This window comes from Mixophyes fleayi, chromosome 9, assembly GCF_038048845.1.
Source record: "Mixophyes fleayi isolate aMixFle1 chromosome 9, aMixFle1.hap1, whole genome shotgun sequence".
NCBI lineage: Eukaryota > Metazoa > Chordata > Amphibia > Anura > Limnodynastidae > Mixophyes > Mixophyes fleayi.
Genome location: NC_134410.1, coordinates 102,625,976 through 102,698,064, shown reverse-complemented (window position 1 = coordinate 102,698,064; position 72,089 = coordinate 102,625,976). Strand labels below are relative to the sequence as shown.

The window sequence follows — 72,089 nt, the reverse complement described above, 5'->3', positions numbered from 1 at the left end:
TACACCATGAAGAAATTTCGTTTTTAATTCTTCCAGTTACGACAAGTCCGATTGTCTTAGGCCTTCCATGGCTTCAGTGTCACTCTCCCCAGATTGACTGGCGCACCCCTCAAGTTATGTCTTGGGGGTCTGAATGTCACCATCGTTGTCTTTCTCAAGTTATTCCTCTTAAAGTACAGCAATCTTCCATTTCATCTTCCTCCCCGGGACTCCCTCCTCAGTATGCTTCATTTGCCGATGTGTTTGATAAAGCTCAGTCTGAACGTCTTCCTCCTCATCGTTCTTGGGATTGTCCGATCGACCTTCTACCTGGCAAGACTCCTCCCAGGGGTCGGGTCTATCCTCTCTCGTTACCTGAAACTCAAGCCACATCTGAGTACATACAGGAGAATCTCCAGCGTGGGTTCATTCGACCTTCCACCTCTCCCGCTGGAGCTGGGTTCTTCTTCGTCAAAAAGAAGGATGAATCATTACGCCCTTGTATAGATTTTCGTGGACTCAACGCCATTACTATCAAGAATCGGTATCCCATTCCGCTGATCACTGAGCTATTTGATCGCATCAAGGGTGCTCGGATATTTACTAAGTTGGATCTTCGTGGTGCCTACAATTTAATTAGAATCCGTTCCGGTGACGAATGGAAGACCGCGTTCAACACCAGAGATGGGCATTACGAATATTTAGTAATGCCCTTCGGGCTGTGTAATGCCCCCGCTGTTTTCCAGGGTTTCATCAATGAGATCTTTCGGGACTTATTATATGTATGTGTCGTTGTCTACCTGGACGACATATTGATCTTCTCACAGGACCTGCCTTCTCATCACCAACATGTGGCAGAGGTCCTCTCCAGACTACGGAAAAACTCGTTGTTCTGTAAATTGGAAAAATGTTCATTCGAGTTACCCCAGATTCCATTCTTGGGGTATATAGTTTCCGGAGTTGGCCTGAAGATGGATCCAGACAAAGTAAATGCTGTACTACATTGGCCTCAGCCAACTACTCTTCGTGCCATCCAGCGTTTTTTAGGTTTTGCCAATTACTATAGACGCTTCATTCAAGACTTTTCATCCATTGCATCTCCCATTGTGGCCCTAACTCGGAAAGGGGCTAATACTAAGCAATGGTCATCTGAGGCTCTCCAAGCCTTTCAAATCCTCAAAGAGTCCTTCTCGTCTGCTCCCATTCTGCGACAGCCTGATGTGACACTCCCCTTCTTCCTAGAAGTAGATGCCTCTAATGTGGGCTTAGGAGCTATTCTCTCCCAACGCTCGGAGCAACAAAAATTACATCCTTGTGCCTTCTACTCTCGGGGTCTTCTGCCCGCAGAGAAAAATTATACTATCGGGGACAAGGAGTTGCTGGCCATCAAAGCTGCATTAGAGGAATGGAGATACTTGTTGGAAGGAGCTCGCCATCCGGTGACGATCTTCACGGATCATAAGAACTTGTCATATTTGCAATCTGCTCAATGCTTGAACCCTCGTCAAGCAAGATGGTCTCTTTTCTTTTCCCGTTTTGAATTAATTATAACCTTCAAACCAGCCGCTAAGAACAAGAAAGCTGACGCTCTATCTCGAGCTTTTGTGACGTCCTCTGATGTAGAAGAGGTTCCCAACCATGCTATTCTAGACCCCAAATGTATTTCTCTGGCTGCTTCATCCACCAAAATGCTACCATTTGGGAAGACCCTTGTGCCTCCTACTCTGAGGAGGAAAATCCTTTCGTGGTTCCATGCCTCTCGTTTTTCTGGACACGCCGGTGAACACAAGACCTTTGAGATTCTCTCTCGTAGTTACTGGTGGCCTTCAATGAGGAGAGACGTCAAAGAGTTTATTGCTTCCTGTGATTTATGTTCTCAGTTCAAATCCTCCCGCAGAACTCCAGCAGGGTTGCTGCGACCACTACCCATTCCGTCCAAGCCTTGGACCCATATTAGTATGGATTTCATTACTGATTTGCCACCAAGTAAGAATCACAATACTATTTGGGTAGTGGTAGACAGATTTTCGAAGATGGCCCATTTCGTCCCTCTGTCCGGTTTACCTTCCTCGTCTACTCTGGCTGAACATTTCATTAAAGAAATCTTCCGCATCCATGGATGTCCGTCTGAGATTGTGTCGGATAGAGGAGTACAATTCATTTCCAGATTCTGGCGGGCCCTTTGTAAAACCTTGGGCATACGATTAGCACTCTCATCGTCTTACCATCCGCAATCTAACGGACAAACGGAACGAGTCAATCAAGATCTTGAGACTTTTATTAGGATGTTCTCTTCAGCCAACCAAGACAACTGGGTAGAATTGCTCCCTTGGGCTGAATTCGCCCATAACAACATGTACCATGAGTCATCATCCAAAACTCCATTCTTTGTGGTCTACGGTCACCATCCGTCTTTTCCGGAATTTCCTGCCCTCCCGCCCACCCAAGTTCCTGCTGTGGAGACTGCTTGTCAGACCTTCAAAAATATCTGGTCTCAGGTCAAAACCTGTTTAAAGAAGACATCTAACAAATATAAGTCTTTCGCAGATAAGAAGATGCGGGCTATTCCACCACTAAAAATTGGAGATCGTGTCTGGTTATCTACCAAAAATATTCGTTTGAAGGTTCCATCTATGAAATTCGCCCCTCGTTTTATTGGTCCATATAGGATCATTCAAGTTATCAATCCAGTATGTGTTAAACTTCTTCTTCCTAAGAATCTTCGGATTTCCAATACCTTCCATGTGTCCTTGCTCAAACCTCTCATCATCAACCGTTTCTCGACTCCTCCCTCAGCACCGCAGCCAGTTCAAGTTCATCAGGAGGAGGATTTCGAGATTACTGAGGTATTGGATGCAAAAATTTCACGAGGAGTCCTCCGTTTCCTCGTTCATTGGAAAGGCTTTGGTCCTGAAGAGCGTTCATGGATCAAAGCTGAAGATCTTAATGCTCCTGCCCTTCTGAAGAAGTTTTATTCCAAAAATCCGGACAAGCCCGGTTCCAGGCGTTCTGTGCCCACCTTTAAAAGGGGGGGTACTGTCACTCACCGGACTGTGAGTGCTTCTTCCCGGACATTTAGGAACCGTGGTCGTCCTCCATCCTGAGGGACTGCGCATGCGCAGCCCTTTCCATACCTCCAGTGTATGTTCCTTTAACTTAATTGGCAGATCAGGCAACCTCCCTATATTAAGCACCTGTGGTCAACACCACGTTGCCTGATCTTGGAGTCTCATTCCCCATGAGTCTCTGAAGGTGTTCCTGTGTTTCCTCGTTTATTCAGCCCAGCTGATTCCTGTGGTTTCCAAACCACTTCTACCTCTGTGGTTTCCAAACCACTTCTACTACTGTGGTTCCCATACCACTTCTACCATCTACTGTATCATCGTGACTGTGAGCTGATTCCTGTCCGCTGCCTCCGTGCACTACAGTCTTCTAACCACTTCAACTCTACCATGTATCATTGGGACTGTTAGCTGATGCCTATCCGCTGCCTCCGTGCACTACAGTCTTTCATTCACATCCACTCACCTGTTCATGATTGTGACTGCCAGCTGATTCCTATCCGCTGCCTCCGTGCACTACAGGCTTCAACCTGCAACTCGTCTGTGTTTCATCATCGTGACTGTTTGGCTGATTCCTATCCGCTGCCTCCGTGCACTACAGTCTTCAACCTGCAACTCGTCTGTGTTTCATCATCGTGACTGTTTGGCTGATTCCTATCCGCTGCCTCCGTGCACTACAGTCTTCAACCTGCAACCCGTCTGTGTTTCATCGTGACTGTTTAGCTGATTCCTATCCGCTGCCTCTGTGCGCTTTAGTCTTCAGTCCTTGTCAACTCTCCCGTGTTTCCTTGAGTCTGCTGCCACTATTGCTACTCGCTACTCTCCGTGATCAACTGTTCCAGTTCAACTCTGCTCCGGTGTCCCATCGTTACTGCACCTGCTGGTTGCTATTGGCTACCTCCGTGTTCCCGCAGAGACCCGCTGCTGTTACTTCTCAGCGCTACTCATCCATCTACTGCTGATCCGCTCTCCACGCCTTCCTGTGTTCCCTGCTGGTCTACCTACCTGTGCGCTGCACCTGCTAGACCACCGCTTCACCCATCCAGGGACTTTGCATCCTGCCGGCCTCCTGCCGTTCAGGTATCTCTGCACTCCTGTCTGACTGCTTCTCCTGAACCACGGTATGCATACTTCCCATTGACTGTGCTGTGTATTGCATACCTTGCTGGACTGTGTTGGTTCTCCTCTGGAGTGTACTATCCGCTGACTCTATTGCCATCATTGACTGTGTTATCTCATGCCGGATTACTTCAAGAGACTTTCTATATTGGCAGTGTTGTTCAGTCATTTATACATTTATATTGTGCATATTACTGTGGATCAAAGTCAAGGTGCCCGTGTATATATTGTGTTGCAGTCTCTCCCCGTGCACCTCCTCACATATATATTCAGTGGTACAACTTGCTAGTGGCAGACCACTGACCCCTGTTTACAGTTTCACCTGTTCCAGTATCCTCTCACATAGCAGTGGTACAACTTGCTAACGCAGACCACTGACTCCCCGGATACCTCCACTTGGATTCCATTCCTTCACTCAGACAGCGGTACAACTTGCTATCCGCAGACCGCTGACTCTCATCACCTCCTCGTTTCTGTTGGACATTCCTCCTCACTATAGCAGTGGTACAACTTGCTACCGCAGACCACTGACTACCTTCACGTGTCCTTTGTCCATACAGTTCCTCGTGTATTACTACCTCCATATTGCCAGTGCTGCTAGTCATAGACTTTTCTGAGCATCTCATCATCTGCTATTTCCTGTTCCGTGATCACCCTGCTACCAGAGTACCATATTACCATCTATACTGCTCTGGTAAGCCTATCACCTGGTGATCCCTGGGTAAAGACTCCTAGTGCCCGTGACAGGATCTTTATAGGTGACAAAGTCTGGTTCTGTTAACACAATACATTCTATATGTGCTTGTAGTGAAATAATGATTTATTCATCAGACTGAGGTGGGGTTAAAGGCTGGTTAGTATCACATGAATCCCATGCAGGATTTCAGCTGGCATTACTTGCTTCAACTTTTTCTCATATCAGTTATACTCCATAACGAGACATGGACCCCCTCCTGTTGCCACTGCTGCTTTCCTCTTCTCTCCCATTTTCTCTTTCAGTCTGCACTTTATATCGGAAAAACGCTTCCTGCAATTTTTCACACAGCGCTTCACTGTGCATTTACAGCTGGACTGGGGCATGAAGGGCCCATCAGGTGACTGCAACGCTAGGGGCCCACCAGAGGGGATCTGGCCAGCCAATCGTGATTGTCCCACTAGAATCAGAACATTTAATAGACTGTTCTACCTGTTCTTGTCACTTTCACCACCTGTGGCTGTTGGTTCCTTTAGTTGCGGCTTTTCTGGATCTTGGAATGTTGGGGGACCTATTTGGAAAAAAAATGGGTACATTTAGAAAATTCCAACCAGCCCCAGCGTTAAATCAATAGGACCCACGATTAATTCTTAGGCCTTTCTCCAGCCCCAACATTAAAGTAATAGTATTCCCATTTAATAAATAAACCTATTTCCCTCCCTCCAAACAGCCCCAGCAATAAATTAATAGCATTTACGTATAATAAATATACCTATTTTCCGCAACGATCATTGCCATTAAATAATTCATATTCACTTTTAATAAATAGACCTCAAACTCAGCCCCACATTTAATTAATAGCCCCCAAACCACCCCATCTTAAATGAATAGTCCCCACTATAAAATTAAATTGCCCCATCTTCACCCCACAAACAAAATAGCACCCATTAGCTACCACCTACCACACACACACATTACATTTGCACAAGCCCGCTGTGCCATCACACAATCATTACTGTGCCCCTTCATCACCATGCTGTGGCCCCTTATGGTCACACTACTCGCTCCATCCTGCTTTGGCTCCCCTTCACACTCTGTCATGCTGCTTTCCCCCCCCTTCACACTTTGCCATGCTGCTTGGCCCCCCTTCACACTCTGCCATGCTGCTTAGGCCCCCCTTCACACTCTGCCATGCTGCTTTGGCCCCCCTTCACACTCTGCCATGTTGCTTTGGCTCCTTTTCACACTCTGCCATGCTGCTTTGGCTCCCCTTCACACTCTGCCATGCTGCCTTTGCTCCTCTTCACAATGTGCCATGCTACCTTTGCCCCTCTTTACACTGTGCCATGCTGTCTTTGCCCCTCTTTACACTGTGCCATGCTGCCTTAGCCCCTCTTGCTCCTCAGCCCCTGTACTCCCACTAGCCATCCTCCATCCTCCAAATTATCACACTAAACACTGAGAAATCAGAGCCAATACAAACACTTACAAGCACACTCACACACAAATAACCCCTAGCAGTAAAAAATCACAAGGACATGTAACTTAACAAACAGCAAAAATTAACTAGACTATGCAAAGGCATAAGACCAATCTGTAATCAAAATCCATTTACCAATTCACAGTTGAAACACAGTGTACCAGTCTCCTCACTCTCTTATCTCCTAGCACTAATTTCTGAAGCCTCTATCAACAATCTTAAGAAAATAGGCAGGCTTACATAGTGGTGCTAAGGTAAAAATCACGCAGTCTGTGTTTTGAAATCATTGCTTATGTATGTTTGTAATTGCCGCAATTCGCTGTCCATTGACAGCAATTTCAGTTTTAAGCCTTCAATGTGCAGGATAATAAATCTGGTGATTTGGAGGCCAAAATCGACAGCAATTTGCGCAAAATGCAGCGATGACAAACACGCTGGGAAAACCGACCTTTGTTAAATTGCTCCCTTAGACCTACAGAAACATATATTGGTTGCTGCTGGAAAGGAGACCACTGCCGCATTTTGTTTGGTTTGGCTAAAACAACACTTTTCATGAGGTAAGCAGATGATATCTTTTACATAATTTGTCACATACACAGTCTATTGCCAATAGGTTTTTGCTGTATATTATATATTGAAAACTAAAGATTTCTTCTGCAGAGACAACAGTTTCCAAGATAATACCAATAAAAAAAATAACTTGACATCACATTAGTAGATATACACATACATGAAAGGGAACTCTGAGATATATTGAAAATCCCAAGTTTTGACCCATATAGATAAGCATTAGGTTTGTTTCTATTTCTGTTTGCCTAATTCAATTTCTTTGGTTATATCCTTCAGCCACATTCCTGGTAGTGTGTACAGAAGCACTGTGTATTATATGTCATATCTTGTATGGTTTTACTGTTAACCAAACTTTGAGGTGTTCAGTGTGTGTGATGTTCATTGCAAAGTTAGCAAGAAACCTCACACAGTTCCATTTACTGTGCAAGAAGGATTGTATAATTTATGATTTATCTCTTCAGTCTGCTGGATTATCGATGACTTTTGATGCCTTGCTTATTATGTTGAGACTTTGATTTACAAATTTATGATTTATAACAGCAGCAAAGGAGGCGATTCTATTCACACAGCTCATCTAATTTGCTGAAGTTCTTACAGCACCCTGCACTTATATTGTTGGCTTTAGAACTTCATTAAAATGGTCTTGTTAATTTGCTCTTAATGAATAACTGTTTTAGCAACAAATCACTTTCAAAACCGCAGTGGTGTTATTACCTTACACTATTGGGGTGGGGCTGGAGGTAATGTTGTGTCCGTGTGTATACATTCACTCATAAATTGCATAATGTTGCTATCTCCCCTTCATTACACCCAAACCTCCTTCGCGCTGTCGAAGTCAGCAAATTGGATAAAGTCATTTCAATTAAAGTCTAGCAAACTTGGTTGTCTTTGTCCGAAAAGATGCGTACGGTACGCTATGACGTACAAGGGCACGCTACGGCGTGAAAGGGCGTACTCATCCACTACACGTGGCAGCAACAGTAATTGGTCTTTTACCATACATTCGCACAAACACGCATACTTATAAAATAGTACACATTATTGGTAGTTGCAACACATAGTCAGTTATGTCGAAATATAGTAGTATTTATATGTTATATCAGAGTTACATGCATATTAGTGAAATACACAGAACGGGTTAAAGGAATAACATCATGAGTGGTATCATAATGAACCTTGTTACATATCCTACTGTTTGGTGCGCTCTGCGAGGGAATCGCAGAGTGCATACGCAAGTTATGAATGATAGGGAATTATGAACTACTTAAGACCAAGGAATTCTGGCGGGAAGAGCAGAGCATACCCCCTGCAGAGATGACCCCCTCCTTTGGATTCCTTAGGATGAACCAGCCAATGATTGACGACCCCTTGGACATTCCTGAGACCCGGACCAATAGATGCAAGCCATACCATCTTCATTGTATTACTGTACTTGATTGTGTATATAAGCAGCAGCTTGTGATCCAGAGTGCAGACTTCTTGTCCCCAGACTTCAGGATTGAATGACTGCACTGGATCCAGAGCGCCTGCGTTAAGTAACGGCTGTATTTACTACTACATCGCTTGAGCATATTTTTTCCACTTATTACGAATAAATCTTTGTGTGTTGGAAACACAAATCGAGGTTCGACAATCGTTATTGGTTAGCGACAATACGCACATTACAATTTGGGGGCTCGTGAGCTTTGGAGGTTTCGTTGCCGATGATACGCAAGACCAACGGATTTCGGTTCCTCAACAAAGGGTGGAGACGCGTCATAAACGGGTAAGAACGCATGGTGTTCAAAACCTGAATTTTACTCTGTGTTGTGAAACCGAATGTCCGTTTTGCATTATCTAGGGCACGCTAACTAGAACCTAGGGACAAAAGAGAAAACTGTTTCTTTTTTCTGTCATTGTGCGTTTTAACTGTATTGCATTGTTTAGCGTATGTGTACTTCCTGCTGTGCGTACGCGAACTTCCGGTAAACTTGCCACGTGGTTAAACAATCGTTTTGATAGTTATTATACATGCATAGTATAATTACTTGTGAAAGCCTCTGAGACATTATTACTATTGTTGGGAACTTTTGATTTTCTGCGCAGAAAAGGTGTATAGTGTGTGATGTTGTAACGTAGATACACTGTTTTATTGTTGAGGTGCTCAGTTGCTGTCTGACGAGGCGGATTGCCCAACTGAAGGACGGTATACAGGGCAGGTATACCGAATGCGAAAACGAAGTTTTCGCAAAAGCGCTACCAATAGATCGCAAGGTTTGCTAATAATTAGTATTGGTAGGCAGTGCGATCCGGTCGCACCGTTAGTGCGAATTGGTGAAGCAGCTAGGAGGAATTATACTGGAAAGGCAGGTTGATTGTATCGACTTTGTGCTCCCAGCGATAATAAACTCAGCAGATTTTGTGGTTTAGCCAGGGTATCGAGGAGCTGATAGCCCTTGGGGCCCACAGTGATATTTCTGTATTAGGGATCCTCGCCAGGGGCGAGAAAAGCGAGTGAACGCGGCTAAAGGAAATACGTTCACCGAGGATTATAGATCTCTAGCGGTGAGTATAGCAACAGAGTTGAAATTATTAGGTGGAAAGAACAGAGCATTGCGGTGTGTCTGTATTTCACATTTGGCCGGAAGGAACAGAGCATTGCGGTGTGTCTGTGTTCCGGGTAGAAGGTATATTGTTCAACATGGGTGCTAAGCATACGCTAGAGATGGTCAGTGTACTGCCTAAGGAAGGCCCTATTGGTTCAGCGAGGTTTCTCATGTGTAAGAAGTATGGTGCATATGCAACTGTGTATTGTGACACGTGGGTCGGGATGACCAAAGCTTGTGATAGGCCTTTCCCAACAATAGGGAGTTTTAATGCAGAGGTACTGAATACTGTAAAAGATAAAATATGGTTGATCAAGTCAACGAAAAAGAGAAATAGACATAATGATTGTTTAAAATTGTGGCAAATGGAAGGTAACACGTGGCAGAGCAGCGAATGCAAACCGGAAATAGGCGTGGCGAAAAGCGCGCGCAAGGCGGATGTAACCATTGAGAAGCGTGGCGAACTCAGCACAAGCGCGCCCCCGCCACCTTATGTGGCGGGAGGGGTAAGTACAGCCGTTGTTAAAACTGAAAATAGAAAAATTACTAAGTTGTACCCTGTTTTAAATCAGTTTCAATCAAGTGTATCTGAAAACGAAGATGAACCCACTGTGATTTCGGCCATTGCCCATGCTGTTAATGTACTAGAGGCTCAGCGCAAGTATGAGAAAATGGCTGAGATAGGTGAGAGTAGCGTGATCACTAGGAGTGAAAGTGTTCTAAATCTAGGGCCTGTAAATCCTGTAGCGTCCCCTGAAGTTAGTGTACCAGAGGGTGTGTTCCCGGTCCGCACAATATCAGTTCCCAATGGGAAACCAGATAAGGATGGTATAGTTCCTTTAAGAAATGTTACAATGCATTGTCCCTGGACTAGATCAGAATTACGTTCCATTATGACTGAATTCCCAGATCCTAGAAAAGAGTTAGCTAAATGTCAGAAATTTGTTAAAGACTTAGGGAATGCTCATGAACCAACCAGTAAGGATTGGCGGGTAGTGTTGAGGGCGTGTCTTCCTCCCAATACTAACATACAAAAATTTATTAGAGATTGTTTGTTGGAGGAAGATGACACCCTGACTGATGAGATTAACCAACGGAATATAGAACAAATTGTCAAACACTTAGCCATCTGTTTTCCAGTAGTAGTAAATTGGAGTAAGATTTTCACCATTAAACAAAAAGATAGTGAAACTGCCTCAGATTACTTTGCTAGAGCTATAACAGCGATTGCACGATTTACTGGGATATCCAACATAAGTGAGGACCCACATCACAGAGAGGTAGCTGTAGGGGTACTGATGGATGGCCTTAGGGAAAATTTAAAGACGAGAGTACAAACCACATTACCTAATTGGAGAGGCGTCACGGTAGACTTCCTTAGGGAGTCTGCTGTGGAGCATGACAAGAACCTTTTTAGAAAAAGGGAAGAGAAAAGTGATAGGTTAATGACGGTAAGTATACAGGCTCTAGAAGGGGTGCATACACGACCACCAGCATACAACCCATATAACAGGAAACCTAAAGTGATCAGGTGTTTCAACTGTAACGAGGAAGGACATTACAGGAGAGATTGTAATAAAGAAAGACCCAATACACATAAGGGTGGGTCACATAGATATCCTCCAAGAAAGGATTCACATAGACTAGAAGACTCACATCTACCCGCACATATTATGGCAGCAAATGCTGCGCGGGAAATCAATAGTCAGCGCTAGGGGTCAGGTCATACCTGTAGTCTACAGCCAGTGAGGTTAACTGAGAGTCAGAGTGAAGAACCAACAATGATAGTTGACATAGCTGGCAGGAAACAAACTTTTCTTGTAGATACAGGGGCGGCCCGATCTGTGATAACCTCTCCTTTCAATCTACAGGTGACCAGCAAAACTATTCCAGCTATGGGGGTGACGGGAAAAGTGTTACATTATCCTCTAACTAAACCCGCCGAAGTTACTATCGGGCCTCTGCATACTAAGCATTCGTTTCTCTTGGCTGCAGCGGCTCCTACTAACTTGCTAGGGAGAGACTTGTTATGTAAGATGGGATGTGTCATATACTGTACTTCAGATGGTGTGTTCCTAGATATACCCGAGAAGGTTGCACATGAGGTACAGGACATATTGGACACCCCTCCAAGGTTAATGTTACACTCTCCTGTTATAGAACAAAGTCCATCTCAAGTAAAGGGGATGTTGCTGGAAATACCAGGTTCCCTATGGACCAGAGATGGACAGGACACTGGACTGATGGCAAACGTAGCCCCTGTCATGGTCAATCTAAAAAGTGGTAGGATAGCTCCAAAAATCCCACAGTATCCATTAAAACCAGAGGTGGAACTAGGGGTATATCCTGTTATTGAGAGGCTGTTACAACAAGGGATTTTAATTCGTACAGCCAGTACAGCAAATAGTCCCATTTTCCCTGTGAAGAAGAGTGGGGGGAGGGGCTATAGATTAGTCCAGGACTTAAGGGGAATTAACAAAGTTGTTGAGAGCCAATTCCCCGTAGTGCCGAATCCAGCTGTCATCCTCATGCAGATTCCACCATCTGCCAGTCATTTTACTGTCATTGATCTATGTTCTGCTTTCTTTTCAGTCCCTCTTCACCCTGACTGCCAATACCTTTTTGCATTCTCCTACAGGGGAGTGCAATACACATGGACCAGACTACCCCAGGGGTTCATTGACAGCCCCAGTATTTTCTCCCAAGCATTACATGACTGTTTGCAATCCTTTCAACCCCACAATGGGTCTGTTCTAATTCAATATGTGGACGATTTGTTGTTGTGCTCTGATTCTTTTATGTCATGTTTACATGATACTAAATTGTTGTTGCTTCATCTTTCACAAACAGGGCACAAGGTGGCAAAGGATAAATTACAGCCATGTCAGACTAAGGTCAAATACTTAGGACACTGCCTCACTAAGGGACTAAGACACCTGACAACCGACAGAATTGAGGCCATACAACACATGACCATGCCGCAGAGCCAGAAGCAGATTCGTACTTTCTTGGGGATGTGTGGATACTGTAGGTCCTGGATCCCAGGTTTTTCTATTCTGGCATTACCATTGCAGGAGCTAGTCTCTTCCTCAAAACCAGAACGTGTCGTACACACAGAAGAGTCAGAGCAAGCGTTCTTTAATCTTAAAGATAGTCTGACAAGAGCACCTGCATTGGGAATACCTGATTATGAAAAGCCTTTTGAGCTATTTTGTACAGAAGCTGATGGCTGTGCAGCAGGTGTCCTCGCACAGAAACATGGTGACGCTAGCAGACCGGTAGCATACTACAGTGCACAATTAGACAATGTGGCAAGGTCACTCCCAACATGTCTTAGAAGTGTAGCAGCAACGGCCCTTCTAGTAAGTAAGAGTGAGGATGTAGTATTAGGACATAATTCAACCATCTATACACCCCATGCTGTATCAGCTCTGTTAAATTCAGCCCAAACCAGACATGTTTCTTCAGCTAGATTCACAAAGTGGGAACTAGCCCTGATGGCCCCCTCAAACATCACCATCAAACGATGTAGCACCCTAAATCCAGCTACATACCTTCCGTATGTATCTCAAGAGACACAAAGGGTGGGAGGTGAGGAGACCCTGGTTGATGATGAGTTAGGCAAGAATACTGACACGCATGACTGTATGGAACACCTGAATCAGACCTTTACTGCAAGGCCCGACATACGTGACACCCCCTTAGAAAATGTAGATTTTACGTTTTATACAGACGGAAGTTGCCATAGACAGACAGAGACAGGAGAGCTATGTACTGGTTACGCTGTGGTAGACGATCAGGATGTGGTAGAAGCTGAACCCCTTGGTCCACCTCACTCAGCCCAGGTGGCGGAACTAGTAGCACTAAGGAGAGCGTGTGAATTGGCAGAGGGTAAATCAGCCAACATATATACTGACTCTAGGTACGCCTTCGGGGTAGTGCATGATTTTGGGGCCCTTTGGCGTCTTAGAAACTTTACGACAGCAGCAGGTACACCAGTAGCACACTCACAACACATAAAAGGACTTCTGACAGCGATACAGTTACCCAGAACAGTAGCCGTCATAAAGTGCAAAGCCCATACCTTTGAAGAAGACCCAGTGTCATTGGGCAACAACAGGGCAGACGAAGCTGCTAAATGGGCAGCTGGGCAACCTATGACTGTATCGACCGAGACTATGATGGTTTTTCAGACATTAGACACGCAGAAATTAATTGAAATGCAAGATTTGTGTTCCCTGCAGGAGAAGGCGGTCTGGAAGGCGAAGGGATGTGGCCAAGAGTCCTCAGGACTCTGGAGGGATGGACAAGGTAAGCCTGTAGCTCCCCGAACATACTATCCAAGCCTGGCTGAAGCAGCACACGGCCTGACTCACCTGGGTAAAGAAGGTATGTGCAAACTGGTGAGAGCATACTGGTGTGCTCCCGGATTTTCCTCTCAAGCTGGTAAGAAAGCAATGTCATGTCTTACTTGTTTGAGGAAAAATGTTGGGAAAACTATTCCAACTGAGCCATCCCACATCCCTCCTACAGACGGACCTTTTCAGGTAATACAAATTGACTATATCCAACTACCACCGTGCAGGAATCTGAAGTATGTGTTAGTGTGTATTGATGTGTTTTCCGGTTGGGTAGAAGCATATCCGGCAGCCACTAATACTGCTGTGTTCACTGCAAAGAAAATTGTACAAGACTTTGTGTGTAGGTTCGGTATCCCTAGAATCATTGAAAGTGATAGGGGTACCCATTTTACTGGTGATGTCTTCCAAAATATGTGTAAACTCATGGGAATCAGTAGCAGACTTCACACCCCTTACCGACCACAAGCCAGTGGTAAGGTGGAGAGAGTAAACGGTACTATCAAGAACAAACTAGGTAAGATAATGGCTGAAACTGGGTTGGCATGGCCTGAGGCTTTGCCGTTGGTCCTCCACAGCATTCGAACCACTCCTAGACCTCCTCTTAATCTGTCCCCCTTTGAGATACTGTTCGGACGACAACCTCATTTGATCGTGAGTCCACAAGACGACTTAAAGTGTAATAATGAAGTGACTGTACAATATCTTATAAGAATGAGTAGACAGCTGAAACAACAACAACAAAAACTAAAAATGCTGTCACCTGGTATGCCAGAAACGAACTGTCATGATGTTGAACCTGGAGACTATGTTATGATCCGCAATTTCTTACGTTCAGGTTGTTTAACAGACCGTTGGGAAGGCCCGTACCAAGTGCTGCTGACCAGTACTACATCACTGAAGGTTGCAGAGAGAGACACTTGGGTCCATTCCACCCACTGCAGGAGAGTCCATAATCCGGAGAAAGTGCAAGACAAGACTCAGACCGACGACATAGAGCTGTCACTTGTGAGCCTGTTCCGGGAAACCTAAAGCCTGCAGTTAAGACACCTGAACCAGAGACGTTGCCTCAGAACTATCTTTCCAGCGATGGAGTGGCGGTTTTTGTTTTTCTTTTGTTCCAGGATTTTCCTTGTTTTTACTTTTTCTAGGACATTCTATTTTTGTGAAGGAGGATGGAGGACGGAGGAGAGTTCTGGGAGTGATACGGATGAAATAGAGGCCGAAGAAAAGTTAATAGGATATCCTGAGCAGCCCATTATCAAACTTGGTCCAGGGGTTATGAAAAGGTCTGCTAGCTCAGGAACTCGGAGGCAGTGTGAGGGGCTATTGTCTGATGAGTATTGTATCTGCAAGTTCTGCAACTCCCTAGTTGACGAGAGATGCATCCAACGATGCCAGTCCCCCAGTACTCTGAATATAGGCGGACATCCTTTGGAGGATTATCACTCCCTGGTGGGTAAGGTGCTAAACCAAACTGAGTGTTGGGTGTGCTCTCACGTGCCTCAAGGGCAGCATAACATAGGACTAGTGCCATTCCCGCTAAACATATCCGAAGTACTCGAATTAAGGGGTGGGAGGCCCATAGAAGGGAGGTACAATAACACTAGGTCCCCTAGTCTGACGCTTCGACAATACTCCATAGGCAGATCGTTGCTGTGCCTAAACATATCTCATGCAAAGCGCCTGGATAATTGGGAGGCTGACCTATCAGATCAGACAATGGCTCGCCACACTCATTTTAGAGAGAGACTCACAAGGTCACTACTAGGCAGGAATGCTGATGGAAGTCACAAGTTAGGGCGTATAACCAAACATAAGAAGGTATCTATTGGAAAAGTATCTACAGATAAATGTGAAAATATCATTAATGCCGACACGTGTCTAGAGCAGATGGAGACACTAGGCATGGGTAGTTTTATCAAAACTCTGTGTGATATAATTCATGGGCATACTGTTCCTTATGTTCTCCCTGATGATGTGTATTTTGTTTGTGGGAGGAAAGCTTATTCCTGGGTGACTCCGAGTTCCAAGGGCTTGTGTTTCTTAGCTAAACTGGTTCCTGAAATCATGACTATTACTCATGAAGAAATGGTAGATATTCACAAGACTACATCACCACCATACATACACACACAGTATGAACACCGTGGCAAGAGAAATATGATTCCTGGTGAGGAACCCATAGCTACAAAATTGATTAGTGAAACTGCTGGTTTCCAAGTTATGGTTGCTCTAGATCTCACCAGGACTGCTCGGGGAACATTAAACTTTAAATATATCCAAGACCTAGCTAAATTAATAGATAATATCACCGAGATGTATGATGACACTTTCAGGTATACTGGAAGGGAGCTACAAGCGTACAAGAAGGAGTTGGTGCAACATAGACTGGTACTAAATTATCTCACCTCTATTACTGGTGGGTACTGTGTGACACTGGCCACCCAGTTCGGTGTCAAATGTTGCACGTACATTACTAATAATACGGAAGACCCTAAAGAGGTTATAGACCGGAAGATGGATGAAATTTTGCAGCTGAAATGGGAATTTCGAAAGAGCCATAATTCTTCGTTATATGAGGTCGGGGAAAAGGTGGCGGGTTGGTTCTCATGGTTGAACCCAGCAAAATGGTTCTCCGGTCTGGGGAAGTGGGTACAGGAAATGATTGCTAGTGTAGGTAAGCTCCTTCTCCTTATACTGGGTGTCATCTTAGCAATTGGTTTAGTTGTCAAATGTGTTCCTACTGTGTGGAAGTGTGGAAAACGGTCTCATGGGAGTAACACTGAGAAAGAGACTGAAAGGGTGGTACCAGATACCGAGATCATGGTCTGTGAAGAAGTATTGTATAATCCTGAACTTGAAACGGTGATTGGGTGATAGTTTATTACACTATCAAAGGGTGGAACTGTCGAAGTCAGCAAATTGGATAAAGTCATTTCAATTAAAGTCTAGCAAACTTGGTTGTCTTTGTCCGAAAAGATGCGTACGGTACGCTATGACGTACAAGGGCACGCTACGGCGTGAAAGGGCGTACTCATCCACTACACGTGGCAGCAACAGTAATTGGTCTTTTACCATACATTCGCACAAACACGCATACTTATAAAATAGTACACATTATTGGTAGTTGCAACACATAGTCAGTTATGTCGAAATATAGTAGTATTTATATGTTATATCAGAGTTACATGCATATTAGTGAAATACACAGAACGGGTTAAAGGAATAACATCATGAGTGGTATCATAATGAACCTTGTTACATATCCTACTGTTTGGTCCGCTCTGCGAGGGAATCGCAGAGTGCATACGCAAGTTATGAATGATAGGGAATTATGAACTACTTAAGACCAAGGAATTCTGGCGGGAAGAGCAGAGCATACCCCCTGCAGAGATGACCCCCTCCTTTGGATTCCTTAGGATGAACCAGCCAATGATTGACGACCCCTTGGACATTCCTGAGACCCGGACCAATAGATGCAAGCCATACCATCTTCATTGTATTACTGTACTTGATTGTGTATATAAGCAGCAGCTTGTGATCCAGAGTGCAGACTTCTTGTCCCCAGACTTCAGGATTGAATGACTGCACTGGATCCAGAGCGCCTGCGTTAAGTAACGGCTGTATTTACTACTACATCGCTTGAGCATATTTTTTCCACTTATTACGAATAAATCTTTGTGTGTTGGAAACACAAATCGAGGTTCGACAATCGTTATTGGTTAGCGACAATACGCACATTACAGCGCGTTCACTTACTATTACTGTAAATGAATATCCACACAAACACCAATGTAAATTTGGCTAAAGGTCACAATTTTATTAAACAAAAATGGTGGTGGAGAGAGCAATGTGATTCAGCTAACAACTAATAGCAAAACCAAACCGTGAAAGGTCAAATTGCCATTACACCACTCGTCCCAGGGTACTATCCTTTATGATTGGCCTTGCTAAATCTGACGTCAAAGTGACTACATTGTTTATGGACTCACAATGACTTGTCCACACAAAGCAAGCCAAGGGGTCCTCCACACAAAAGGACCAAGAGATAGAATACTTTGAAGGGGGCAGTGACCTGTGACCAATCAATGGTAGCAGAGTATGAATTAGTCGCTCACTGCATGCTCTCTTGCCTACTGTGCTTATCTTTAAGAGGGACAAAAATTGGATAACACCAACAGGAATGCTATGAAACAGTTACACTTGAGTGGCGGAAATTAGTTATTCGGTACAGCAAACAAAGAGACCCAGCATTCACTGGGGTCGGGGGTGGAGGGCATATATAGAGAAGCTTAAGTCCTTCCCTGTGGATATTATTGGCTGGTGAATGCAGGAGATTTAACCCCCAATGGGTAAATGAATAAGGCTTGCACAAACACATGAGTTTAAGTGCGTTTGGCTTATGGCCTCTCTTGTTATATGTTTAGTGGTAAGGTGCTCATGCACAAATCCATAGAGGTAGTAGTGAGCGATGGCATGCACAATAGGGGTATAAAAAGATTTTAGCTGCTATGAGGGTGTGGCCTACCAAATATCTCTTATGTTGCTGAAGATATGGGGGGATATAGGTGAAGCAGGGTTATTTCTGGGGAAAGGAGTAATGAGGCAGACTCCACCACATTTATCAAGTCAAGACCGTCAATCCATAAAATCTGCAGTTTCAGGCAAGACCAGAAGGAGACCAAAAGACATGGAGTAAGCTCCCAACCCCACCACAGTTTCTCCAGCAGAACTTAGACACACTAGGCATAAACCTATGAAGCCTCTCAAGGGTTAGATAAATGTGGTGTATCGGTTTAAGGAACATTTCCAGATGGTTAATACATTTCAACATTTAAATCAAGTTCAGAAAAATGTGTTCCCAATCCTCATCTGAAATGTTGATGCTGGGATACAGGCTTAAATGTTTTGATCAAAACGTGAACTAATACCTCATGTTTTCATTTTGCTAGATACACACAGGTATGCAGTGTTAAGGATAAGGGCTGACAACAACTGTATTTCTGTTTTGTATACATATATGGGCATTTATATTTCCATGCAGCTGGTACTATATATAATATGGGATATACCGAGCGCTGACTTATTCTTTCTCTATTTTTGAATGTAAAAAGAGAGACCATCAGACATAATCTGAAGACCCTCAGGATCTATCAATACAAAAGCTGCTATTCCCCAAGGGCAGAGAGGAGAGGTTTAAAAGAGAATCTCCCAGTTCCACTTGATAGGGGCATGGTCTGACCAGGTGATGGGAAGTATTACAATGGAAGCTATATTTTGTAGGGGCCACTTGTCCATCAAAAGCAGGTCAATAGGGGAATACGGGCCATGAAATACAAGGCGCCTATTCTAACCTTCTGAATCTCAGTACAAAGTTTCTTTAAGAAGGGTAGTTGATTATAGTTAGGGGCATACAGGGATACCAGTGTGACATTTTTGTTACCCAAGGAGCTCACCAAAAGCAGATATTTACCAATCCTATTGGAGATCTTCTTGTCCAACTTAAAAAGACAAGATTGTCAAAAAGAACATCAAAACAACTCAATTTAAATGGGTCATAGGAAACATGGTATATCAGGCATGTGAGATTAGAGAACTGTGGAGTAGAGGCAAAAGAAAAGTGTGTCTACTGGGCAGCAATAATGACAGCCCTATGAAAGGCAAAGTAATGCAATGCTAGTCTACACTTATTAGGGGAGTTCAGACCATTAGCATTAAGGGAGAGAAAACACACTATTACAGGGGTAAGGACATGGGTGAGAAAAAGTCAGCGTGTTCCAGGAGAAGCAAAATAGAGTTGGGATTCTGAGTACAATATCTGAAGGAAGGGGGGGGGGGAAGAAAACCATGGAAGAAGGAGGAGGAGGAGGGGGAGGAAAGAAATAACCAGGGAGAAAAACAGAAAAAGCTTCCATATGGAAACTAGAGATTCTGCTACAAGGACAGTGTAGCAAAAAAAAGTGGTTAGGTATCGTGAGCAATGGCCAGGCTTGATCCGGTCTGACAACCACCAAAGAAAACACATGTATAGCCTAAGTGGAATGAATGCAAAAACAATGAACAGAAATAAACAGCACAAAAAACAAGTGCAGACCATTGCTGATGTCAATGAAATCAAAGCCAGTCAGCCTTAGCACACAGTTACAGACTTGGAAATAAAATAAACTTATGCAAATTTGGTATTGTGCCATTCAAATAGCCAAATATTGCAAAACTAAATCAGCCAGTACTGAAAGTACCATAACAATGTATAGGAACCAATCTAGTATCTGTTGTGTAACACTCTATATAAAGATAAAAAGATTAAGTGGTTGACTGCTAGAACAGTCAACACATATATCTTGACCAGGAACAGACCTGGAAATAAAATAAACTTATACACATGGTGTTATGACATTAAAACAGCCAAATATTGTAAAACTAAATTAGCAGTACTGAAAGTGTGTAGGCACCCATCAGGTAAATCTTGTGTAACATACTATATAAAGAGTAGTAAAGTAGTAGACCACTAGGGCAGTCAACTCTGGATAACATGTTCCAACCCTGAAAAACAAAATATTAACAGCAACAAGGAGAGCATACAGAGGAATTTCAAAGCTAACAGTCAAGTATCCACCGAGGTCCATTATTTCTGGACTTTTTTGGGGTCTGAAGGATGTAAAGTCTCAACTAGGATGTTCCATTCAGTAAGCAATGAAAGAACAGATTCTGGCAATGAGACAGCTGTATGGATCCCATCCCGTGCCTGTGAATGATGAGGCGAGTAGGAAAACCTTATTTTTAGGGAATACCAGCATTTAGTAAGGCCATAGCAATGGACCGAAATTGTCTATGCTTTACCATAGTGCAGAGCCGTAGCGAGGGTGGTGCGGCCGGTGCAGCTGCCCAGGGCGCAAGGTCTAGGGGGCGCCATGGCCCCCTGTTATTAAACACAAGTCACAGCCCCAGGTACACATCTGGGGCTGATGCAGAGTCAGCGCTGCGGATCGCGGCATGAGCAGCGCGAGGGAGCACCACCTTGCAGAGGCACTTCAGCCTCTATTGCCACCACACAGGAAAACAACACTAAGGAGCTCCTGTGCGCTGCAGCACAGGACCCTTCGACGACAGGCAGGTCTGCCCGCCCAGTTGCTGAGTGACACGCTGAACAGGAATCTGAAAGAGGCACCCCTCCCCTGTAGTCAGCTCTCCAGCTGTCCAGCAAGCTGCCTGCTACATGAGTATCGTGACTGCTCAGCAGAGGACCCTCCGCCCCCTGGACAGCCCACCAGCTTCTCCTGCATTTTACACCTGCCTGTACTCCAGCTATGTAAGTTAAAATCAGCATGTGTTCCTTCCCCTGTCTCTCTCTTTGTCTTTGAATCTCTCTCTCTCCCCTTCCCCTCTGTCTCCACCCCTCAGCCTGTCTCAACTTTCCCTCTGTCTCCCCCAAAGCCTGTGTGTCTCCCCCAAAGCCTGTGTGTCTCCCATTCCCCCCTGTCTCCCCCTCGGCATGTCAGTCTCTTTGTCCATCCTCACAGGCTATTAATTTAACGGGGTTAGGGGCTATTAATGTATTGGTAAGGGCTATTAATTTAATAGAGGTAGAGGCTATTAATTTAACTGGAGTAGGGGTTATTAATTTATTGCTGGGGCTATTCATTTAATGAGAGTATGGTCTATTTAACAGGAGTAGGGCTATTAATTTATTGGTGGTGACTGTTAATTTAATGGGAATAATGGTTATTAATTTATTGGTGGGGCTATTCTTATACTTGTGGGATGATTGTGGTGGTGGGGGCTATCAGTTTTATTTAATACTGGGGATTTTTGTGTGCTTTTAATTAAATGTGGGAGAGAGTTGGTCTTGAATAGGACCTATTTGTGAAATGAGAGTGCTATTAATTTAATGTCAGGGCTGGTAAGTCTGAAAATATGCCTTTTACAAAAAAAAATGTGGATAATAATGTAAATATATTAAACATGGGTACTTTTATTTGATGTCAGGACTGGTTAGAGGAAGGAGGCCTGGGCTATTCACTTGTTGCTTTGCTTTCCTTTCCTTGTGGTAAATAATAAATATTTTTTTCCAAACAGGGCCCCAGCAGGATCCGGCCAAGCAGCAAGTGAGCGAAAGATGCCAGCAGCAGCTCCATGTGGTCAAACTACAAGTACAGGTACGAGAACGTTGTACAGGATTGGAGACCAGTCTAGCACTTGTAAAAGGCTAGGCGTATTTTCCCCCACGCCTCCAAAATGGGGAGGGGGGGGGGCGCCAGTGGTCTAGCTCACACAGAGCACTGAAATCTCTAGTTACGGCTCTGCCAGAGTGGTAGGATAAATGTCCGAGAACAGCTGGAGACAATCCAGAAGAGGCAGAGGGCAGAGCCACCTGGAGGACCTGTTCCTTTATATGAAAGAGATGACGACAGAGAGGGGTGTCCTTCAAGAAAGGAGACGGAGCCATGGAGGATTTAGGCAATTTATGGATCCTATCGATGAGAAGATCTGAAGCCGATGCAGATGAAAGAAGTTTACTGAATAGGGAAGTAGCAAATCCATTCATCAGTTTTGAACTGTGACTTGAATAACTTGTAGTCAGTCAGACCATTGAAGGACTGACAGCAAAACATATTATTGCAGGACGGTAGTGACAGGGAAGCCATCAGGAAGTAATGTGGAAAGCTACACTAGCCATCAGTCTGAAGATCTGCTGTACACTAACCAGAAGAGATTTGAAGTTTGCTATACACTAGCCACCATAGACTGAAGGTCTGCTAACTGCGAGCCGTCATTAGGGGTCTGCTATATGCAAGCCACCAGAGATTGGAGGGCTGCTACATGCTAACCACCAGAGACTGGAAACTTGCTATATACTAAGTAGTCACTTGAGATTGGAGGTCTGCTATACAATAGTGAGCAGAGATTGAAGGTTTGCTATATACTAGACACCAAATTGGAGGTTTGTTATATATTAGCAACAAGATTGGAGCTCTGCTTTATATTTTAGTCATGAGCAAGGGGTTTTACTTTATACACAAGGTTTTAGAATGGGCTCTGTATTTTCCAGTTGCCACCAGAATTGACTCGTACACTATTTACCAGAATGGTCTCAACAGAATTGGCTAATGTTTTTATACTTACTACAAGAATGGGTTCTGCTTTGTATACTAGCCAGCAGAGAGCCCTCTGTATTGCAGACTGGAATGTAGCATGGGGTGGACCAGGGCTGTAACTAGGGATGTGCGAAACGGGCACAATTTATAAATGTTTTAGGTTAATTTGGTTAAAATTGAGGCAAGGGGTGGCACCAGTTTTCCTTCTCTCCCCAGGCGCAAAACTTTTAAGTTACAGCTCTGGGGTAGACAGAGGCCTTGCTTATCAGATTGTATGCAGCTCTTAGATTTCTGATTGTGGCCCCGGGTCATGGTATGTAACTTGTTCTGTTCCTCTTTATTGAACATACTACGTCTCTGCATGTAGCGGGTAAGTTTCCATTACACTGTAGAGTGTATCAGCACTTAAATGACAGATGTTTGGCATTTAATGTGAAGGCAAATAGAGCATGTAGATGCTGAATAAACAGGTCCACAAAGTGCTTGTGTATGACTTTGTTAAGTGAGGAAAGGGCAGCATATGCCAGGGGTAGTGTCACAATTAAAGGTGCTCGGGCTCTGTTTTCTGAAAACCGAATACACCCGAACTTAGGGATCCGACTCGGTACTTTCACACGTCCTCGGATCTGAATCGAGGCAAATTGTCATCACTGCATTGTCGGATCTCGTGGGTTTTGGATTCCATAAGTACCACCCTCCTCAGGAGATCCAGCGCCATTGCTCACACAGAAACAGGAGTAGCAGTGCTCTTGTCATTCTCCATTCTCCAGTGACATTGCTCAGTGCCATTGCTCACACAGAAACAGGGGTAGCAGCTTTCTTGTCACTCTCCAGTCTCCAGTGCCATTGCTAATACAGAAACAGGAGGGGTAGCAGTGTTCTTGTCACTTGACAGAAATTGACTGGAAATTAATGTTATTGAGGTTAATAAAAGGAAATAGAGATCTAAAACCAAAGCCAAAACACCCGAGGGCGGTTTTGCCAAAACCAAAACCTAAACACGAAGTTAATCCAGATCCAAAATTAAAATCAAAACACAGGGGTCAGTGAACATCTCTAGTCACAATATGATAGGGGCTGAGGAATACATTTGCCTCAATGCAAGTGGGAAACCACAGATTTGGAAAGGAAAGTTTCCTAATAGCACATAATTATAATGTGACTTGTGAGGCTCATGTCCCACTAATGCAGGAATACTGTATTGTAACAGAGAACTCTTTAGTTCATAATATATTTCATAGCAAACTGTGTAGCTATATTTTTAAACAGTATAGTATAGGGTCGAAAAGCAGGGTAATTATATTAAGGGTGTGCACCGGGCACTTTTAGTGTTTTGGGTTTTGGGTTCTGATTAGCTTGAGGTTTTGGGTTCTGATTTATTTTGCCAAAACACCTGACGAAAGGTTTTGGTTCTGATTTAGGGTTTTGGGTTCTGATTTATTTTTAAAAAAGCATAAAAAGTGCTAAAATCTAGTTTTTTGTTTGTTTTTCACTCCTACGCTATTATTAACCTCAATAACATTCAATAACATCATTTCCACTAATTTCCAGTGTATTTGGAACACCTCACACCTCACAATAGTGTTTTTAGTCCAAAACGTTGGACCGAGGTAGCTTTCTGGACTGCGTAGTGGAGTGAGCCCAGTACCCAATTTGGTACCGGGGCCACAATATATCACCCTCAACTGGTCTGAATTCCACTGCACAGTTGCCTGCTCCTACATCCTCTGCAGCATATACAGGGTGTAGTTCTAACGCGTCAATAACTCTTGTTTTTGACGATGACAGGTCATTTTAATTAATTTTGGATTTGGCCCCAACATTGAATGTAGTTTAATATCTGATACGCATCTATCTGGACTGCGTAGTGGAGTGTCCCCGGTACCCAATTTGGTACCGGGCCACAATAAAAAAACCTTAACTGGTCTCAATTCCACTGCACAGCTATCTTGACTGCGTAGTGTAGTGGCCCCGGTACCCAATTTGGTACCGGGCCACAATAAAAAAACCTTAACTGGTCTCAATTCCACTGCACAGCTATCTGGACTGCATAGTGTAGTGGCCCCGGTACCCAATTTGGTACCGGGGCCACAATAAAAAAACCTTAACTGGTCTTAATTACACTGCACAGCTATCTGGACTGCGTAGTGGAGTGGCCCCGGTACCCAATTTGGTACCGGGGCCACAATATAAAACCCTCAACTGGTCTGAATACCACTGCACAGATGGCGGACACCGGATGCATGTCTAACACCAACATAGCAGTTAAGGCCGCAGTTATTTTTTTTTTGGAACTACAAAAAAAACAAAACGTAGCAATCGAAATGGCAGTTCGTCTTTTTTGGAAATACAGAAAGAAAGAAAGAAAGTAGTAATAGAAATGGCAGTTCCTCTTTTTTTGAAATACAGAAAGAAAGAAAGAAAGTAGTAATAGAAATGGCAGTTCCTCTTTTTGGGAACTACATATAGAATGAAAATATCAATAGAAATGGTAGTTCCTCTTTTTGGGAACTACATATAGAATGAAAATATAAATAGAAATGGCAGTTCCTCTTTTTGGGAACTACATATAGAATGAAAATATAAATAGAAATGGCAGTTCCTCGTTTTTTGAACTACACAAACAATGAACGTAGTAATAGAAATGGCAGTTCCTCTTTTTGGGAACTTAACAAGAATTAGAGCATTTTTTTTATTCAGAAATGATGAGTCTCTCTATTAGAGTGTAATGCCCCTTAAAAATCCTTTAAATAAAATAGTACGTATTCTAGGAGACCCTGTTTATAGATTTAAATTGGTTCTGCAAAAATATGCATGATGATCACTGTACAGAGATCTGTAATAGAGCAGCGATTAAAGTGGCCTGATTAAAGGTCATGTAAGATCTTAAAGCACTCACAATTATATAGATACTGTATTCTCGTTAAAGACGCTGCCTAAAGTGTGTATAAAAGTTGGCACTTATATAGCGCTTGCTTCACTGGGTGATGTGAGCAAGCGGAGTGTGTTAATATGTAGAGACCCTATCTAAACATTAATATAATAGAACAAATAGCAGCGCTGTATACGCTGTGTGTAGGTAAGGTAAGGATCTCAAATACCATGACACTCTGTTTAGCCTAATCCCTGACAATGTAATATCACGGAAAGCCTATTTGATTATCAAGGCCAATGGCTAGCTTCTGCTAAATCAGACAGAGTATGCAGCGCACATCTAACACCAACATAGCTGTGCCGGTGACATGGCCTGCAGGAATATCTCTGATGGAGATAGAACTAGGCCCCAAAGAGCACATAATGCCAAAAAAAGAGTTGCAAGATGGTATTGTCCTTGGGCCCTTCCACCCACCCTGATGTTGTTGAAATAGGACATGCACACTTTAACAAACCAATCATTTCAGCGACAGGGCCTACCAAACTACTGTGGCTGAAATGATAGGATGTCCCTAGGTGGCCAAGATCCTTACCTCTGCTTATTTGAGCTTTACATAAGCTACATATGGCCATACATTTGTTGTCTGGATTCAGATAAAAATAACTCCAGAGAGAAGAGGTGGATTTTTGGGTCTTCTGACCAGGCATGACGATGGGCTTTTTCATCCCAGGGACAACAAATGTTTCCCCCCCTGGTGGCTCATTTATGAAAACCACATCAGCATCCTCCTCGTCAAGTTCCTCCACAACGCCAGCTACATCAATAGCCTCCTTGACACCTTGATTATCCAAATCTGAATCTACACTGTGAGTCATCCTTCCAGCATATGCAGAGGGTGTGCTGCAAATGGTGGATGGAGTCACCTCTTCCCGTACAGTGATGGGAAGGTCAGGCTTTGCAACCACCAACACCCTTGGACTCTCCTTGGGGATTTATGATGTCATCTGTTTAGAAGGCAGAGTTGTTTGCTGTTTTGTTGTTGTTGCTGACAGCATAACTCTCTTCAATTTTTTTGAGAGGGGGGGAGGAGGAGGGCTTAGATCCTTGGGTGAAGCTGAACCACTAGTCCTGAACACGGGCCAGGACCTAAGCCGTTCCTTGCCACTCCGTGTCGTAAATGGCATATTGGTAAGTTTTCGTTTCTCCTCAGATGTTTTTAATTTTCTTTTTTTTGGAAATTTTAGTCAACTTTGGGTTTTTGGATTTTACATGCCCTGTACTAGGAGATTGGCATCGGCCTTGGCAGACGACGTTGATGGCATTTCATCGTCTATGTCATGACTAGTGGCAGCAGCTTCAGCATTAGGAGGAAGTGGTTCTTGATCTTTCCCTACTTTATCCTCCAAATTTTGGTACTCCATTATATGCAGCACAAGAGAGCGTACCCCTAAACCACACACACTGGGCAAAGCCTTTACAAATTATCTGCGGCACAGGAGAGTACCACTGGACTGTAGTTATACAGCAGTACCTATTTTTAGTGACAGCTGCAAGAGTGAACGTAGTGTGAATTTGAATTGAAATAGTACTACCTAATTTTTGTGACAGCTGGAAGAGTGAACGTAATGTGACTTTGAATTGAAATAGTACTACCTATTTTTTGTGACAGCTGCAAGAGTGAACGTAATGTGACTTTGAATTGAAATAGTACTACCTATTTTTTTCAACCTAATTTTTTTTTTTTTCGTATAATTTTTTTATAATTTTTTTTTTTTTTTATATTTATTTTTTTATAACTTTTTAATAAATTTTTTATAACTTTGGAATAATTTAGAAATAACAATGCCCTTAGCAGAACAGAGCACAGGACACAGCACCACTGGAATCAGCAGGACACAGCACTGCACAAAGCACCACTGGACTCAGCAGGACAGCGCACAGGACACAGCACCACTGGACTCAGCAGGACAGAGCACAGGACACAGCACCACTGGACTGGACTGAGCAGAACACAGCACAGCACAGCACGAGAAATTACAGGACAGAGGACCACCTAACATACCCTCCCTCTTCCCTGATCGATGCCCGAGTGAAGATGGCGGCGGCAAGCGGGGAATTTATAGGATCCGGGTATCGCAAGATCCGACAGCGGGATTATGAGTCAGAGCCTCGTTTTAAATTTCGGAATCGGCGGGAATACCCGGACATTGCTCGGATCTGACTCGGAATCACACTGTGCGGGTGGGCTCGGATTCCAGACATCCGAGCCCGCTCATCCTTAAATTATATCATATAGCATCCAATCCTATGAGAAAGTGAGACAATTATTGGTAGTGCCAGGACAAAACAGAGATGATAAAATACACTATCTGCCTTGTTTAATTATTGTCTGTGCCCTGAAAACCACGCACGAATCAATGTTTCTGTTGGTGCCCTGACAAACAAATAAGTACAGAATTGCTACCTTGATCTTTTTATGTATTTGTGTAATTTATAAAACAATTTTCCCATCACAGCATACAAATGGAGTGGGTTTCATCTGCCTAAGGTACACCTATTCTGTTTGCCTTCAGTCCTCAGTATAATGATGATAAGGTCATGTATTTATTAAGGGTAGTGCTTTTCCATTAGAAAAATGAAATGCAAGGTCTGTAGAGCTTTATTCTTTTTGCATATCCAATGATTTTCACCATTATTATGGATTCATATAATCATCTGAAAATTTGTAGGCAGACAATTTGGACCATGTAGAGGCAATGAAAACAAAAAACTTGCATTGTAAGCCAGAGATAAAGAAAGAAGCTATGAAACATTCAATGCCCGTTACATCGTTTGTGCTAAATATCTCTTCTCATGCAACGAGCGTCCGCTGAGCACAATGATTACAAACTGCCTGGCATGGATCCTTTGTGATTCCTCACTGACTTCAAATCTATTACAGACTGACTGACTCTTCATGATGGAAGCAGCAGGGCAGCATTTACCTGTTATATGAAGATACACCTAACAGGATTGGAACAGTACGTGGTGCTCAGCAGATTTACACAGAAATAAAAGTATTTGTTAATTGTTAAACTTAACACTATATTTTCCATGTCTCATTCTATGTCGTTGTATTGGATATAGTTTTAATAGAGAAAACTACATTAAATAATTTCCATCACTATAAACAGTTATTAGTAAGCAATAGGGTTTATTTTGCTTCAGCCTGTACATTATCAGGGTTACATGACAAGGGTTGGCGATAACATTGTATTGAATGCGATAACACTTTCAGTAGTACTTTTTTGCAGAGTGGTTTACTTGAAAATAGTTATTATTTTTCAGGGAGTAAGGAAAAAGTAGATATAATATAAATTATGTTTGACTGTTTCTTTAACTTTTTATTTTATTGTATTCTTATTTTTTTAATTTAAGCAATGGAGTTTGAAGCTTTACTTGAGCTTTCAATTTCATGCATTCGCTGGCCTCCCATTGTTCAGTATTGATTGGCTGTCATGGTGATAAAACACACTTGTCTACTCAACTGGAGTCCTCAGGAGATTTGAGGAAAGTAGGCAACCTCACCGGATACTTGTGGAGGTGGGGCTTAATGACGACACCCCCCCACTATTCAATTCCGTGAATTTCTGCTTTTTATAGGTTACCTCCAAGCACAGAGTCCTAGCAGGCCCAAACTCCTGGTAATAAAATCCACAGCTGACAATCCAAGTGGGCCACGGTTTCTGATCCTTAAGGTGGGTCTGTGTATCTTGCTGATCCCAGCCGCTCGGCCAACTCTCCACCAGCTTGGTGGGACCCTGGGTATAGTCTCCCTACCGATGTAGGCTCACCAATTCCCCAGAATCTGCGAGTGTCTCCCGATGGAGTGGTAACAGAATCAGTCCTAGAGGTACACTGTCCGATCTCTGTCAAGAAGCTCCTGCCTCCTGCCGCACGGAGGAGGAGACCATGGAGGGAGCTGGATCGCCAGCTGACTGCAAGGTAAGTATTGTTTTGTTTTTTTTCCAGGTTTTTTTTTTTTGCTGCCTCCGACGGGCCCCCCTGGGCTGCAGGGTCCCCGGGCACCTGCCCAATGGGAAAGACGGCCCTGGTCGGACTAGGTACAGGATCTATCTAACGCATGCACTACATGATAACACAAAGTCTGGGTTGTCCCTTCGGACCATCTGTGCTATGATGACACTCTGGGAAAATGCTCCTTAATGTGTGGAAATTTTACGTGACTATTCTGCTTATCTGCGCTGTTGGACGTTGCTTTGGGATTTGGTATACCTGCGCCTTGTTGTGCAGGGGATGGATGTGGATGTTGTTGACGGAATGATTCTTGAAACTGAGGGTACATCATTGTGCTGGCTGGTGTGCTTGAAACACATTGGTTGCTGCTTGTCACATTCGCAGACTTCATATATTATTACTTGTGTCCTCTGGACTTTGGGAGAACAGCGGGTACTGCTGTGTATTTTACCGTTTACCGGGTACTGAGAGCTGCCCTGTTTCAACCTGTCAACCTGGGAAACAAGTACTTTATCATAAACCTGTGGGATGGTCGAACTGTGGTGGTAATTGAGTGTCTTAGATATCTACGGTATCTGATTGTTGAAGATACTTATTTTGTCTTGTTATATTCCTGACGTTCTTTGAATCATCCATTTACTGTTCTATAGATCAAGTTGAATGTAATGTATATGTTTAATTACTTTTCAACTGTGTAGCAGATGGGTTCATGGTTTCTCACTGATAGTTGTTACTCTTAATGTTTGATTCTATTCTTAGCTAAATACTAAGGGGGTTAATGACACTTTTTATTATATTATCTGCACCTGAGTGGATTTCACATTAGCACATTCTCAGTGCATTATTTCAGTTATATTTTATATGTCTGCATTGAGGAATACCTAAAATATAATAATAAACAGGAAATTATAAACCGAATGCATTACGCGTGCGCTTCCTCTGGGCCCAGGTTCAGTAACAGTCATGTTGTCTGTTGTCAGGAAGAGAGGAAGAAAAAACTGCCCATTGAGTTTATATGCAGCTTGAATTAGCATAAACAGTGATGATGTCATGAATATACACAGATAACAACAAGAGAGGTCTACATTGGTCCAGGCTCAGCGATGTTCCAGTTGTCTGCTGGTCATATGTCAGTTCATTTGATCTTTTCCAAGGGTGGGGGCAACTTACTCCAACTGTTGCCTACGTGTCTTCCCGTCGAATAACCAGTTTAAAGTGACCCATAAGCAAACTACTTTTGAGTATTAATATCATATTGCTCATAACTTGCGACCGCTAGATGTGATCGCTACTCTGTCTGTGAGGACACCGGGGTTAGAACCAAAGCTCACTAGATACCCTGTCCTCTAGGTTCACAGGTCACACAGGTAAGGAGACAGGAAAGAAATAATAATCCCTTTTATTAAACAAAGTGTACACACTTAGTAAAATACAACAGTGCTCCCCAAGGAGAAACTTGTTCCCCCACCAAATATATCAAGTGTCAGAAAATCACCAGTGCAAGTAAAAACTCCCCAACAAAGTCCCCAGCAGGTTACCTCCAAGCACAGAGTCCTAGCAGGCCCAAACTCCTGGTAATAAAATCCACAGCTGACAATCCAAGTGGGCCATGGTTTCTGATCCTTAAGGTGGGTCTGTGTATCTTGCTGATCCCAGCCGCTCGGCCAACTCTCCACCAGCTTGGTGGGACCCTGGGTATAGTCTCCTTACCGATGTAGGCTCACCAATTCCCCAGAATCTGCGAGTGTCTCCCGATGGAGTGGTAACAGAATCAGTCCTAGAGGTACACTGTCCGATCTCTGTCAAGAAGCTCCTGCCTCAAGCATTCCTTTAAGGCCCTGTGAGAATACGGTTACTCTCCAACAGTCCAAGTCCTCACTGTCTCAAGATTCTCCAACAACCCCCCCCCTCCCCCAGACAGCTCCCTTTTGTCCCTTCCACAACCCCCCACTCATTGTCCTCTTGTGATTGGTAGTGTGAAGAGTTTGGGTGGTAACAGGGGTGGAAATAGTGCATGACATCAGAGGTCTCCCCCCCCTGCGGTGATGGTGCCATTTGGACTGTGTTGCAGACTTGCTAGAACAATAGTTAGCAAACAGGGAGAGACCCCCTCCTGATTTTAGATAAGGTCCTGACCCTCCTCTTTTTAACCCGTTCCACTACTTTTTGATGTCACAGGGTCCACAGCTGATTCACACTTCCTGTGAGCTGCCTCTCCCCTCCCTCTCTGGACACCACAGCTATAACAGATCTGGCCACCGGGCGGCATTTAATAACAGAGTGGGCCATGGTTGTTCAGCTGGCCCACTGAGGACAGACCGGGTTGGCAGGATATTCTCAATATAAGGCCCGGGTTTGTCACACTGTCGAATCCGGGTTAATACTGGTGAAACAAGCTTTAATAAGAAACCAAACTCTTTACCTTTTAGATGACCTGAACCATAAATCCCTTAACTTTAATATTATCTATGTATAATTAATCTCTAATACATTTTACTAATAAATAAATATGGATTGGAACCTTAAAAAATGTGTTTTATTTACAAGTGTGAATGCGAATGTAAATATGTGTGTTGTTAATCCGTGCGATTGCGTCATTACACGTGGCGTACTAATCGCTATCACATGGTAAAACAATATTAATCAACTTCGTTTACTTCATCCAATTATTTGACTTCCACATCTTTCTTGGAGATGTGCTCTAAATTTGATTTCATTAGTGTTCCTTCATTAGCAGTTACTTCACATTATGTGGCTTCTGTGGCATCTAAGCTCCTTCCGGAGGATTGGAATAATCTTCTTGATTCTGCAGTGGTGTATACTATAGTCACTAATGAAGCTCTATCCAATCTTTATTAACTTTTGAGTATTTCCCATTATTCTGTTAACAGACAAATGGGAATGTCTCAATAGTTGGTACACTTTCCACATATACACCTTTCTTCTATTGAAGAAACACTTTTGTATACAGTATGTATCGCAAAATGTTTTTTAAACTTTTTTATAGGAGCTATCTGTCACCCTCTAGGTCTTATAAAGTGGGTCTTAATATTGTTTTTAACTGTCCAACCTGATGCCTCATTGTATCATTTTCTATGGCCTGCTCATATAGAAAGTGATTTTCAATTCAAATTAAGATATATGCCATGGCAGAATTAGTTAATTTGGTTCTGTTATCTCTTGAATGAGCGGTGCTAGGGATCTTGGATAAATCGTTTAAATTTACCAAAGCTATTAAGAAATTGTTCCTTATCATTTCAGCAGTGCCAAAAATTATTTTATCCCCAATCTCCTTCTTTAACATTATTTAAAGATAAGACGGCTTATTTGTTTAAAATGGACTGGATAGATTCCTCTATTATATGGAGACACAGGTGAACAAATTATTCAATATATGGGAAAGCTACATAAATTCACTCTAGCCTAGTATTAAACATCAAATCCACCGCTGTTTTCAATTTGTAAAATGGTACGAGACATATCTTCAGCTTGATAATAGCTTTTGTTTTCCATTATTATTACTAATAATTTTGCTCAAACTCTAAATATCCAAATTACTCCAAGAACTGTATCCTGTGGAAAGATTCAGTCTTTATATTTAATATGTAAGGTATATAAGGTGGCAGCCTACAGAATAGTAAATTAGAAACCCCCAAATTTGTAAAAGAGTGACAACTAAAATGAGCCCATTCCTCTTGCATTTCTGAACGATGGTGCATCATGCAGCTATAGGGGTCATTATTCAATCCATTTTCTGCCATACCAGATTAAAGCCAGTTATATCACAAATTTTGATTGGATATAATCAGTCCACACACTATACACTGGTTGGTCAAATAACTATGTATGTCTGGGCAGCAATACTGTTGTCTTGTGGCTTCGTTATCTTTCACCAAAATTTCCATGATCTTCTTTTCTTCCATACATCCCCTTTGACTTCATTCAGAAACTGAATATAGTTATGTACTGTAGAAGGTGCTACCATTTCCACTTTTTGATACTATGTCAGAAACAATCTGCCATGCCTGAGGATCTGGCTGTATCCAGACTGGGTTGCGTCTGTAGATCTGGACTTGTGACTATGTGGACAAAGCTGGGTGGCCTGATAATGTTCCTCTGCATGTAGTGAATTGACTGGTGCAGATGGTGATTACACTAGAAGGAGAGAGCAAACAGGAACTGGATTGTTGGACTTGACTGGAACTGAAATCCTGTACCGGACTGTAAACGGAATGCAATAACCGGTATGCTGTAACCAGAATGCTGAAAGAGGATTGCTGTAACTGGAATGTTGGAAGAAGATTGTTGTAAACGGAATGGAACCTGAATGCTGTGACCGGACTGGAACCAAAATGCTGGAAGAGCATTGCTGTAACCAAAATGGAACTGGAATGCTGTAACCGGAATGGAACCAGAGTGGATGGAATCAGATTACTGGAATCGGAATGGAGCCAGAATGCAGACTGCACTGTCAGAGCTGGATAAATAGCAAGACTGTAGCGAGATAGATAGCAAGACTGCAAACTGCTGGGAACCAGGTTGGCATCTGAAATACAACGTTGTATGGCAAAAGGTAAGGGCTCCAGAAAGTTCTTTTATAGTTGTTGTTGATTCCTAAATGGAGACTGCAATCAGTTGGGCAGAAGCAGCACTCTGAGTTGCTGAGATGGATCAGGTGACTATATCCAAGATGGCAGCTCCCATGGACTGGTGTTCGAGGGAATCTGAAATGGAGGCTGTCATCACCTGATTGGCTGAGAAGAATCATGTAACTGAGTCCAAGATGGGCGCGCCCATACTCTGATTCTGGAGGGATCCCTGGTGTGTGACATAATCGTCAAATTGTAAAAAGTTATTCTTTTCAAGGATTTCAACAAACAAAAAATCTATCAGCACTTGAACTCAAAATGGGTTGGCTGATTGGCTATTTAAATGTATTATTTTTATTTACGTTTATTTGGGTTGCTACTCTACTTTGTAGAAACCTATAGTAGTATTAGTTTACAGTTTTGGATATACAAATATTCAATAATGTATTAATTGATTACTTCAGTTTAACCTCTATCTCTATTTAGCTATTTACTGAAATCAATACTATAATCTGTTATCTGTTAATCTGTTAGAATCAGCTAGCGCCTACTAAAACATGTAAAATGGTATCTCTGGGTTTTAATGTTGATCTGCTTCCTTCTAAGGGCTTTAGTACTAACTGGGTGACTGTGTATCAGCTTTGTAAAATTAGCCATTTAGTCCCCATTATTGGATTGTGCCTCACTTTTCATCTAACACTTTGTTTCTGACAGTGGATCCCAGTTAATTTCCAGATTTTGGTGAGCCTTTTGTTTTAATTTAGAGATTGATTTGTCTTTCTCTATAACCCACAGACCAACGGGTAAACTGACATGAGCAGTGGGCATAGGCACATACCAACATTCTGCTCCTTATCAGCAGCTGCTCAGTTATGATAGATGCTTCTGAGTAGCTTATCAAGTAGATTCAACTGCAAACATGTGACTGCATTACATCCAACTCCAGCTGTGGGTAATCCTAAGGAGCATTGTAATTTGCTGTCTATACTCCTCAATACCCATTGTTTTCTGTGTTCTTGGTTCTTTTTTCCTGCTGTTCCTGGCTTTTGTTGGACAACTCTATGTTCAGTTGTTCTGACCTGTGCCTAGATATTGACAATTCCTTTTTGCTGTCTGCCCTGACCTCTGCCTAGACTCTGACCATTCTTTCCTGCCACCTGCCCTGACATTGTTTTGTTTACATGCATCTGGATCAGCACCATATGTTACTGCCATAGTGTCTCCAACCATCCTTCAAGTACTGCTGAGCAAGTGGACTAGAGTTTTTTTCTGGCAATCCAGCTTCTGGCATCACATTACTACCATCTTTATAATGCCAATTATGGCTGTGTTCCAAGCTGACAGTACACAGACGCAGCACTAGTGTGTAATGTAAAAGAAGATCTCTGCCACTGTAGTTTAAGGGAGATAATTGAGAAGAATACTTTCTTTTTTTTATGAGTCAAGAGCCCATCAATCAATATATATGGTATCATATATTGTCGTCATTACAGGTAACACAACAACGTGTGCGTAAGCATCTCATAAAAACAGTGAGGGGGCATACACCTTCATGTGTACAGACCATCTAGATGCAGGGGTGTAAAACTACAGCTTCAAATGTGTGTAGTAAGTAAGGTCCAGAAAAGGATTTAAAGAAGGGAAGACTTACCCTTTAATTTCCTGAAACATTTATAACATAAAAATGAATTCTGTTTCAAGATGAAATACCAGCTCTTTACAACATGTGATCCAATTAATTTCCTCATGCATCTGCTGCCATAAGGCTAACAGGTCTGAATAGGTGTATTTCTCATTGAACTTGTAATGCAGTCTCTGGAGGGCTAGCTTGTGAATTATTTATACTTTCATTTCCTAGCACAAGTAATCTATCCTGAGACTGGAAATTGGAACGGCACTTAGTGTCCAATGATCCATTCCTGGGCTACCTGGATCTCCCATATAATGCATGCTGATGGGTAGTAATATCAAGCTGCCACATGAAGGCAAAGGTTATAAAAGGTAATTGCATTTCTGATTATGTAAGCATGCACTGTGCATGATAATTCCATAACAAGGTGACTCCAGTACAAAACTCTGCCATCAAGCCTTGCTTTGTGAATTGAAAGCAACACTAAGAATATGTATGCCTTTACAAACAGCCACTATATATAACAGTATATGTAAGTTATATAAAAGGTCTCATGATATATTTGTCCCTATAGAGCACTTCAAATGGTCATAGACATTAATGGTAACACAAATGCACACAATTTCAAGGGACATTAAGTCAAGTCATAGTTTAAGTAATTCTTCAGTATCTGTGTTATGCTTGGTTCAAAAGTCATTGCTTGGCAAAACTTGAAGTATTCTATCCTTTTCCATAATAATTTCACCACTAGGTCATTAAATTTAACTTCTGTTAATTTTCAGCCTGTGAGCTCTATTTATAAAGGGGTGGTAGATTTCAAGCATTAGTTTTTCAACGCATTTCACCATCTCTTCTACATCTGTTTATCAAAACTGAAACCACTTAACAGTGAACCGGATAAGGCTTGTAAAACAGAGTGGAGAAAGCACTTTAATGTCAGTTTTAAAACGCATAAGGCAATTGAAATTGTAGTATAATTTTAAGTTTATAAAATTGGTGAAGTGAAAACAAGGAGTAACTTGTCTGGAGATTATGCAGCATATATTAGAATGGAGAAGACCAATATGGCTGTGAACACTGTATTGATCACTGTTACTACTGTCTAATGGCTCTTTCAGCTGAAAGCAAACTACTTTAAAAATATTCAGGGTCAAGAAACATTGGTAGTAACCAAGAGAGTACCAACCATTCTGCCACCCTAAGCTGCACTCATACTCCGCCACCTCCTTACGCCAGTCTCTCACTGTAGGAGCAAGCACAGTGAAGAATACTTCCATTTCTGTTCCTATATCTTTCATGCTGTTAGTCACAGTTTTACAGTAATTGCAGAGAGAGGTGCAAGATACTTGTATCATCCTACACTGCTTCTGCAATCAATTAATGCAGAGCAGCCAGACCGCCGAAGCTTTGTAGTGTGGAGGGGAGGGGATGGTGGGCTGGGAGACACATGTTGGGGGCCAGAATGTAAGGTGCTATCCTTCACTCTGCTGCCTATAGGACGTTGCGCGGGTATTGATGTTGAAAACCTCAGAAATTTAATTTACAAAATTGTGTGAAATGCAATGAAATTTGCTCCAATTTGCTGTTCCAAATCACAAAATGTGCACGCTCCACCCTTTATCTATATTTAATAATATCACTGCACAATAGATTTATGCCTTATTAAGACACAAATATGTATTTTCAGTTTAATATCTTATGGCTGCTGTTTGTCGCAGAATGTTTTTTATTCAAATCCACAGAAATCTTTCACCTTTCTTAGAACAGTACATTTTTACATGGTGCACCTGATGTTGAGTCAGGAGCAAAGCAAAAGCAAGGAGCAAATTTGCTCCTGGTCAAATCATGTTACAATGCAAGGGGTACAAATTGATTTCTTTTTTGCACGCAAGGAAAACACTGGCTGTTTTTTCATGTAGAACACAAATACTTGATAGCTTTATTTTTAGACTGAAATTAAAGTTAATAAATGACATGGGTATCCCAATGATAAATCTATCACTACATTTTAAATTTATTTTTCCCCTCTAATGCAACATGGTTTTGCCAAGGTGCAAATTTGCTCCTTTTATTTGCTTTGCTCCTAACTCAGCATCAAACCCTTATTGTTCTTGTGAATCTTGAGAGTGAGGGGATAAATGTAGGGGTTATGAATTCTTGATTTATTTCCACATTTATCACAGAATATGTTTCACCATACGCTAAAACATAGCCTATGAATGGTAAATTTTAAAAGTTCTGGCCCCTGGTGAAGCTTCTTCAGGCAATATTCAGTGGATCACTCAGAAATGCTATAAGAGAGTTCAGGTAGTTATACATCCATCATGTTTTGCCTAAAAGTTGCAGAAATGGCTTAAAAAACATCAACATCATTTTCATAAAAATAGATTTTTTTGATTGTTAAAAGATCTCTCTTTCCCTAGGGAGACGTTTTGATAACATTTTGCTGAATGTCATTACTAGATGCAATAGCACAGGTTGCTATCAATATACTGACACATATTTTTCACCGACATCTTATTTTTTTTGCTGAGTGAATGACTGAAAAGGTTGTGTAAGTGTTTTGTGGCAATGCTCAAACATTCACGCCCTTTCAGTTGCTTACGAAAATGTAAATTTTCTGCTTGTAGCTTTTTAACAAATACATCGATTGAATTGGCTGCGTATTTCTGCACCTAGGGAGGTGATGGTGCTAATGACAAGTACAGAAACCAATTTTGGTTTATTTTAGTAAGTTTGTTACAGTGAGGATGTAAAATGTATAAAAAAAATAAAATAAAGGGAAAATATAAATCAGTCAGGAAAAACTGCAGCAGCGGATGCAGTGCACACACAAGTGTACAGTACTCTGGGCTACTCATATAGTAATCATCACAATGAGAATCCATAGACGTTTTCTCCCAGCACAATCCAGGAAGGATGATTGTCTGAGGGGCGGCAAGCTCCTTTTATATTTGTATAACAAACAATTGTTGATATTGCAGATTTTCTTATTTACATTTCTTTTAGAGTCGTTGACCTGATTTTCCGGTAGGCATTATTTATTTTCACCTGTGCTGTATAGTGTAGCTTACTATGTACAGTGACATAGGCCAAGGAAAGGATTTAAGAACTACAGTGGCAGACAAAGCACACTGCCAAAAACATTTGTGGGCATAGCTTATGTAAATGTTGATGTGGCTTGTTCGAATATGGGTGTGCTACTGAGAGATACACTTCTAAAGAGCTGGCTCCATCACAGATTTGTTCATGTGCTAATATCAACTTATGTTAATCAAACATCATCATCAGCTAATTATATAGCGCCACTAATTCTGCAACGCTGTACAGTGAATTCACTCACTTCAGTCCCTGCCCCATTCCAGTTTACAGTCTATATTCCCTAACATACACACACACACACACACACACAGACTAGGGTTAATTTGATAGCTGCCAAGTAATCTACCAGTATGTTTTTGGAGTGTGGGAGGAAACCGGAGCACCCGGAGGAAACCCACTCAAACATGGGTAGAACATACAAACTCCACACAGATATGGCCATGGTCGGGAATTGAACTCATGACCCCTGCTGTGAGGCAGAAGTGCTAACCACTAAGCCAACGTGTTGCCCAATCAGTGTTCTTTCTCTCCTCAAAATGAATGCTGATGTGTATCTCAAAAATATAAAAATCATATAGTGTAGTATTTTGATTACATTAAACACCCTCAGTGTAAATATTGAATTGTATAGTAAACCATAGAAAAAAGTTATATTCTGTTTCTCTTTATACCCAGTTGAGAAAGATGTCAACTTAAATCACTAAGTTACCTCCTTTGTTAATGCACTTCCTCTCCAGGAGATCAGTTTTACGTATGCATAATTTTAGGAGAATCCCAGCTTCAACTTTTCTGGGGGTATATTTACTAAACTGTGGGTTTGAAAAAGTGGAGATGTTGCCTATAGCAACCAATCAGATTCTAGTTATCATTTATTTAGTACATCCTACAAAATGATAGCTAGAATCTGATTAGTTGCTATAGGCAACATCTCCACTTTTTCAAACCCGCAGATTGTAGTAAATATACCTTCTGGATTAATACTTCTATAAATTGGATGTATTTCTTGTGATTACACTGGCAAAATAAAATATGAAGCAATCTTAAAAGGGTAAAACTAGGTTTACAATAGGATAAATGCCATTCTTCCTTTTAGAGTTAATATATTTGAACAGCGTAGAAATTACACCTCCAGATGGATGAAAATAATTCTTCATAGGACTCTGTACACTCCACAGTTTTACAAAAGCGTTTCGATTACAATATAGTAATTTTCAAGGTGGATGAGGAGTGAAGAGTGTCCTCAGTATTTAAAATATGGCTGTCAAATAAGTTATTAGAACTGCTTAATTAATTAAACTCTAAATCGCTTTAATTTCTCCATTAAAATTACCATTGTACATACATTTCTAAAAAATGGCAGACACAGTATATGTGTATTATAGTTCATAAAAAAAACATATTTTTTAAAAGAAAAAAATGGAGATTCCCATGATTCTCAATATCTTACATTTCTGAATATGACCTTTCTGTAATATTTCCACTGAATCAGATGGAAGGCTAGTTTATTAACATTCCTATATGGTATAGTAACCACGTTCTTAAACGTGTAGTGTAATATTCTTCTGCATTTTAAAACTAACTACCTGGATCCAGAAACTAGTAGCTGGATGCACCATGAGATTTGTCCAACTGTACATATGCATGTAAATGCGTTTTTTCACACGCAATTCTTTTCCTTGCACCCCACCCTGTCCCAGTGGTCAACAATAAATAAATGTCTACTTCATATAGCAAGCATTGCAACATATCAAATTGCAGCATCTTACAGGGATTTGGATGCTTCCCCCAGACATGCCTCGATTATTAGCCACTTTTGATGCACATATAAACCGGACTGCAGCACAAATAATCTTTACAACTCAGCAATCTTTTTAAGCAAAGTCTGGCTTATTAATTGTGAAGATACTGGGTTTTCTGGCCCAATTCTACCCACTTCACGCTGGCTGGCCACCCAGGCTTGGCTTACCACGTACCTTCTAAGGTCCTTATAGTCACTCAGGCAAATGCAGTTAGCAAAGTACAGTAGTACATTTATTGTAATAAAAACACTAGAATATTATATACAAACAGTAAATAAATGCCTGGCAGGTTTACCACATCACCTGTCTCTAACCACACTAGCTTAAGGAGTTTACAGTCACCTGGCTATCCTGACTTGAAGACCCATGGATCAGCAGATGTAGTCCACTGGTAAAGAATGGCAACTCAAAACCAGCCACTCTGCAGCTTCCCCCCTGGAGAGGCTCCTTATATCCGTGTCAAATATCCACAGTGCTTTTCCCACCCTAGGCAAACCCCTGGCTCTCTCCCTCTGAAAACCCACCTCATTTTCCATCTCCCCTTTCCACCTGTATACCATATCTGTTTCTAAAATTTTACAAAATTGTTAACTCTATGTATACACAGCTTGGCACATGTAGAAAACTATTAAAATTTGCTCCTCTGATTATAAAATCAGTTAAATGTATGAAAAAATATATATTGTGGCATGTAAAAACAATTGATTTTGTAAATTCTGATAAATGATTTTGGTAATAGGATACACAAGCTTTGAACTTAGCCACAAAATCTATTGTCATGAAGATTACAACACATTATTTTGCAATTCAAAATCAGACTTTTAATTTAAATAATCTATAAAATTAAGTTATATCCACAATTTGAACAACCCAAAATGCTTCTTTATTTTGTTCAATAGCCTTGGTCCTATATACATTATTTCATGTTCATGTTTGTCCATTAATTTTCACCTAGTGGATTTCGTTTACAGAATATCTACAATATTATATATCACATGAATTCGTCCATAAAGTTGCTGGTTGTCACTATTGCAAGTCTATTAAAAAATAACAAAAACTACTTGAGATGCTTTGCTTTCCAAAATGAAGCATTACATTTCAGCAAAATAATTTGTTAAATATACATAAGTTATACTAGAACAATTTGACACACATAAGAATAATAAATAATAATTATGTAATGCTTATTAATTTATTGTAATTTTTACAACTATATTCTGTGCAAAGAATATATAATCATTCACATCTCCCCTTGTCCCACTGGAGCTTACAGTCTAAATTCCCTATCAGACATAGAAAACACACATACTAGGGTCTGTTTTTGTCAAAAGACAGTTTTAGACTATTAGGGGGGAATTCAATTGTCCGCGGGTTCGAGCGCGGAAAAACTAATACCGTTAATACGGTAATCTCTCGCTGGATTTCAGAATCCAGCAAGTAAATTACCGTATTAACGTTTTTTACGTGCAGGATTACCGTTATTATGGTAATCCTGCGCGGAAATCCCGGCAATCCCGCGGACAATTGAATATGCCCCTTAGTATTTTTTGGACTGAGAGGAAACTTCAGCACCCTGTGAAAACCCACAAAAATATGTGAAGAATATACTAAATAAATAAAACCTATACACGAAGAAATATGAATTTGACACATGATTGTATTTTCTGATACAACATGGATTTTGTATTGTAAAAGCATTGTTTTGTAACACAAAATGTGATTATTGCAACACAATATAATTTTTTACACACTTTTTGAGATGAAATTTAAAACAAAACATTTAGTGGCACAGAAAACTAATTTATAAAAAAAAAATGTATTTACTTTTGTTAGAAATACTTGCCCTGCAACCAAGTTACATTTCTGACTACTATAGATTCAGAAAGAGTAATTTGAAAATTGCAAAATTGTGGGTCAGCAGTGTGCTAAGCAGACAATAAGTACTTTGTGTGTGTCCACATCTTCTTCAGGTAATAAATAATCCTCAGACTCTGCTTTTCCCCAGCTATAACACACAACACTACGTAATATTTACTACCAGTTATACATAAAGCACTATATTATGCAGCACTGTACAAATAATATGTTATCATTTACAGCAGTCCCCGCCCTGTATGTGTTTGTGTGGGGTCTAAATTCTCTTCCACACAAACAAATACACACTAGGGTCCATTTTTGTCAGCATCCAGTTAAACTTCCAGTATGTTTTAGGACTAAGAAAGAAAACTGGAGAGCATCACACACACAGAAGAGCATACAAACAGGGCCCTGGTTAGAATTGAACCCATGACCCCTGTGCATATGGGAATAATGCTAACCACTGTGTCATGGTACAAAATCAATTTTTATACTTGCCACATCTTCTTACATGGATAATATTTTGCAGACAGTGACAAGTGGTAAGTGGTAACATCCATGTCTGTCTCTATCAACTTGCTATTAAGTGCACTGAACAGAAGTAAAACATATATCAATATCGATCCCTGAGGTACTCTATTGGTTACCAGCAGGGCCATCTTAACAACATTATGGACCCCCGGGCAAAGCAGTGCATCGGGGACCCTAGATATAGATATATGGATGTATACAGATACAGATATAGATATATAGAGATAGATAGATGTACTTGCTCAGTGACCCTTGAAGGTTTTGTTTCCAGGTTTTTTTCTTTTGCAGGATTATTTATTCTCATTAGGAGCCGTGCCTATGGGGCCCCCTTGCCTGTGGGGCCCCCAGGCAGCTGCCCATCTTGCCCAATGGAAAAGATGGCCCTGGTTACCAGCCCTTCCTCTGAACTTACACCATTGTCTAACACTCTGTCTACTGTACTTTAGGTAAATGGAGATAAAAATATATAACCCTTGACCTGTTATAACTGTGTATATACCGTTACATATGAAGTAATAACACTTTATTTGGCATAAGTGTAAGGTATTGAGACTTTGGAAAATCATTCTCTTATAACAAGAGAATATTTACTAGATGATATAATACATATTATGCTATTTTGGGTCATTCCTATTTATTTTAACACTACATAAAATTAATATTAAACTGATCATTTACATTAATTTTGAGAATAGTAATGTCTCAAAATACTTGTAAATAACCTCTAAAATTTAACATGAATAAATGGACTGTATTTAAACTATAAGAATAAAAGAAAGACACAACATTCCAATAGTTGAGATGATTATAGTGACAGAGAGAAGTTCATAATGAGGAAAGGATAGATATTTTGACATATAATTTATTCTTCTAGTAAAATGCTGTTTCATATACCTTACAAACCTTTCTTAGCTATCATAAACCTTTAAGGTTGTGCTGAAGATCCCCTTGGAGAGCTGACTGATAGGAGTGACAGTTCTCCGACAGATTGGATCCAATAAGGGTGCAGTGACCCAGAAGTATAGGAAGCCTCAAAACCGTTACAAGATCATTCACACAGAATTGATACAATTCACAATAATGGCCAGGAAAATTGCATTGGCAACTGTGAAACTTCAGGAACACCTGCCACTAGCCTAGAGAGAAATAAGCTTGTAAGCAGCTAATGAGAGTATTAAATCCAGCGGTCACCCAGCTAAATAAAAAATACACAATACAATTCCTCAGTATAATAAATGTTGGCATGCAAAAATAGCAAAAAGAAAAACAAAAGAATCTCTCAAAACAACCTGGGTAAGAGAAACCTGCAGTTTGCAAATGCACAGTGTGCACAAATGTATGACATAGAATTTATTATTGTTTAATTGCTATGTTAAAAAGGATCCTAGTTTACAGGTCAATGTAATAAATACACAGTAGCAAACATTACTCATACTCCTTAACATACTATTTAGATATGATTAGGGTACACGTTATGGTCTTTAAGATAAAATAATTGAACTTACCTTTGTGTTCTTGTGCGTGATAGTGTACCCAGAGGTAACATCAATGACCAGATGCTTAGTAAGCAAGGAGTATTTGTGAGGGACATATTTTTATGTGTTAGAAAGTATCCATTCAAATAGTTATCCTTGATTTTCAATATTAAATTGCTCGGTGCCTCCTTTTGTTTATTTATATGCAATTCTCAGTCTCTGTTCTTTTTGTTTTTGCTTTATAAGTGGAAAATCGGGTATTTAAAAACTATTAATGTAATTCTTATGTGGTGGTCATCCACGTTGATGGGTGTAGTCAACTTAGAATGTCCCATACATGACATTAAAGCAAAAGCCTTAAAGAAATGAAAAGAAACATTCACACTGTATTTAAATATTAGCAGCTATGCATATAAGATCACTCACCCAGCTTCTCTGAACATGCTGATAGACACTATTGTATAACATCATATTTTTAACATGTAATTGGGGAGAACTATTGCAGGCAATTACTTCATTCATTTTTTCATTCATTGGGGGCTATTCAATTCCTTGTTTTTTGTCTAATAATTTTTTACATGCAAAAAAGCACATAATCGCCCCCCCCCCACCCCCCAATTAAAAAAAAAATAACTCTTTACACACATAGGGGGAGATTCAATTCAATTGTCGGCGTTGTGGCGCACAATGCGCTGCGCACATTTCCAGCAATTACGGTTGTACTCTTTGCTTATTTTTCCTTGCATCTTTATGGGGTACGAGAAAAAGTAAGCAGAGATTCCAGATCTTGTATGGCAGTTTTATTGCTTACCTGCGCATTATCTTCAGTTTTTCACACTACCCTCTACAATGAAGTGGGAGGACTCAATATTGACTATTTTCATCATAAATAATGGGGAAATGCTTCTCATCATGAAAATAACTTGCAAAGGAATCTTACCACTGAGATGTGGCAGTGGTTAAAATTGCTATCTCACAGCGCTGAGGTTATGGATTGGATTACAACTAGGGCCCTATCTGTGTGCAGTTTGTATGTTCTCCCACAGTCCAAAAACAAACTAAGAGGTTAATTGCCACTAGACCAGACAGCGGTACCCTAATGCAGTGGGGTGCCCCCAGTACCCTGGCGGGTCAGTCTGACCCGGTATCCCCTCAATAACAGTATGTATCGTTTGGACATTCACCTGCCCCAGTAATGGTTTATACTATTGGAACATCCATCCCCTAATAATGGTGTATAGTATTTGTACATTACCCCACCAATAATAGTGTGTAGCATAGTATTAGTAACCCCCACCCTAATAATAGTGTGTAGTGTTAGTGACATCCCCCATAACAATAGTGACACTGCCACCCACCATAATAATAGTATATAGCGTTAGTAATACCTCACCCTACCGCCACCCTAATAATAGTGGATAGTGTTAGTAACTCTGCCCTCACCTTAACAATAGTGTATAGCGTTTGTAACACTCCCTGCCTCTTTGACAAGGGCACTGTAGAGGTAAATTTGTAGAGCATAGGCGTTGCGGTAGAAGGTGGGGCCATAAGGCATCGGGGCCAACCTGGGATTTCCCTGGTACCCCAGTGGACCAGTCCAATGCTGAGCACCCCTACAGCATTAATAATCAGCCGCAACATGTTTACTGGCTCTGTAAACACCTAAGTGGGTACTAAGAGATGGGGGTTAACTGGCACACGCCTTCTTTCTTGAATAATGGTGTTTTTATTGTACCTGTCATCAATAAAAAACAACAAACTTTGTTATGGATGACATTAGGTGATCCTAGCTCCTGCCTAGTCACCGGCCAACTAGCTCAGCATTGGTTGTATCGCCCAATACAACAATACATGTTCAAATACTTTACACTTCCCTCCACCTCAGCTTGATGAACAGTTGACACTCTTACCTGATCTTTTTTGAGGAGGTCTGTTCAGGGCCTGAGGACCCTATTTCCCTGGCCTCTGGGCCTGAGGTGTCACCATAGTCTGCACTGCCTGAGGTGCCACTGACTACTGTTGATAAATCTTGCAAAGACCAGATTATCACTTTTGATGGAGACATTACTCAATTTGGGGCATTGATGCATCAATGTGTGAGTCAATTTATAGATTCTTCCGATACAACTCAGCAGGACATAATTGCCTCCCTGATTATGTCTCTTAGAGGAGAGGCTCTAAGGTGGGCGTATTCTCTCACAGACTCCAAAAATCCCATACTGAAAGATCTTACTGCTTTTAATGCTGCGGTCATAAAAAAAAAGTTTTGCCCCTCACTGATCCTCGCATTTCTTGAGGGAACTACTTATTCTGTGCCCACCTCAGATCATAAGGTTCTTTTAAAAAAGAAAAAGCATAAAAACAAGAGAAGAGCCTGTATTTTTGGATATTGTGGAGCTCTTTAATGTTAGGATCCTGTCCTTATTCTATATCAGAAGTGCTATACCTCTGTGTTACTAGAAGTGTTACTTTTATGACATTTTCTCATCACCTGTAGGAGTTAATTGTATTCCTCTGTTGGATTACCTGCACCTGCTTCCCTGACTATTTATTTCTGCCCCTCACCATGCACCTTGCTGATCATTGTTTGCCCTATCCTGTGACCTGGACATTTAGCTTACCATTGTTTGCTCCTGTGTAACCCTGCTCTACCTTCTACCATCATACCATACTCAGTTTACCTGGATTCCTTCAGCTTCTGTTTCACAGCATTTGACTATACCTTGAAAACTATTTCATTGTAGGTTTTCTTCTTTCCTTGCACCTGCAAATTATCTGTTATCCCGTTTGTGTTCAGAGACTGTTTATTTCTATCTAGCGACACCTGGGTTCTGTTAAACCTGGACTGTGTTCTGATTATTACTTGCTATTTCTGGATTGTATTTGTTTATTGCAGTGCTCCATCAGGGTCTGTAACAGTGAGTTTGTGCTTTCATGGACGGGTATATCTTTACCTATTCTGGACTACTTTGCTTCATTATAAATACCCAGCTAATAATAACAGTTTCTTTCAGAGATATGTGATATGAAATAATGTGATAATATATGCTTTATATCTGAATATATGTAGTATATATGAACACAATGTGATTACATTGCACATTATGAAGTTTGTTTGAGATAGCTGGAATGAAATAATATGATAATAGATGGTATATGTCTCTATGTGAGTGGTATGGGATATAGATATATATATATATATATATATATATATATATATATATATATATATATATAAATATGGTAGTTTCTCTTTTAGTTGGATTTCAAGATGGAGGAGCTTGTATAGGGCTCTCCTCGATGGACCCCCCTCCCCCACACATACACCATACAAGCTTGCATATGTACACTCTTAAACACAATAGGTAACACTGTTTCAACACATCCTCATACTACACATTACAAGCATACACACACCCTTAAGCACAAAAGGTAACACTGATTCTGACAAAAACAAACACAATACTACAATATTTATATGTAGATAGCAAACAGGCAATACATGTCATGTATTGTATCAACATCTGTGCTACCATGTAAAATACCATCTATGCTAATACAGTAGATGAAACTACATGTTGAATACTTTGTTTACAGCACTGTTTTATATATTGTATAAAATTGTTACAATTAGAACATTAATTAGAATACAAAACAGTTTTAAATGAAACTATATCTTGCATACAGTTTTTCTTGCTAATATAAGCATAAGCTATGGTATAAATATTGGTCCTGTGGATTTAGAGCAGAAAAGGAATCGTATTCTTTGATTTAAACCAGACACCAGCTTTGCGAGGAGTTTGTTGATGGTACTGGTCATGAATAAGTCCCTAATTGATCATTAGCATATCTGCAACACTATTAGCCCCTTCCCATTTAACAGAGGGCCTACAAGGAGAGCATAGGATTTCAGAAGAGTAGGGCAGAACTTCAAAGTGACAGAGACCGAATTTTAATTTAGAGATTAAGAAGAAGTTTGTTACGATAGGAGGCCCAAGGGGCCCAAAATTTGTGAGAGGAAGCAGAGGTGTTTCTCACACATTATGTGGTCCATTTAACACATGTAACACATGGTTCCAGACTGAGGTGATGGCAGGATGGAAAGGATTCATCCACAAGGCTGCTATTTGGTTTGTATCAACACTTGTGATATGTCTAAACAGCTTGCAGGCATGCTTAGGGAAGTCTGGGATACACAGAGGAAGAAGAATATGCAGATTGACATCATTGGTGGATACAGAAATGACTTTATTCCAAAGTGGTTGAAGTTTAGGCCAGCTCCACCAGATGTGCAGGACAATTTCTTCAGCCGGCGTCTGATACACCTAAAAATATGCCATGAAGCCTAGCTGGAACATAATATCACTGGTAGAGTTAATTATAGGCATTCTCTTTGATGCAGACACTAATGGAGGACTTTGCAACCGCTTCATATATTGGTCCACTCCTCCAGGTCTTGGGAGTCACCGAAATCAGCCTCCCATTTCACTTGGTATAAATCCTGCTCACCATTTGAAATAGGGAGGAGTGTATTATATAGATGGGACCTTTGTAGGAGCGGTGGGAGAGACAAAGGTTCTGTCCTGGAGGCCAGCCCTAACAGATTCGAAGTAGTGTCTAACCTGCAGATACTGGTGGAACTGCCCCTTTCAGAAGCCTGGTAAATCATTCAGGTCAGAGAATTGAGGAACAATGCCTGCCCTAGAATGATTGTTTAGGAGCAATACTCCTGCTCTAGACCAGAAGAAACTTTCTTAAACATAACAATAAAAAATACAAACAGATGTTGTCTCTGGTTAGTGTTGCAGGCACATTATTTAAAAATGATACATGTATGTGTATTACACTTCCTGATTACTGATGTCCTGCACCTATTCTCTTTTTGTTGTGCCTGTTTTAAGGACATACAGATTTGTGTGGCAAAATTGCATTGATTATTGGAGAAGAACATCTTTTATGGAAGAATCAATATGCAGTATTTAGGATATTAACAATAACAAATTGATGGATTTGATTTTTTATAGCATTTTTGTTATTTTCAAAGGAAATGTTAAAACACAAATCATAAAACGCTAAAATACAAATTGAAGAATTGCACAGTAAAGTGACCCCTCTTTGCAATGGCCTTTTAAAACACAGGCCAAAACTGGTGGTATAGCTAGGAAGGTATTATACAGAGAGAGACATGTAAAAGATTTAATATATTTTAATGTATGTTTGTACAAAGAATATACCTGATGGAAAGCGAAGGTGATGCTGTGAAGAGGAGCTTTGCAAAGTGAGAAGACTATAGAAAGCACAAAGATTATCAATGATCAGGTATATACAAATAAAGAAAGCACCATTATTATAGTTTTAATAAAAAGTAACATACTGTATATTACCTAAATTATTATTATTATTATCATTTATTTGTTAGGCGCCACAAGATCTCCGCAGCGCCGTACACAGAGCAAACAGTAGACTATACAGGGTGAGACAGTACAGAACAATAAACAAAAATACCAATGCTTCAGAAACTCCAGGCAGGTTAATGCAGTAGAGGCGGAGTAGAGAACAGGTGTGGAGACAAGAGGGAAGAAGGCCCTGCTCATATGAGCTTACATCCTAAGGGTGGGTAAAACGAAACAGACACAATGGGAGGGAGTTGGAGTATGGGGAGAAGGACCGGGCGGAGAGAGGTTAGAACGTTAGGAAAAGATGCAGGGTTATGTGAAAGTGAATTCAGGGGTAGGAAATGTATAATTGCTGAATTATTAGAATCTGTTGATGGTGCCTCTATTTCAATATGATCAAAAATTCTGTAGAATTATACATCATAGTTGCCTACTCTCCCGGAATGTCCGCGAGACTCTTGAATTTCTGGAAATCCTCCCGGACTCCCGGGAGAGCAGGGCAATCTCCTGGATCCCAGGCAGGTTGTTAAATTAAATTGAGGGGAGCGGGGCTTAGTGACGCAAATCACGGATCATTGTGGCCCAGTCCCCTGCTGGTATAATGCAAAATAGTGATGAGCTCTTAGTCGCGGAGCTTAATGACGTGATTCTCCAAGCCCGTCCCCAAACGCCCACCTGCCCCTGGACCTCCCGGAACGCAACTTGAAAAAAGAGGCAAGAATGATATATATATATATATATATATATATATATATATCTCATCATCATCATCATCATCATATATTTATATAGCGTCACTGATTCCGCAGTGCTGTACAGAGACCTCACTCACATCAGTCCCTGTCCCATTGGAGCTTACAGTCTAAATTCCCTAACACACACACACAGACAGAGAGAGAGAAAGAGACTAGGGTCAATTTTGATAGCGGCCAATTAACCTACTAGTATGTTTTTGGAGTGTGGGAGGACACCGGAGCACCCGGAGGAAACCCACGCAAACACGGGGAGAACATACAAACTCCTCACAGATAAGGCCATGGTCGGGAATTGAACTTACGACCCCAGCGCTGTGAGGCAGAAGTGCTAACCACTGAGCCACCATGCTGCCCACATATATATATATACATTAATCAAGTATATGCCTCAAACTCAGAGTCAAAAGCGAAGCTTGTCTGCAGTAGTTGATAATGACTGAGCATGCTTTGAGAAATTTTCAAATTAGTGGGTGTCCTTAGCTCCTTGTTATCCACACAAAGGGGCCAAAATAAAATAATACACTATATAGGAGATGGCTGTAATCGAACTGTTGGTGCGACTCTCAATGCATTTCCTTTTGCTCCATATTAGTTTTTCTTATAGAGGGTATACACTAGCATGCATTTAAGCCCATGTAAATTGAAAAATATGCACATTTGCGCAACATAAAGTGTGCCATATTCCTGCATTATGCAGAAAAATTTAAATATGCATTGAAAATAGAATATGTTTGTAGAATGTACAATGCTGATTTGCTTTCATGAAAATGTACCATACTTTATTAGGGTTTATTTTACCTTTAGGTCTTATTTAGCCAATAGTTGTCAAAAAAAATAAACAGTATATTACACTCTTTTTTCCAGACACAGCAAATGTTACATGTATATTTTCTACAGTCGTGATTTGTGAAAGGTCATTCTGCATACAGGGTGCACTAACAGTCCTCATAGCACATCTCCTTTGTCCAGCCATCACAAAGCCAGCTAACTGTTCCATTTAGTGTCTTTTCTTTGTGCTGTGAATTAGGAAAAGTCAAATTACTTCTGGGTCAGTATATAAGGTAATGGAAGTTTTATGAACACAGGGATGAAAGAACAGAAGGCTAAAGGTTAAAATCAGCTTTTCTGTTGTGTGTACCGTCTAACCTTTTATAGTAAAAGGACTTCAACTAGATCTAAAATGTTATTTTCAAATGCTCCAAATAGGTACATTTTAGTAAGTAAATCTGTTAAAATGAAACATATTTTTGTCTGAGGTAATTGTAAATGAATTGCTGCATCTGAAGCCATAATATTTTTACAGTAACAATGTCTTAGGGCAGTTTATGTCATAGATATAAAAAAAAGTAAACATGTCCTAATTATGCAGGGGACACCTCCTGAAAGGCATATCTGCATCAGCGTCCACTTCTAATGTGCATCAGAATTACATGAACATGCCCTTGGTGTACTCGGCCTATAGAGTCATAAGTTAAAGATAAGCAAAAATTCTGATACGGACATACACTATATGGACAAAAGTATTTGGCCACACGTGTTAATTATTGAATTAATTCAATCAGTCCTGTTGCCAGAGGTGTATAAATCAAGCACCTAGCCATACAGTCTCCATTTGCAAACATTTGTGATGCAAAATGGGTCGTTCTGAAGAGCTCATTGACTTCAAGCGTGGTACTGTGATAGGATGCCACCTTTGCAATATGACGGTTCTTGAAACTTCATCCCTTTCAACTCAGCCACGAAGGGGAAGACCACGTAAAATCACAGACCAGTGTCAACGACTGCTAAAGAACATGGTGCGTAAAAGTCGTCAACGCTCTGCTGATTCCATAGCTGTAGAGTTCCAAACTTCCACTGGCATTAATGTTTAGCACAAAAACTGTGCACAGGAGCTTAATGGAATGGTCCATGGGCGAGCAGCTGCATGCAAGCCTCACATCACCAAGACCAATGGCAAGCGTCAAATGGAGTGGTGTAAAGGACACCGACACTGGACTGTGGAGCAGTGGAAACTTGTTCTGTGGAGTGACGAACCACGCTTCTCTGTTTGGCAGTCAGATAGGCGAGTTTGGGTTTGGTGGATACCGGGAGAACGTTACCTGGTGTTTGGTGGAGGAAGGAAAATGGTAAGGGGCTGTTTTTGAGGGATTGGATTAGGCCCCTTATTTCCAGTGAAAGCAATCTTAATTCTTCAGCATACCAAGTCATTTTGGACAATGCTATGCTTCCAACTTTGTGGCAACAGTTTGGGGAAGGCCCTAGGGCCCTTTTTTATTCCAACATGACTGTGCCCCAGTGCACAAAGCAAGGACTGCAAAGACATGGTTTGATGAGTTCAGTGTGGATGAACTTGACTGAACCGCACAGAGTCCTGACCTCAACCCCATCGAAAACACATTTGGGTTGAACTGCAATGGAGATTGCGAGCCAGGCCTTTCCATCCAAATTCAGTGCCTGACCTCATAAATGTTCTATAGAATGGGCACAAATTCCCAAAGAAACACTCCAACATCTTGTGGAAAGCCATCCAAAAATAGTGGGATCTGTTGTTACTGAAAAAAGGGGACCAACTTGATATTAAAGTATATATATTTGAATAACATGTCATTACAGTCTCTTCTGGTGTAATGGTCAAATGTCCGAATACTTTTGTCCATATAGTGTATGTGTATGATTTTTTTGGTAGGTAGGTCTTTTGGCAGTATGAAAATGCACATCTTACGCATCTCTTTATTTTAAGAGAACTGTGTATATGTAATTTTGCTATCCTTTTCTATACTATAAACATTGCGACTTTTGTTGTCATGCTAAACTCTATTTAATAATGTTCTTTCTTTGTGAAGTGGTTCATGATACAATCTACAGTATATCATATCTCAGAGCTCAGTTAACCCCAAATAATTCAGCCATGGCACATAACTATTGTTGATCCATTCCTTGCATAATAAGAATATTTGTAGTTCTCCCCACGTTGTGTGATGCTGCACTTGGAGGAGAAGGCTTGGTGAATGTGGCAGCTCGGTAAGAGGGGCGAAAGTGACGAAGGGGACATAATGATATGGGAATTTTGAGGAGGAGATGGTGATAAGGGCAGTGCATTGGGAAGATATGTGGATTGATTGGGCAATGATGAAGATGCAGAGGAGAGGGTGAATGGATTTGAGGAGTGAGAGGTCAGCATAGAGAATGGAGCTGAGGGAGGGGGTACAGGAGTGAGATTAAGAATATAGTTTAGGTAACGGTACAAGGGACTGTGTTATGATCCCCACAATCAGCAACTAATAACACCTATGATTCAGGATGATTTTCACCATTAGCAGCCGTGAGTGAGGTAGAGTCAAGGAGACTTGCAACTATGGAGCAAAATGCAGACAAAACAAGACAAACGGGACACAAAAGAGAATGTTCAATTAGAAATCCAGGTCAGAGGACAAGAGGGATACACAAAGTCAATAAACAGGCCAAGAGTTCAGTGGCAGGCAGATATGCAACAACAAAGTCCAGTAAACAAAATCAAGGACAAACACAGAAATCCAGCAGCATAAAATAATCAGATCTCAAGATAAAGATGCAGGAACTAACCTAGGTAAACCTAACAAGGCAATGAGTGTATTTATGTAGGTCCTGGCCAATCAGCTGCTAGGTAGAAATCTTGTGAGCGGCAAATGTGACTGATCAGCTGCTGGGTAGAAAGCATGTGAGTATAGAGTGATGACTGCACAGCTTTTAAGTAACAAGCAGTGATGAGTCTAGCAAGAGCTGGTAGTCAGCTGAAATGTGGAATCCTCGTTATTAGCTCACGAATCAGGTGGAATATGGCTGCTCAGCAACAGATACACAACAAATCTGATAGTCTGCAAATACGGTGCTGGATTTTTGAGAACAAAACCCAGAGCAGCAAAAACATGCAATGTAATGTCTGAATATGGGGGAGTTGCGCGCAAAGGGGGTGGGTGCTCTGTGTATTTATTAATGGACACCATACCCAAGTGGAGTCCAGACCAACAGGTTGTACATCTTTGATCTAGACGAATCATTATTTCATAGTTTAAAGATATAAGTACAGTTCTAGATAGAGATGGGCGGGCTTGGTTTCCCGAAAACCGAGCCCACACGAACTTAGGGTATACGATCTGGCTCGCAAGCTGGCTCTCAACTTGTGCGCACGTTCGGTCATGGAAACGAGGCAAAACGTCATCACTGTCTCGTCGGATCTTGCGAGATTTAGATTCTTTAAATAACGCCCGAAACGGAGCTCCATTGCCATTTCACAGAGAGACAGAGAAGGGATAACAGCCTCTTTGATAGGGTCTAGTGTAGTTAGGCGGGGTTAGTATAGTTATAGTCTCAAGTCACATTGCCAGTGCCAGAGCTCACCCATAATTAGGAGAAGTGGCATTTTGCATTTTATTTCTAACAATTTAATATGCTGGTATTGTTCTTTACACTCAAATTGTACTGTGCTAGAGCTATGGATTTCCATCAGTCCCCAGAAGACCAGGAGCACCAAGCGGCTGCTGGCACCAGTCATGATGATGAAAATAATAAGCCCTCTACCTCTACATCATCTGCTAAAGCCTTTCTTAAAGTGCATAGTGTTTGTAAGTCATGGAAACAAAAATGTAAGAAAACACCTTTTACCTCAGTAAAGAAAAAAATCACCTTTACTCAAGGCCAAGTTAAGTGCTGAAAAAAAAATTGCCAACATGCCATTATACACACGCAGTGGCAAGGAAAGATTCAGGCCTTCACCTTACTTTAGGAGTGCTAGTTCTGCAAAAGACATCATCTTGCAAGGTCACTGATGACGATGGAAGACCTTGTCATTCTGACTACAAAAGTGGTGCCAGAATACTTCTAAGTGTGAAAGCAGAGCTGAAAGAAAGTATCAAGGCCTTACAATAAAATGTTGGTTCTGATTCAGATACAACACAAATACCTGAGGAGAGTCTTGACCATTTTGATACAGTACTCACAAAGAAGCCCCCTGTCAGCATGTGTTCTGATGTGTGCATGAGCAGGCCAAGTGTAGCCGGTGTTACCCAAATTGAGGATGGTATTTTGACATTGCAAGAGGATGAGGGGGATATTTCTGTAGCTGATGACGACACTAATGAGGATGTTGATGACGATGTTGTTGTTGCCAGTGATAGCAAGAAGCCCATTGTCATACCTGGGCAGAAGACAAAAAAATCCACCTCTTATGTCTGGAATTATTTTTACCTAAATCCTGAGAACAACTGTGTAGCGTTTGTAAATCCACAGTCAGTCGAGGTAGGGACATAAACCATTTCATCATCATCATCATCATCATCATTTATTTATATAGCGCCACTGATTCCGCAGCGCTGTACAGAGAACTCATTCACATCAGTCCCTGCCCCATTGGAGCTTACAGTCTAAGTTCCCTAATATAGACACACACTCAGGAACCTTATCCATGTTACACCATTTGAAGAGAGTTCATGGGAAGCTTTTGGGAAAATCCAAAACTTATTCCCACAAAATAACAACAAGCAGTCCAGCATCAGCTACCTCCCTGCTCTCATCTAGATCACAGCCCCTGCAATCGACACCGACAACACCATTCTCATAAATATCCTCATTGGCGATCGGAGTTAGTCCTAGGCTACATGACTCCTCCCCATACCAGGATTCCTGTGAAGATTTTGTGACCGTTATGCCTACTGCTGCTGTTGGGGGTGAATCTTCCTCTATAAGCAGCCCAAGAAGAAGACAACTAGTACTTTACAACAATTAACTGTGAAACAATCGTTTGCTAGAGGAAGCAAATATGACAGCAGTCACCCAGTCGCAAAGCGGATCACAGACGCCATGGTGACTATGCTAGTGTTAGATCTGCATTCAATATCCACTATTAACACAGCTGGTTTTTCACAGTTAATTGAGGTCTTGTGTCACCGTTACCAAATTCCACCACAACACCATTTTCGAGAAAAGCTATACCAGAACGTTCGTAAAAATGTAATAGTTGGGCTACAAAATGCCATTCTATCCACTGTACCCTTAAACACAGATATGTGGACAAGTGGAAGTGGGCAAACAAAAGATTATATGACTGTGACAGCCCACTGGGTTGGTGATTCGCCATCACCAGCAGGAACAGCAGCAGCATGTACACCACTACATAACATTTCTCACAGGCAGTTTACTCTTTGTATCACCAGCTTCACTAACAGGCATACGGCTGATAATTTGTTAAGAAAACTAAGGGATGTCATTGATACATGGTTTATGCCACTTCGACTCTCCACAGGATATGTCATTTCTGAAAACGCCACTAATATTGTGCGAGCATTACAGCTGATTGAATTCCGTCACATTCCCTGTTTTGCTCACACAATAAACTTGGTGGTGCAGAGCTTCTTGAAAAATAACCGTGAGGTGCAGGAGATGCTAACGGTGGCCCGTAAAATTTCGGGACATTTCCGGCATTCTGCCACAGCATGTAGGAGATTGCAGCAGCTCCAAGAACAATTTAATTTGCCCTGCCACCAACTTAAGCAAGAGGTGTTAACAAGGTGGAATTCCACCCTGTACATGCTTCAGAGGATGGAGTGTATTGCACAAGCCATGACATTGGGAAAGGAGGAGGAATGTATTTCAGTCTTGTACAGTGGAGAATCCTTTCTGTGTTGTGCAAGGTGCTGAAATCATTTGAAGTTGTGGCGTGTGAAGTGAGTTCAGACACTGCTAGCTTGAGCCAAGTCATTCCCCTAATTTGACTTTTGGAAAAGCAGCTTGAGAAACTGAAGGAGGAGATGAAAGAAAGCAATTCAGCAAAGTATGTTGGTCTTGTAGATCAAGGACTTAATTTGCTTTGCCTTGATCCAAGAGTTAATAAAATGTTGAAGTTGGATCACTATGTTTTGGCTACTGTGCTTGATCCTAGGTTTAAGACATACGTAGATTCTTTGCTTCTAACTGACCGAGATCTGAAGAGATGCAAGGAGCTCCTGGTCAGCAAGTTGACCGCTCAAGTGGTCTGTGGCTTGACGGCGTCTCCTCCTTCAGTTTCTCAGGCAGCTGCTGCTTGTAAGAAATTGCGCTTTCCAAAGAGAAGCCGGGATGACGGAGGTGGCAGATCACAACAGTTTGACATCTGGGGATAAATGTATCAAGCTGAGAGTTTTTTGTCGGGTTTGAAAAGTGGAGATGTTGCCTATAGCCACCTATCAGATTCTAGCTATGTTCATCAAAATGAACTACATCTTCCACGAGGAAGGCCTTTATCGGCAAATACATCCAAGTACTGACACTTCTGTAATGGGGGATTCCAGCGGAAATTAATTAATAGTCTGTGATGATGATGTACACACTGATGAAGGGGAGGATGATGCTGAAGATGATGACGACAACATCTTGACAGTGTAGAATTCATTTGTCAGCATTGTTGGTCTAAACTGCCTTTAGGGCATTGATAGCTGGTTTAGTGGGCAGGGGCGCACGCAGGATTTCCCCCCCCCACCCAAAAAAAAAAATGCGAGAGAGTTGCTGCTCCATTTCGCCAGCACTGTACTGTACAGCAGCCGTGGCGCTATCAAAGAAGCGTCCGCCGCGGTCCAAAAGGACAATTCCATCTTGTATTACTTTTCTATGGTGAGTTTGTGACACTGGTTTGTGGCAATGTTTTCTAGATGTGATATAAACTGCAGTGTGTTTGTGTTGTTGCTCTGTCGCTTAACATCCAGCCAGCTCACTGCAGTATTTGGCTGAAAGTGTATGAAGAGCATATTGTGACCTGTGAGATGGTAAAAATTGAATCGAAATGACTGGAAATTAGTGTTAGTGAGGTTAATAATAATGTAGGTACAAAATAATACCTACATTTTGTGATTTTAGCCCAAAATATGGAATTTTGTAAAAAAATAGCAAAACACGCAAGGGCGGTTTTGGCAAAACCAAAACCCGAAGGTAATCCAGATCCAAAACCAAAACCAAAATACGGGGGTCAGTGAGCATCTCTAATAGTAATACATGTAATGTAAACATTTTTAAAAGTTGCATTTTGTAGATGTATGATAATTGATTATTCCACATTCTTTATCACTTTCTGGAATCTATTGTGCATTCCAGTCTTGGTTTATATAGAGCCTAATTGTATTATTTAAAAAAAAATAATAATAATTATGGTATGGATTTATGTGGGTACTGTACAGAAAAATAAATATCATTGATGTTGGAATGTGTGCAGTCCAAAAAGTGGCAAAATCATTTCAGCACAATGTGAATAAGATTTTCCTCACTTTGAAATACTTTCACCAGAATCACTTTACCTCTTTAATGTCACATTACAAAAAAAAATAATAGTTAAAGTTACTTTATACAAGACATAGCGCATTCATTTCAATGGAAAAATCTAGCAATTGGCACAAATCTTCTTTGCAACCCATATGAGCAATACCATGAGAAGTTCAATATGTTTTGGGGGCTATGGGGTCATTTCTGTATTCTCCTTTAAGGAATACAATCATTGCATACAAACATAATTTCTGTCCTTTCAGTGCTGTGCCCAGTGGTTCCAGACATTCTGTGCACACACTTATCCATCGTAACACATAAAACAGGGAGCTTTGCTAATTTTTCAGTGGTATTTCATCAGGGCCGGATTAAGGGAAGGGAGGCCCTAGAGCTAAGGGTACTGTAAGGCCCCCCCATGAGGCCCCCTCCCCCTGTGAACTTACCTCCTTCCATTGTTCTCGTGAGAGTGAGACTATGAATCATAGTCTCACTCTCACGAGATCTCCTCAGTAAGTAGATTACTGTGTCGCGTAAGTCCTACAGTGACAGCAGGCAGCTAACAGCATGACATTTGCTGTTAGCTGCCTGCCATTCTCCTTGAACAGGTGACGAACAGGTGACAAACGGAGTCGGGGGAGTTCCGATGGATGCCGGCAGGCCCCCCAGCTGCCCAAGGCCCCTGGGCTGTAGTCCCTTTAGCCCTAATGTTAATCCGGCTCTGTATTTCAGAAAGCACACTATCAATGTCATATTTCCCTATAACTTACTCTTCGTTTCTAATACGCTTGGATCATGCACTCTAACTATTGTATGTGCTACGTTTGATTAAAGATTTTTTAGAGAGAAAAGCTATATTTTACTGAAAACATGGCTACAATGTTTATTGGATAATTATTTCAGGATCATTTGCAAAGTGATGAGCCTATGTTGCGCAATTGCATCATCTTTAATCCAAAGCCCAGGAAATTACCCCCTGTTTTGTGGGGGCCACAGACATTTTGTCCCTGCAAAGTAGAGATGGGCGGGTCCGGTTCTCCGAGAACCGAACCCACCCGAACTTTGGGTATCCGAGTACCGAGCTGAGCAGCTCGGTACTCTCCCGCCCATTCCGAATCCAAATCGAGGCCGAACGTCATTGTGACGTCGTCGGATCTCGGGGGTCGGTTCTCGCGATACTTCAACTTTATAAATACACGCCTCCACAGCAATCCATCGCCATTTGACAGAGGGAGAGAGCAGGGTGTAGTCATAGGCTAATTAGAGCAGGGACAGAGAATACAATATTATTCTTGCAATTGCTCTAACCAAAATCGCTAGTGCAGAGAGGAGGATAGAGGTTTATTATTTTTTCTTTATATTTGGCACTCCCCAGCGCTTTTGGGGTGTCCCCCATAATTGTGCATAAATATTTCTGGCTGTCAAAAGTCATATCTGTCAGCAGTATCTACTAAATAATTTTTAGCACTCCTCAGTGCTTTTGGGGTGTCCTCCCTAATTGTGCATTAATATTTCTTGCTGTCAAAAGTCATATCTGTCAGCAGTATCTACTAAATAATTTTTAGCACTCCTCAGTGCTTTTGGGGTGTCCTCCCTAATTGTGCATTAATATTTCTGGCTGTCAAAAGTCATAACCGTCAGCAGTATCTACTAAATAATTTTTAGCACTCCCCAGTGGTTTGCGCTCAGAATGGATTCAAAGCAGTCCACATATGATCTGAATGAGCAACCAGGTTCTGTCACCAGTCCTGATGTTAGTGTTCCCAGTACGTCATCTGGCCAAGGCGATGTCAAACAACAGAGTGTTTTCAAATTAGTGCAAAAAACAAAAACCAAAAAAAATTTTACTGTGTTGAAGCGAAAAAGAAGTGTAACTGAGCAAAAGTTAAGTGACGATAAAAAAAAAATTGCAAGCATGCCATTCTACACACGCAGTGGCAAAGAGAGAATGAGGCCTTCACCTTTGGCTATTAGTGGCAGATCCCAAAAAGTTACCCAGCCTACAATTGGTGCACAACTACTGTTACGCGTCAAAGCCGAGCTGCAAGATAACAGTGAGGCATTACAGGAGAATATTTGCTCTGATTCACAAATGACAACAATCCCTGTGGAGAGTCCATCCAACAGTGGGATGTCTAATCGTGAGCATTCTGCTGATGTGTGCCTTAATAGCCCGAGTGTAGCCGCTGATACCCAAATTGAGGATGCCACTTTGGAATTAGAAGAGGATGAGGGGGAGATTTGTGTAGGCGACGAGGGCGCTAATGAGGATGTTGATGAGGATGAGGTTGTTTGTGTAAGTCCTGCACCAGTGGCAGCAGTTCTGGCACGTGACAAGAAAAAGGCCATTGTCATGCCTGGGCATAAAACAAAAAAATCCACTTCTTATGTGTGGAATTATTTCTACCTAAATCCAGACAACAATTGTATAGCCATTTGTAGTGTATGTCAAGCCACAGTCAGTCGAGGGAGGGACCTTAACCATCTTGGAACCTCGTCTATGTTACGCCATTTAACGAGAGTTCATGGCAAAGTGTTGGGAAAAGCTGAAAGTTCTTCCCAAAAGAATACAAGCACTCCCTCATCAGCTAAGACCCTCCGCTCACCGCCATACCGACGGCTACAAAATACACCCACCACACCATCCTCATCAATATCCTCAGTAGCGCTCGGAGTTAGCCCGGCATCCCACTTAAGGCTGGATGACTCCGGCACTATTATTGATTCCTCTGAAGAAAGCGTTAGTCCTGCTGCTGCTGTTGCTGCTGCTGGGGGTGAATCGTCATCCCAGAGGCAGGTTAATAAAATGAGCAGTCCTACATTTCAGCAATTAACTGTGAAACAATCATTTGCGAGGGGAAGCAAATATGACAGCAGTCACCCAGTCGCCAAGCGAATCACAGACGCCATGGCTGCAATGTGCAATGTTAGTGTTAGATCTGCGTCCAATCTCCACAATAAACGCAGCTGGTTTTTCACAGTTAATTGAGGTTTTGTGTCCGCGTTACAGAATTCCATCGCGACACCATTTCTCCCGTAAAGCTATTCCACAACTATACCAAAAAGTGTGTAAAAATGTAGAGATTGCGCTGAAAAATGCCATTCTGCCCACTGTTCACTTAACCACAGATATGTGGACAAGTGGAAGTGGCCAAACCAAAGACTATATGACTGTGACAGCCCACTGGGTTGGTCATTCACCTTCACCAGCAGGAACAGCAGCAGCATGTACACCACTACGTAACATTTGTCACAGGCAGGCCACTCTTTGTATCACCGGCTTCACTAACAGGCATACGGCTGACAATTTGTTACGCAAACTGAGAGATGTGATTGATGCATGGCTTATACCACTCGGACTCTCCCCAGAGTATGTCATTTCAGATAACGCCAACAATATAGTGCGAGCATTACAGCTGGGTGATTTCCAACATATTCCCTGTTTTGCTCACACCATCAACTTGGTGGTGCAGAGCTTCCTACGAAATAACCGTGAGGTGCAGGAGATGCTTTCGGTGGCCCGTAAAATTTCAGGCCATTTCAGGCATTCAGCCACAGCATGTAGGAGATTACAGCAGCTCCAAGAGCAGTTTAACTTGCCCTGCCACCAACTTAAGCAAGAGGTGGTAACTCGGTGGAATTCCACCCTGTACATGCTTCAGAGGATGGAGGAACAGCGCAAAGCCATCCAAGCATATTGCACAAGTCATGACATTGGGAAAGGAGGGGGGATGTATTTCACTCTTGCACAGTGGGGAATCCTTTCAGTGCTGTGCAAGGTGCTGAAACCATTTGAAGTTGTGACATGTGAGTTCAGTGCAGACTCTGCTAGTTTGAGCCAAGTCATTCCTTTAATTAGACTATTGGAAAAGCAGCTTGAGAAAATGAAGGAGGAGCTGAAAGCAAGCAATTCAGCAAAGTATGTTGGCCTTGTCGATCAAGTACTTAATTCGCTTCACAATGATCCTCGAGTTATTAAGATCTTGAACTCGGATCAGTACGTTTTGGCCACTGTGCTTGATCCAAGGTTTAAAACCTACATTGAGTCTTTACTTGTAAATGAGCGAGATGTGAACTTTTGCAAGGAGCTATTGCTCAGCAAGTTGGCCGCTGAACTGGGCCTCGGCTTGACGACGTGTCCTCCTTCACTTTCTCAAGCTGTTGCTCGTAAAAAATGAAATTTCCAAAAAAGAAGCAGGGAAGACACAGGGGGCAGACCAGAACAATTTAACATCTGGGCTGATTTGAAGGATTTTTCAAAAAAATGTGTCACTTTGCCCATAACTCCATCCAATATGAGTATAAACATGCAAAGGATGGTGGAGGATTACTTTCAAGAGGTAGTTGATATGGAAATGTCAGACAGTCCCTTTCCTTACTGGGAAGAAAAGCAGGCCATTTGGAAACCCATGTACAAACTTGCTTTGCAATACCTAAGCTGCCCACCCTCCAGTGTGTACTCTGAACGAGTGTTCAGCACAGCAGGGAACTTAGTCAGTGATCGCCGTAGAAGGTTACTTCCCAAAAATGTGGAGAAAATGATGTTTATAAAAATGAACTACATCTTCCACGAGGAAGGCCTTCACCATCCAAGACATCCAAGCACTGACTGTTCTCTAAGGGCGGATTCAAGCGGCGATGAATTGATAGTCTGTGATGATGACGTACACACTGATGAGGGTGAGGATTAAGCTGAAGATGATGCCGATAACATCTTTTTAAAACTTTCTATGTAAGTTTAGAGTGCAATCTACCCCCAAAGAGGAAAGGGACTTGGGGCATTTCCATATCACATACCATCTTGAAAGGCTGCTGTTAGGGCAATTTATCCTTAAGGGTAGGGTGTCATAGACAGAGTGACCCTAAACTGGCTTTGTCCATTTTTCATAATATGGCTGAATTTTTGGGTATTTTATACAAGTGGAGGGGGGCCTAGAGAGACAGAAACCAAACTGGCTTTTTCCATGTCAATTAATATTGTACAGTCTATAATGGCTGAATTTTTTGGTATTTTATACAAGTGGAGGGGGGCCTAGAGAGACAGAGTGACCCCAAACTGTCTTTCTCCATGTCAATTAATATTGTACAGTCTATAATGGCTGAATTTTTTAGTATTTTATACAAGTGGAGGGGGGCCTAGAGAGACAGAAACCAAACTGGCTTTCTCCATGTCAATTAATATTGTACAGTCTATAATGGCTGAATTTTTTGGTATTTTATACAAGTGGAGGGGGGCCTTGAGAGACAGAACCCAAACTGGCTTTTTCCATTTCTTTACATATTTAACTATAAGTGTAGGGTGTAATATTCATTCAAAGACAATGGCTGCATTGCCAATATGCATAGATGGAGAGGAAGACAATCTGTTTTGTGTGTAGAATAGGCCTACCAACGAAGAATTAAACTGTTTTTTTGGATGATTTATTACCTCAACAATTAGATTACTTGTCTCTAAAACAGTTGGAGCACTAAATTGGGTTAATTTAGGCCCAAAAACATGGATTTTCCAAAAAAATAGCAAAACAAAACCAAACAAAACCAAAACCAAAACCAAAACACGCAATGGCGGTTTTGCAAAACCAAAACCAAAACCAAAACCAAAACACGACGGTAATCCAGATCCAAAACCGAATCCAAAACCAAAACACGGGGGTCAGTGACCATCTCTACTGCAAAGGAACTTTTTGTCTTTTCTACTTCCTTGGAGGTAGCAGAGATCCATCCTTTACTTTCATTAGGATACTTCCATGTGCACTTTATATAGGAAAGAGAAAACCATAAAAGTTAAAAAAATTAAAATTAATGAAGGTGTTGGCATTAGAGTAGGGTGCACAAACTATTTTGGCCTGAGGGCCACATTGGGAGATAATACGTATTTGGATGGGCTGCAACAAAATACCAACTTACTTTACACCCCGCCTCCCCCACTATGGTAACACATTTCTTTCCCCCAACTCTGACCTGTAGCACATATCTGGTCTTTCCGCTTCCATGCATTACTTACCCCCCCCACTGGTCACAGGCCTGCTGTCTGCTCTATTGCCTTCCTTATGAGGAAGAGAAGGTGGCTTACAAGTAGCGGCAACGAAACGTAGCCTCAATCGTCTACGCTCCATAGCACAGTGACTGTTTGGCTTAGAGTCAGAGTGCAAATATTACATTCTGATTTGCTACCAGGCAGTCCAATACAACCTACTTCACAAAACATTCAAGTTAATTTTTTGAAGCTTACATATAAAGGGAGCCAGGAAAGCAGTACATAAATACAGCTGTAGTATTTCTGTCCTAGCATCTTGTGTCTTTCGTGGACCATGGACTGTAGGTTATGTATCTATGTTTAGAGTGTAGTAGACAGGGTATCTCTTTGGCATAGAACATGTTTACTATAGCAGGCGTATATGTCCAAATGGGCGCGTTTATCGGTCGGTGGGAGCAGCAAAGTATTAATCTCATTGCGAAAGGGAGAAAAGGTAGTAGAGATTATGCCTTGGCCTATACATTCTAGAGTACACCTCTTCCACCAAACAGGAGCACTTTATACAGTAAAAGTGCATTTATAGGAACAATTCTACCAACAATTATAATTGAATTTAATATGTCACCATGGTGACATAGTAGTTGAAGACTTCCCCAATGTCCCGTCACTCTCTTGATTAATTTAATACATAAACAATAGCCCAAGCTGAATTTTAGGGAGGGGGAGTGAAAAGTATTAATTGATTAAGAGAGTGGTCATAAAGTGGTAGCAGACTGGACTTTGAAGTGGCTATTTGCTATTTTCACCATACACATTTCCATCTGCACCAGCAATCCTGCAAGACAGGTACAAAGAGATTTTACAGAAATTGGGGCAAAAAGTCTTAGATGGGCATGAAACTGCACATGCGCTAAGGGGACAATAGAAATAATTGCGGAAGATTAAATGTGTTGCAAGGCCATATTTCTTCCCATACATAAAATGTTAAACCTATGCTGGAGAGGGATATTTATTAGTACTCGATATAATCAGAACATAGATATAGCCTAATTATTTTACAATTTTGCCAAGAAATGAGGCATCCCATGAAAACAAATGTGTAAGACTATGACACAGAAGTGGAGTGTTCAGAAATATTCATCTAAGAAAAAAACAGTAGTAATGAAATGACAGATTGTGGGGGAAATGGTTTGGAACAAAAATGTGAGCAAGTGAGATCATGGGAATAAAATAGGCATGGAGAAATAACAGAACGAAGAAGTGATGGACATAACAACAATAAAATCTGGTTTAGACATTTGCAAAATAGATCAGCATTCAGCAGTAAATGTTAACTGGTTTCAAATGCTTCCTGTCTCATGTAGAATACTCTCGGCATTAATGTGAATCTGACTACTAATGATAAAGGAAATTAAAGATAAATAATTGGAAAGTAATTTTTTTGTATCCTGAAAATGTTATTGATCAAATAGAAAACAAGACTAAGTAATTACAAACTATTACAATTTTGTATTCCCTTTATATATACCAGGATATCTTTCACATGTAATCTAGGTGATATTTTGGAATCCTGCCACTGTTCTTTACCAAGACACCAGATGGCACTCTTGAGTTCTGCAGCTTAACAGATGCCTAGCATAGAAAGATGCTTACTGGTACTCCAAACGGCCGGATCTAGTATTAGACTCAGTAGGCCTGTACCAAGATGGATGACAGGCAAATGAGGACAATGTTTTTTTTTTTTTATTTATTCAGCCATCTTAAGAAAATGAACTTAGGAAATCAGAAAAATAAACGAATAGTGTAAATATATGGTATCATTAACTGAGGTGAGGAAACGTTAAATTAACTGGGCATGTGATAACTGGTGGTACTTTAAGGGAAGATACGATGAATTTTGGATTATTGTGTTGTATATGACTCAGAATCAGTGAAACTGCAGGAATCTTTTCTGCAAAAGCAGAGCAACTACTCAATGTTGTAGGGATTAAGGTCGCCAAGTTTTATGCGCCTAAATTATTGTACAGTAGATCTAACTTTGTTACAGTTATTCTAAACCTTGTGAGTACCATATCATTTTCATAAGTTAATCTGTTGCACGTGGTGTCACAGTAGGGATCTGCATAGTATAGGGTATTACACCCAGTTCTCTTTGGGATATATCCATTGTTGCTCCAACATATGTGAATTCACAAAACTTGCATATTTTGTGACCCACATAATAGGGATAGGCAATGTGGTGCTGCTGAAGGAGGCAGAAACTGAAATAGCCCTTTAATTGCTAATATAAACGACTATTAATATTTGTATTTATAATCAAAGTACACCACAAAAAACACATGCTGAGACATTACATATTTTTAGATCTATCAACAAGGTAGAAACCCCTTAACCACATAATTTAGATTTTTGAAACAAGAATATTTTCTTTACTTTTTTACTTCTTCATTTATCTGCCTGAAAACCTGCAGCCCGAGACAGACTATTGCTGTTCCTTTGCCTCTTCTAGAGTGGAGACTAAGCATGCACCTTGAACTGAGCTAGGTGGATCACCCAGGTGCACTGGAGCAAAACAAAGGTAGTACATGTCCAATGTGCATCTTAAATTAGATATATTGATTGCATGGTGGGCAAATGTGCATAATGTCCTCATAGTAAATGAAAAACATATTTCTTGCTACCCCATCATATATTTCCAACTACACATTGCTGTATAACAGATGCATAACTGCCAAAGATGAACAAAACACGTTGATGGTATATTCGGGAAATATCTGCTTCCCCTCATTTGTGCATTGTCTGTTCCTGATTGTTCTCCATGTCTCCCCCCATTGTTCTTGCCCCTTCTGCCAGGTCAATGTCTATCTCATCCTTGTTCATCTCTTGTCTGCCCTCTTTCTGTTCTAGACTACTATTGATACTTCCTAAATTTACCATCAATGAGTTTTGTTCATCAATGGCAGTTATGCATCTGTTATACAGCAAAGGGTAGTTGTAAATCAATGTTGGAAATGATGGGGTAGCGAGAAATATACATTTTTCATTTACTATGAGGGTTAAATGCACATTTGCCCTGTATACAATCATGAAACCTCATTTATGAAGCACATTAGATGCGTACTGCAAAATGCCTTTGTTTTACACCAGTGCACCTGGATGTCCACCTAGTTCAATTCAAGGTTCGTGCCTAATTTCCACTCTAGGAAGAGGCCGAGATATAGCAATAGTAGGGCAATCTTAAGCCCTGAAACCACCACAGCCAGTTTCTCAGGTGTCCCATTATCTGCAGGCTGCAAAACAATTACCCTCCAGTCTCCATGTGGATCATGGGCCACACAGGTTGTGTCAAACAGTCTGGTAGTGAAACAGAAGGAACCAACTGCACTTTGATTACTAGCCAGCAGTCACTGCACTGGCTCTCTGTAATTTTTTAGACAGGGAGCTACATCCTCACCACAGGCAGAGCTAGATTAAGGCTTTGGGGTGCCAGGGGCACTTAAGACAGGGGGTATCCTATGGGCTAAAATTAAGCAGAGAGGCTCTGGCTTTCTTAATTGTCGCAGCCATGAGAATAATACTGCAACACCTGGGAGTTGTTAGGTGCTGCCGGGGCTGTTAAGGCAGCAGTAGCTGACACCTTAGCAGCCCTGACAGCACCTGTTCACAAACAGATGCTGCCACGCGGTCCACTGAGAGCCATAACTAGATATTTTAGTGCCCTGGATGAGAAAGAACACTGGCACTTCCATATGTAGTATTGAGCACTTGTAGGCGGTGCACTGCCAGTGGAGATATGGCAAACCCCTGGTGTGTTTTAGGAATTTATTTGGCCTGTGTACAAGAGCAGTGGTTGGGCCCCCCTCATATGTGACAAGTGGAGAATGGGGTAACATATGTGACAAGGTAAAAAATGTGGAGAGCATATGTAAAAAATGCTCTCCCCTCTCTCCCCACCATATTTTTATATATATGCTTTCTATCACAAACAATATGCATATGTTTTAATGAATGAAAAGTGTCTTTTCATTCATTAAAACATTTGTCTTTTATATATTTTTTCCATTTTAATTTCTGCACATTTTTTAGGTCATTGCACCTAATTTTGCTTATGAAGATAACATCAGGGCTCTCTCTACCCCCAACCCCGGTCATTATTCAATGCCTCCCTCCCCCACTCCCCTATAGTGCGTTACTAACCGAAGCTGCAGGAGGAGGGGGCGCTCCTCTCCATTTGGCTCGTCTTCACTGAGTCGCGATGTCGTGATTTTACTTCTGCAACACTAAAGGTCGGGGATAGAGAAGAAACCTCTGCAGTGTATGCATCTGGTGGATGGTGTACCCCCCCCCCCCCCCCTTAATCTGGCACTGACCACAGGACAGGCAAGTAGAGCTATGATAGTAGTGCAGACATGGGACCGGGGAATTAAAAAAATGTTGTAGGAGAGTGCTAAGGGCAGATATGTGCTACAGGTGAGGGCTAGGGTCAGAAATGGGTTACAGATGTGAGATAGGGGGAGGAATATGTTTGTGGCGGTCAGGCAAATGTGTTACGGGCAAACGGCACAGCACTGTCCTATGTGATGTAGTATGTGATACTTTACAATGTTCAAAATCTGTTTTTTATGCCTCTGCCACACAGCAAAACGTATTTGTAAATGTTGGATGTGATGGGCTAGCAAGAAATATACAGTTTTTCCACTTACTATGAGGATTATATACTCATTTGCCAACCATACAGTCATGACGTCATTTATGTACCTCATTGGTGTAGTGAAAAATGCCTATGTTTTGCACCAATGCATCTAGATGGACCATCTAGTTGACTTCAAGGTATATGTTCAGGGGCAAACGCAAGATTTGTAGAGGGGGGTTTCCACACCATGCCGCCAGTTGGCGTGACCAGCATGCATGGGGGCGTGGCTATAATTTTAGACAGTGCTTGGCTGCTCTCCAACTCTTCCTATCCCCATCATATACATAGGCAATGCTGCGTGCACTACTGTTAGATGCACGCAGCTCTCCTTTTTAAAGCAGAGCCGTGTGAAGCGGGTCCAGGGTCCAGCCATCTCAATTATACAGTGCCCCAGGCTTGGAGAGGGGTTTCCAGGCACTAGGAAACCCCCCTTGGTTTGCCTATGATGTTTATTCTCCAAACTAGAAGTGTGTCTGCGTTGTGTGGAGGCAAAAAAAACTCTGAAGAGGAGCACTGTGTAAAAGCTTGAAGGTCACCTCAAAATCCAACCTCCTACCACTTTAAAACCATTAAAAATTTTCATTAAAAAAGTCTCCATTTCCATTATTAACCATGAGAGTTGGGGTTGGGGTCAGGGCTGGCTTTATTACATGTGGCTATTTGTGTGTTTAAAGCTTTTTTTTTTTACATTGGATAACATATGCCAAGGAATGTGATTCTCTGCTGAAGTGCAACTCATCAGTAAACGCTAGATCATGGTAAAGGGTCCACCATCGGAAAACCAAACCGAAAATCCCAGAATCCTCTTCTACTAATATGTCAGGAAACAGGTATTTTATGGGTCAGATAAATGCACAGCAGTGCACCATGCTCAGCAAGCACTGCTGTGATTAGTACCGTAAGACTTTAGCTACAACTGAACATTTTAGACTAAGATTTGTAATTTAATTAAAATGACTACTATGGAAGTTACAAATCGTTATACTTTAATTAGCTTTCATGATGTGTATTTAGACAATCTATCATTTTAGAACATACAAGTTAATTTCCTTTTCAAATTAAATGCCTTTTGATCCCCCTCTTTCAGGTAATGGAGCATTCCACAACAAGTATTGAAAAGAGCTACTTTCCATATTTTAATTAAGTAACAGACTGAAAGAAAGATTTCAACAATGATGGGGCTGTGTTTTAATGAATTAGCTGTGGAAATGTCATTAATTTTCCATTTTTTATCAGTTTTGTTTTTTTTCTTCATTTGGCCCTTTTTCTAATAAGGACAGAAATCCTTTTTTGTGACAAATTACAAATGATCACTGGCTTTTAAAAGAAATAAAGATTGTAAACGGTGACAGTTCTAAAAAGAAAATCTAATTAAAATCTGTTCAATGTACTGGCTGTTGATTACTTATATTGTTTGGTGTTGAGTTAAATTGCTAATGTTCTGTTCCACTTAGTCAAACAGTATTTTATTAAAGAGTGTTAAGAATTGAAAAGCAGAAAGGCGGTATAATAGAGGTCATTCTTAACCAAAGATTTTTATGTTATGGACAAAATTCTCAAAAGTGTACAAAAGAAATGGTAAAGCTTCTCATGCAATCAAATAAAAATTACAAGAAAAGAGCGTGACTAGTTTTTTTCTGGAACATACTAATTATGCTAATTGCATTTACACCTATAGGGGAAACAGTGTTTATTTTAATAATCTGTTTGATTTGAGAATTGATATAGGTATTTTATGCCAGTACATTATACATTATAATGGAAAAAAACCTATTGTCATCCTGTTTTTGTGATAGCATTTGATGTTTTTTGATACAATATAGAGGTATGAATGAAGAAGAGCCTTTCATATGTGAGGGGTTTACTCTTGAGTTGCCGTGTTTAAAACATCCCTGTAGCTTCCATTCACTAGCTCACACCTGCCAGTTTTTATAACACAGATAATCTCAAAAGAGAAACAAATGTGCTGGGGGTAAGTGAATGTAATTTATTGAACAATACAAATGATGTCAAACTCATACATGTGGGTTAAGAGTTGACAATGTTGTGAAACAGTCCTCTCAGATTGCTGTTCTGCCCGGAGCTCCAGGGCATGGAAATCAGCTGGCAGGAAAGGATGTTTGCGATCCACAGAGATTTCCCACATTCCTAAATGCATTTCATAGGAAAACATGCATCCTTATTAGAGG

The 72,089-nt window shown here is 41.3% G+C and overlaps 1 long non-coding RNA gene across 3 annotated transcripts; it reads left to right on the top strand.

The window, feature by feature from the left end:
* The first annotated feature begins 21,007 nt into the window (after positions 1 to 21,007).
* On the top strand, positions 21,008 to 71,505 carry LOC142101668 (uncharacterized). 3 transcript variants are annotated; one of them, XR_012679117.1, is made up of 3 exons: positions 21,008 to 21,159; positions 21,927 to 22,006; positions 70,988 to 71,505. It is a non-coding gene; the product is annotated as an uncharacterized LOC142101668 (long non-coding RNA). The 3 variants fall into 3 exon arrangements; XR_012679116.1 differs by lacking the exon at positions 70,988 to 71,505 and adding an exon at positions 28,550 to 29,452; XR_012679115.1 differs by lacking the exon at positions 70,988 to 71,505 and adding an exon at positions 28,762 to 29,452 and having other exon boundaries at positions 21,009 to 21,159.
* Positions 71,506 to 72,089: the final 584 nt, after the last annotated feature.